Source organism: Pituophis catenifer, unplaced genomic scaffold, assembly GCF_029215685.1.
Source record: "Pituophis catenifer annectens isolate HBS135680 unplaced genomic scaffold, rPitCat1.0.hap2 SCAF_1, whole genome shotgun sequence".
NCBI classification, from domain to species: Eukaryota; Metazoa; Chordata; class Lepidosauria; order Squamata; family Colubridae; genus Pituophis; species Pituophis catenifer.
The window spans coordinates 215,500,345-215,572,433 of record NW_027256881.1 but is presented as its reverse complement, the minus strand read 5'-3'; the positions used below and the strand labels follow the sequence as shown (position 1 = coordinate 215,572,433).

Below are 72,089 nucleotides of genomic sequence, written 5' to 3'. Positions count from 1 at the left end.
TCATTTCTATCTATCTATCTATCTATCTATCTATCTATCTATCTATCATCTGTCTGTCTATTTGTCTGTCTATCTATCTGTCCCATCCCACCCTCAAAGTCAAAATTTCCATACTAAAGTATAAAATGAAAAAAGGAACCACTGTTTCCCATTCAGTCCTCTGGTGTTTCACTTCTGCCAAAAATGCAGGATATTTCAAGGTTGAGTCAAATTATCAGCATGTTCCTTCCATTATCTTGGCATTCAATTCATCGGGCCCAAGAGATTTAAGCTCATTCAAAATAAATATTTTTTTGATAATAGATCAACAATTCAGTTTCTGCTTATCTCTCATTATTTCTACCACCAAAGCTAGAGAGAAGATTTCCTTACATCCAGGGAGTCAGATGGGATGTTTCTGGCAGAGAGCAATGATCTGTAAAGGGAAGTAATTGAAGCATCTATACATTGCTTTTAGATATTTAAGAAGTGGTGTCTGCTGTTATGTGTATATTAATCACTTTCATTCCTTGGCCTGCGTATAATTTATGAACACCTATGGACTAAACTGGATTCCCCAGAAACAGTTAGGGAAATTGCTCTTCATAGAAGCAAACGATCCCAACCTCGTAGAAAACCTCTGACTCTTTCTTAAAAGGAAAAAAAAAAAAAACAGAGGGAGAGGGAGATACCAACACCCTATGATTCTACCTTCAAGTGTACATAATGCTACTTAGGGGCAATGACAAGACATAACTCCAGCAGCGATGTAATCAAAAATTCTATTTGTGGCAGTGAATAGAGACGCTGATGTGCCTCTATCCAGTGACACAATAAATCCCATCACCTCCAACTGCTTGAAAAAAAAATGAATAAGTAACAAATTGCTAAGGAAAGACAATAACCCTTTCATTTTCTAATAGAACACTGGCAAATCACCAGCAATTGTTTCTGCTTTGTTTGGGAGGAGAGTACTGAGTGTCTGATAAACGAAATGTTGATTTCTCCATCCAGGTGTGTTTACTGCAGAGAAGCAGGAGTAAGGTAAACAATAAGAAGGGAAGCTCTGTGCATTTCTAGAGACTGTGGGGGAAACAATGTGCATTGCAGCCAAGTAGAATGGGAGATACCAACTAGATGGAGGGCTCCAAAGGACTGCCATGGACCTGTGCTTGGAATCCAGGAGTCTAGTACAGTATTGGTGGGAGGCACATCAGTTCAACCATATATTTTGTACGCATAATCCCAGTAAACATTCTTCTGTTCTTATCTTTTTCAATTATTTTTAATTGCATCTTTCTTCTAAGAAGGTCAGAACAGCAGAGGTAGCTTTCCATCTCATGTTTTGGCCTCAAGAGGCGTTAAGCCTAGATTAGATAATACGATATCAATGAGGATTAATATGTCCATAAATACTTTCCTTTGTATTCCCCAGAACCCCTATCCCACCCAAATTAACAGTTTTTTTTCATTGCTTCCAGCATTATTTAGGAGATTATCTCTACATCCTTAATCAATTAAAGTAGCTACAACTCAGTGCACACCTTCCCGGAACGATGATTAATGTAAACTGAATACAATCCTGAGAAAGCATTTGGGGGGTTGGGGGTGAAGGTAGAGCAATCTCACTCATTTATTTTTGAAATGGCTGTTGGGCTTTTTGTTTGTTTGTTTTTTGTTTACTAAATTTGATCTCAAGAGAACCATTTTATAAAAAGGCAAGTTTCCCATGGCAACCGTTTTGGAAGTCAGCCTTTGACACTTGGTCAAAATTCCAAATGTGTCCATCAGCCCCAAGATGTTGGAAAAATTACTGAGAATATTAAGTCTATCCTGTTGAAATGGATGGGATTTGACAATGTTTAACTTTGGCTAGTGCATCTCTAATATTGGAATTCAACATTAAGCAAGCACAAGCAATTGAACAAAGTCGAATTAGGGCCTTGTGACATCAAGAGAGCTCATTTCAATAAACTCAGAGAGAGCTTGAGAAAGTTTCCATGGATGAGAATCTTCAGGGGGAAAACACCCCAAGAAGATTGGGAAACTTTGAAGAGTGAGATTATAAAAGTCCAGCCTAGCACAATTGCAATGAAGAAGAAAAATATGACATCTCAAAAAAAAAAAAAACAGCATGGCTGCACAAAGAACTCTCTGTTAAGACTGAAAGATGAAAAGGACAAGTATAAAAAGAGGCGCACATAACTAAGGCAGAATATCAGCACATAGCTCAAACCTGAAAAGATGAAGACAGGAAAGTAACTGCTTTGGAGTTAATATTGGAGTTCTAGTGGACAGTCACGTAAATATGAGTCAGCAATGTGCTGCAGCTGCCAAAAATGCCAATGCAGTCATAGGCTGCATTAACAGAAGGACAGGATCAAGATCATGTGAAGTGTCAATACCACTTTATAATGCTTTGGTAAGACTACATTTGAAGTATTGCATCCAGTTTTGGTCGCCATGATATTTTTAAAAATGTTAAGGCTCTAGAAAAAGTGCAGAGAAGAGCAACAGATGATTAGAAGACTGGAGGCTAAAACATACAAAGAACAGTTGCAGGAAATGGGTATATCTAGTTCGATGAAAAGATGGAATAGAGGTGACATGATAGCAGTGTTTCAATATCTAAGGGGCTGCCACAAAGGGGAGGGGGGTTTAACCTATTCGCCAAAGCATCTGAGGGCAGGACAAGAAGCAATGGATGGAAACTAATCAAGGAGAGAACCAACCTAGAACTAAGGAAAAAATTCCTGAAAGTTAGAACAATTAATCAATGGAATGACTTGCCTCCAGAGGTTGTGGGCACTCCAACACTGGATGTTTTTAAGAAGAGATTGGACAACATTTGTCTGAAATGGTATAGAATTTCCTGCTTGAGCAGAGGGTTGGACTAGAAGACCTCGAAGGTCCCTTCCAACTCTGTTATTCTGTTATTTTTAGGGCAAGTTAAGGGAGTTCTTTTATTGTATGCTTTCATACATAGACCCACACAAACACACATAGTCCATCACCCCCACAACCTAGATGATGTATTCTACTCCCTTCCCAAATTCTGTTCTACTGCCAGATTGAGGAAATACCCAGTACATAGCCTGAAATTAATTGAACATGAAAAGTTCTCACTAAAAGATAAATGGTTTAATGCAACAAATTGTTTTGAAATAGCATAGTTTCTGTGTTGGGATCTTGTATAACAAGTTTAAAACCCAGAGTGAAATGTTATCCCTGAGTAGTAAACCTCTAATTATGGAGGTTTAAATGGAAATCCATATAGACTCTTTATTGTAAAAGCACTATACACACAGCAAGATTATATTTTTATAGAAGCATTTGGAAATATTTTTTTTTAAGCTACAGCAGTTAATAGTTCCTCTGGTGCTTTTCTATATGCCTGGATGAGATAAAAATAAGAACTCTATAATCATTGCCCACATTACAGTCTTAAGAAGGAAAAGAATTCACGAGTCTTCTTCGCTTTCACTTACTGAACAGATTTGAACAGGAAGGGCAAGAGGTAAGTCAGATTTACTTGACCTGGTACCCTTCAGAATGATTGGATTTCAACTTCCAGCGTGCCACAACTAGCATGTAGCAAAGCCAACCATGTGACTAGGGATATCTTAAAGACTTACAAATTTATTATCATAGAAGATTTTGTGGATCCCACCAGTCTTAATTAAAAACATGGATAGGCCTCACAAGCTGGAAATAATAGATAGATAGATAGATAGATAGATAGATAGATAGATAGATAGATAGATAGATAGATAGATATGGCAGGCAGGCAGGCAGGCAGATGGATGATAGGTGGGTGGGTAAGTGAGTGGATGGATGGATGGATGCACACACACACACACACACACATACACACACACACACACACACACACACACACACACACACACACCTAGATCATAAATGCACTGTCACAGAAAAGGAAATGGGAAATGGTGAAGAGAAGTGGAAAAAGTGATAAAAGTAGTAGTAAAATAGTACAGGTAAACCTTGACTTATGACCACAATTGAGCCCAACATTTCTGTTAAGTGCGTTTTGTCGCATTTTATGACCTTTCTTGGCACAGTTGTTAAGTGAATCACTGCAGTTGTTCAGTTAGTAACATGGTTATTAAATGAATCTGGTGTCCCCATTGAATGAATCTGGCTTCCCCTTTGCTTGTCAGAAGGTCACAAAAGGAGGTCACATGATTCCTGGGCACACAACCGTCATAAGTACATGCAATTGCCAAACATCCAAATTTTGATCACATGACCATGGGGTGCTGCAACAGTTCTAAGTGTGAAGAACAGTCGTAAGTCACTTTTTTCAATGCCATTGTAATTTTGAACAGTCACTAAACAAACGGTTGTAAGTTGAAAAATATTTGTAGTGTAGTGCAATGCAAGTCTTGTGTGGGCATGTGCTAACCCGGTGTTCCTTTCCACACAACAGTTTTGTTTAAGCCTGTCCATGCTAAAGTTATTACAGTATTACTATTAATCAATTGAGATAATCTTTCTTGTAACATTTGTGCATTCAACGCCTCTGTCTATAGGAGACCAGCCTATACTTGTATAGTCATTAAATGCACTGGCTTTCAAAAGAGCCAGGCCCTTGCATCATCAGGGCCTGGCTCATGTGGAAGAAAGCATGGCTGCACTCTTGCAGAACGTACAAATGCCATCAGGAAAGCTGACATCATTAAAAAGATGTTGACATGATGAGCTTCACTGTCATTCAACACACAGGTGCTGGTTAACATATGGAGAGTGATTGAAAAGGAAGGCCTTTGTCTCTGCTTAATCCATGAGAAATGTGGTTAAATATTGCAATTAATTCTAGCTCAGCTGGTTCATGGCGGAATCAGTCTTTGCAATTCATTTTGTCAAGGATGGCCAGCGATGAGAGTTACTTTTCACAATGACAAGTATGACAGTTATCAGAACGGTGAACAGATCCACACTGCCCTTCCTTCATAAAAGAGGCACACGTCCAGCCTTTTGCATGCAAAAAGCAGGAGAAAACAAGGGTTTTGCCACCCTAAATGGTTTAGATACAGGTATCCCTCTTGCAACAGAGAACTTGCTGGAATTCTTGAGTTGTACCCTTAACTCCCTTTTAATAAATGTTATTAATCAGATATCTTAGAGCCTTGTTGCTTGGATTAATAATTTCTAGCCCAGACCACAATGAGGCAAGATAGATCATTAGAATAATGAGTCATTGAATTATTCACTATTACTGAATACAGCTGTTTTTTTAATGTTAAATCTGTGTCTACTTTTATCCATGCAAACGGAGGCCAACTGGAGCAATTTAAAATATAGCAGGGATCTTGCTGCAGATGGTGGCATTATGATTGGACAAATCATGGGATGTGCAGTCCAATTTTTTGAGGCATATGATCAAGAAAAGTTGATCTTATATTGCTGGACAGTCTTTTAAAACCAGAAAGGTATCTATTGAGCCAGCAGAATTGTAGGACTCAGTTAAAGATGAATATGTGCCTGATTGGTTCAGATTATGCATCAGCCCCATAATCTACTCATTCCAAAGATGTAAGGTGGGTGGGGGGCATCCAAACAGTGATATTTTCTCACAGGGCTTTTTGTTTCATGCCTCACAGGGGTTACATTTTGAAAGTTCAAAATGGAGCTCAGAAAGTTATTGTTCTAGTAAGGGCATTTTAAGATTCAAAAGCTAGGCAATGCTGTACTGCTTAAGCAACTATTTTCAAGGTTATCTCGAGTCAGATTTCATTAGCAAACTTGCACATTCTCAAAAGCAAGTCAGCAAATTTAGTCAAAATCTTAAAATCTTGGAATTCATTCTTTCCTCTCCCCACCCCATTCCAACAATATATAGAAAATCCCATAGTTTACTAAACTAAACCAAAAAGACACTAGTTTACACTTTTAGAAAAAGAAAACCCAGACACATTAGTGTTTATTTTCTTTCTCCACTGCAAAAAAACAAAACAAAAAAATCAAATTTAAAAGCATTTATGAGATAAAAGTTCTAATGCATTTCATGTTACAATTGCACACATAGTGTTACATATTGTGAATTGTTGAAGCAATTTTGTGATTAAACAAAGAGAGGGGACCTGTTCAGCTTGGTAGATCTACCCATCAGAGATGTAACCATTGCCAAAGTGATGTCACAGGTGGGAGGGACAATCTTTTTTCACAGGTACATGGGTGAAACATTAAAATGGATTTTTTAAGCCTTAAGATGACAACATCCATTTTGATCCTTATTTTAACAATAAGAACAGTAACAAAAAACAGTCGTTTTGTATCAGATTTCAGTGGTGAATTGTGGAGGCACTCTGGGATTACATACGTGGTCCATCAGATGCCTGTGTGAAAACAAAATGGAGCAGAACAGCAAGGACAACCTGAACGCATTTGTAATTGAGTCAATAAATGGTCGCAAAGCAACCTTGATTCGATTGACATAACAGACTTCTCTTATCATCAGTGTAATCCTCATAGGATAATATGACTAAACTAATCCACCATCTGGCCAGTCAAGTAGAATGGCAAGTCAAATTTTCCGTCGTGTTTAATTCCCTCCTGACACAGTGTTTTTCATTATGCAGTGCACGAAAGTGAGCAAAACCATCAGTGAAAGACTGGCACTGAAAGCACTGAGTGAACTAACAATTATTAAATTGCATGATGTGTCAGCACTTGCCCATCCAGATGTCAAGAATACTGTGCACTGATAAGTAGCTTCCTAAATGTTATTTTACATTTGGCCTAAAGCCTGGCAAGGAAAGGTGTCTGCGCTTTTCTAGCTGCAAATTGGCTTTGACATTACAGAAAGGATGAAAACCTTTAGATCAAGAGGACATTTGTTGAATGGTTTCAAGCAGGGACTGATAAATGAAATCTGTTGACCATTGTGCCTATAGAATTCTATAGGATAGGATAGGATAGGATAGGATAGGATAGAATAGAATAGAATAGAATAGAATAGAATAGAATAGAATAGAATAGAATTTTTTATTGGCCAAATGTGATTGAACACATAAGGAATTTGTCTCCAGTGCATAAGCTCTCAGTGTATATACAAGCAACAAGTGATAAATCATGATCATAATCATAAAAACACATTCATCATAAATTGTAAGATACAACACTTAGTGATAGTCATAGGATACTATAAGAGCCTCGGTGGTGCAGCGGACTAAAGTGCTGTTAAGTGCTAGCACTTAGCTGCCAGCTGCCTGCAATTAGTGCAAGTTCGAATCTCACCAGGCTCAAGGTTGACTCAGCCTTCCATCCTTTCGAGGTAGGTAAATTGAGGACCCGGATTGTGGGGGCAATAAGTCAACTTTGTATAGAACAACACCGCTTGCGGGGGGGCGCAAAAGCCCTAATAAGCAGGTATATACAAAAAAGTATGCAGGCTATTGTTATAATGCATTGTAAGCCGCCCTGAGTCTACGGAGAAGGGCGGCATATAAATTGGACTAATAAATAAATAAATACTAAATAAGTAATCAACATAAATCATACTAGGATACTAAATAAAACAATATAAATCGTTAAGATACAAGCAAATCATAGTCATAACAAGATAAGGAAATAGGTAACAGGAAAAATGAGAATGATAATAGTAATACAGCTACCTACTAGGTAGCTTGACAATGTTGTGGGAATTAGTTGTTTAGCAGAGTGATGGCATGGGGGAAAAACTGTCCTTGTGACTAGTTGGTTTGGCATGCAATGCCCTATAACATTGTCTTCAGGGAAGAAGTTGAAACAGTTTATGTGCAGGATGTGAGGGGTCTGTAAATATCTGTAGTTTATTCAAAGTACCTTTGGTGCTTTTAATGAGTAGTGTCAAATGGCAGTTTCTGCTTATGAAATAAGCAGAACTAATTAATTACTTTACTAATCAATTATATTCTTTGTAAAGAATCAGAGTTAAAAGGGGCCATTTAAGCTATCAAATCCAAGAAGGTTAGCTCAGGAACTCAAATTAAAATAGGCCTGACAAAGGCTGTCTGGTCTGGACGTCTTTGGAGATTTTCAATCATCCAGGTCATAGGTTGTCCCAAAGGTGCTTTTCCAAAGGTGCTTTGGTTTTTTCTCCTTGGAAACTTTTTGCTACTCATCCAAGAAGCGGAACTGAAGAAGCTTCTTGGATGAGAAGCGAAATGTTTTCAAGGAAAAAAAAAACAAGAAAAGTCAGTTGCCTTTTGGAAAAGGACCTTTGGACCTGATCTGGACATAAAACGCTGAAGCTTGTAATTGGTTTCACCGTCAAACTGCTCTTATTGTTTGGGTGTGTTTTCCCCTTAATATTCATTCAGAATCTATCTTCCTCTAATTAAATATATTATGGCATGTCCTATATTGTATGAAAAAGAAACAGGTCCTGTCCTTTTTCTGAGTGATTTCTTTCCAGAATGCGATGAATGCTACCATATTCACCCCATCACCTTTATACAAAGAGGGTTCTATTATCAACTGCATTAACATGATATCAGAAAGAACTTAACATAGCTAAGTGTTGGATTAGTACAAATCTGAGTGTTTGTTTTGATCTGCAAAGTATCTTTTTAGTGTATAGTCATAGGCAAATATTACATTGCTAGACAACCCATGCCTCGTTGGGTCATTTCAGGTGTTTCCTTACCTAGACAGAGAAATTGTCAGGCATAAGGAATCAGAAATGACATGATGAACTGATCAGTGGTACGTTTATTGTTGCTCTGCTATAAACAGGAATCTTGCCAGGCTAAAGCACACACTGCATAACTATTAGCTAAATATTGTAAAGTTTTAGGGAGGATCTCCCTTCAGCCTCTTCCACCTCAAGAGACTCCTCTCCAGGAGGAGCCAGATTCTACCACAGAAACAGAATGATCCAGGCAAGCAAAAAACCAGTGGGAGCGAGATCAAGTTTGTACCAGCTTCCCCATTGAGTTTTCCTGTGGGAACTTGGCAGGGAGCATTGGAAAACTTCCTCCCTCCCTCCCTCCCACTCCAATTTCTGCTGTCTTCCCTATTTATTTTGCTTCTGGGAAGTTTGCAGGGAAAAGTTCAGAAGGGAAGCCAGCAGGAAGTTGCAAGTCTAAGGCCAGTAGGCATGCATGTTGCTTCTGCCAACTGGAGGAGTAAGTCAGTGTGTGGGGTATGGATCTGGAAGGGTACATAGGGATGTGCAAGTCTGGAAGGATATATGGGCGGGCAGCATAGGTCAGCAAGGGTACACAAGGTGGGTAAGTAGTACTGCATAGGTCAGATAGGCCACATGGCAGGTTGATATGAGTCAAGGATGATTGGGATGCCGTGCAGGCCGGGGAGGGCACATGGGGGAGCAGCCCAGGTTGGGAGAGTGCATGGAGATGTAAAACAGGTTTGGAGATATATGTGGGGGTGTGGCATTGGCCAGGAAGGGATAAAAGGAGGGAACTCCCTCCCTCCATCTCACTTTCCTTTTTTCCCTTCTATTGTCTTTCCAACAGGCTGGTAAATGGCTGCTGGTGGGTGGCGAAGGGAGTGAGGGATTGTGTGTAGCTGGGAAACGATCAGGACATTTTGAAAATGAGAATCCCATGATCACAACTACCTGCAGCAGCATGACAGTGGTACTGAAGCAACTTTCCCACATTTCATTCCCTTGGAAGCAATAGATCTTAGTATTCTACAGTTAACTGTTTGAATTACCCTGGTTCATTGTTGCTATAATTGTTACCCTATAGCTTCCAATTTCACCAAATCTGTTTGTTCATTTTTGTGCATCATACGTGACATGTGTAAAAATGGCTGGGGCTTTGATTGCACAATCATGGCCACCATTTTGACTTTTAATGCCCTGCAAATAGATGTAGCTTCTGCAGAGCATTACGAAGCAGAAAATGTGAAGGAGAGGTTGGGATGCATTTCCCCAGCTATAATCAGCAAGGCCAGAAGGAAAGAGTCAGAGTCCAAATTGACTCGTTGGTGCCCTCAGGTGCACTGGAGGCTGAAGATCCATTGAAGATGTCCATTGCTGTTTAATGGTGTATGGTGGTGGTGGGGGAGAGATGAAGGGCTTAAACTCTGAAGCTGATAGAGAAATAAGGATATCTTCCTAGATTTTGGAATAACTAATATTATTATCAATGCTTCTTTCTCAAATGCCATCACTCTGCTTAACAACTAATTCCCACAACATTGTCAAATAATTTACTAAAACTGTATTACAATTATTCTTCTCTTCCTTACTAGTATCTAACTCTTCCCACTTATTATTATAACCATGTTGCTTGTATCTTTCAATTTATATTGTTTTTGTTTCGTAGTACGATTTGATAGCTTATTAGTAATCTTGACTATCACTAAATGTTGTATATTTTTATTCTTGATGAATGTATTTTATTCTCCTTATGTACACTGAGAGCATATACGGCAAAGACAAATTCCTTGTGTGTCCAATCACACTTGGCCAATAAAAAATTCTATTCTATTCTATAAAAGGAACAGGATGACTAAGAACAAACCTCTGAAAAAGACCTAGTTGAGCTGTGGATGGCAGCAAAGAGATAAAGAAAACTCCAACTCTTGGTTCCCACTTAGTAGTTGTCTGGAGTTCTGCAGTCCAATTCTAATGTCTAACTTGAACACCACCCAGCAATTAATTTTTCCTGGACTGAAATCATCATTCAAGGCAGGAGGGCTAACTAGGAAAAATGTTAAAATAATTTCAATGAAAGGATATATTTTTTAAAAAAATATATTTTGAAATATATCTCTTTTAAATCCGTGTTTTCATTTTCACTGTATTCCTAAACCTAACCTTGCAGTCAATCAGGAATTTGAATTTCTACCCTTGACTAAAAAGGACAGCCTGGTGAGCCACTTGAAGTCTTCTTCCATAGGAGAATCAGTGATCTGTGCTACTCAGGAACTGAATGAGACAATTGTGAGCCACATGAAGATCATCCAATGTGCATCTCTCAGGTGATGTGAGTTAGGGATCTGTACAACTTGTTCAAACTAGGCTTTACTCTCCTCAGAGCCTAGCTTCTCCAAGGACTTTCCTAAGAAAAGAATCAAGGGCAAAACCTAGGGTCAGCAAAGCTATCTCTGCTTTTAAGAGATTTGGTGCAAAACAGCTCGAGTGCAGAAACTCCTGTCATGGAGTTGAGGAGACATGTGCTTAAGTGAATAACATCAACTGAGAGAGCCAAACAACTTTTCATCATATTGCCTACAAAAAGGATGGAACATTTGAAACAATTCTCATCTGAAGTGACTGTTTTGGTCTGTATCCAAAACAATACAATTGGATCTCAGGAAGCTGAAACGGAAGAGGAAACACTTAAGAACTGCTAGAGGAAGACTCATATTGAATGTGGCTGGATCCTGGTGTGAGCTCATATTTGAACCTTCACCATGGCAATTCAGGTGACACACAGGAATATTTTGCGTTTTTTGCCACATTGACTAAAAACAGCCCAGGCAGTATCCCGCTACCTTTTAGGGAAAGAAGTTCTTTGGATCCTCAGTCCTATATTTTTGTGAGGCAACAATTCCATCACTAGCAACTTCTTAACTTCACAGACCTGGGTTTTCTTATTTCTTTTAACATTTGCTAAGGGGGAATGAGATGGCTCAAAGCCAGTTTACATCTTGGGAGGGAACTATATCAATAGGAAAGATTAAATGTATAAAGAATTGTAGACAAAAGGAGTGGCAAGTCAAGAGCACATAAAATATGGCAGCTCAGGAGTGCTGATGCAAACATGTAAAATGCCAGGGGCATGCCTGTCCCTCCTTCTACTTTCCTATTTCTATATTACCACAAACATACAAGCTCTTGAAGCCCTTGTACAGCCCAACTGTAAGCAAGAAAAAAAAAAAGAGAGAGCTGAGTTGCCATTGAAAGGAAATGCCGCCTTTGGGTCAAGCATTATTTCTGCTGACTTCATTGTTGCACCCAGATTATTTTCCAGACAGTGATGCAGAAATGGTTTGCTGCTGTCCTCTCTCAGGATGTTTTTTTTTAAAAAAATATATACTTCCCAATCTTGCATTTCCTAATGGTATTTGTTGAGAGATGCTGTCAGACAGAGAAGTGGGAAGCTGACTCAAGTAACAGAAAGCAAATATGGATTTTCCCAGAGCCATAGAAATCCTACTGAAGTTTATTCTCCTCAATCCCTTCAGCATTCAGGGGCAGAAGATGACAATCAAAATGCTCTTTTGGAGCCTCAGCAGTCCGAATCAAGAACCTGAAGTTACTCACAAAGTATTTAACCAAGAAATTAAACAGAACTGGCAGGAACAGTTTGAGGCCTGCCCTCCTGCCCTCACACAGTCTTAGTAAGCCTTCCACCTGCACTGTGAACACATGGCCAACTTCTTTTCTGAGTAGTGTCTGACCCATTCCTTTCCTCTGAGTAAAGCTTTTCAGCGGGAAAAGCTAATTCGCTTCTCAAGGGCCACTACTGTAGGGAACCAAATGATGCAGGGACCTTAGTTTTGATTTGTTGAGGCCTTAAATGAGATCATCTTAGTCATCCGGTGACATTGGTTCCCTTCATCACAGTACTTGTTTTATTGAAGCACTAAGCGGGTCCAACCCTATTTAGCTTTTTTGATATCAGCCAAAATCAGCTGGATGCTTCCAAATTTGGACACAAGTTGAGAATCTTTACTTAGCCATTGGAATAACAGTGGCAGACTATGGTAATACTATGGTACCCTTCCCTCCATTTTAACACTTTCCAGATATGTTGAGATCAGAATTCCTAGACAGTATAGTGACATTAATTGGCAGTTGTGGAAATTACACTCCTATCATATCTGGAGAATTCCAGATTAGACCAAGAGCTAATCCTTAAAAATCTTAAAGTTGGGATTAGAGTTAGGGATGGTCATCTAAAATAAACCCATTAGAATTCTGCGTACATATTGTCTCACAACAAAATGAAACCGAGAAATAGTGTGAATTATGTGCTACATACTGTACACTGTAGTATAAACTGTTTTGACAGTTTGAAAAGCGCTTTGTTGCTTTTTTCCAAAACTAAGTACAGCTTGCCAAATGCTCAAGTTAGTAGATTCCCAGTCAGTTAAGGTGCACAGAAATTGGCAGATGCGAATCTTTGATACAGTAAATTCAATTATTAGATCATGTTATAATGCTGTCAGCCTAGACACAGGGACAGTTTTATTTGTTGCATTGTGTTCCTAGTGTCTAGCGGTTTTAATAAGGTATTGCCTGTAAGGAAATGTGGGCTCATTATTCAATTTATTTCTTAACAGATTTTCTTAGCAATAAAATATCTTTTGTAAACGTTCTATAAAAGCAAGGGAGTTGAAGTCCCATTCCTTAAAAGCCTATCTTACATCTGTAACAATTCAGTATCAACTCTCCGGTGGAAAAAACAAAAACAAAACAAATCAAGGCAGTTACAAAGATAACAAGCTTAAAATAGTGCTTCAAATCAAATCAAAACAAGCAGTACATTGAAAACAATCAACTGGCTGAATGGAAATTTGTGGCTGCAATGGAAATCTGGTTACAGATTTACAAGTGGAAAATCTAAAGACAGCATCCTATGCCATCCAAGGACCAAATTTCATACAAGAGCAATTAAATAAGTTGCTGCAGAAAGGATATTTGAGCAGGTTGTTCAGTGGCAGCAGATATACTCTGTTTCTTGAAAACTCTTGTTTCTTGCAAAATAGGCTAAGAGTAATCCCAGGCAGAGATCTCTGAGCAGCATCAATCAAAAGACACTGTATAGCTTTTCCATCATTGCCTCTTTTAGGAAAAAGTGAAAGACAAATAAACAATGGGAAAACATTAAACGAACTATACATAGAAGATTGTGATATTGGACTTCTCCGTCGCTTCCTGCTTAGTAAAATTCTCAATTTTAAAAATGTTTTCCCTAGTAGAGAAATAACCCAGTTTAAACTATGCATTTCTATGCATGGTTACTCATAAGAAAGTCCTATGTTTAATATGTCTTTTTTACTTTCCCAAGTGTACATGCAGATCTGTAGATGAAAAAAGTTGGATATATATCAACTAACTACAGGCAGTCCTTGATTTACGACCACAATGGAGCCCAAAATTTGTTGTTAAGTGAGATATTTGGTAAATGAGTTTTGCCCCATTTTATGACCTTCCTTGATACCGTTGTTAAATGAATCACAGCACTTGATAAATTAGTAATCCAGTTGTTAAAAGAATCTGGTTTCCCCAAAGACTTTGCTTATCAGAAGGTCGCAAAAGGGGATCACATGAACCTTGGAATACAGCAACTCGGGTGAAATGCTCCCAGTTCGGACCGGATCGCCCGATCCGGTAGCAATGGTGGCGGGTGGTTCGGAGAACCGGTAGCAAAAATCTCTGCGCCCCCCACCACCACCATGCCCAGCTGAGCCGCTTGATCATCAGAGGCTGTTTTTTTTACTTTTAAAAGCATTTTTTCTACAACCTCTTCAGCCGAAAAAATGCTTTTAAAAGTAAAAAAAAAAAGCTTCTGATGACCGCTCAGTGGAATCATCAGAGGCTTTTCAAAGCATTTTTTGGCTGAAGAGATTATAGGAAAAAAAAATGCCTTTAAAAGCCTCTGGCGATCCCAGCTAACTTGCCTGATTGTCAGAGGCTTCTAAAAGCATTTTTTTTCTGCAACCTCTTAAGGTTGTAGAAAAAATGCTTTTAAAAGTAAAAAAAAAAAAAAAAGTTGGCCATGCCCACCGTCACATTACCCCACCTCCCCACCAAGCCATCTCCACAGAACCGGTAGTAAGAAATTTTAGATTTCACCCCTGCAGCAACTGTTATAAATATGAACCAGTTGCCAAGCATCTGACTTTTGATCACATGACTATGGAGGTACTACAAAGGTCGCAAGGGTGAAAAACGGTCATGTCACTTTTTTCAGTGCCTTTGTAACTTTGAACGGTCGATAAATGAACTGTTGTAAGTCGAATACTATCTGTACACTTTGCCTATTGGAATTAATTTTTTCCCTTATTATTCACAACTCACCTTTAATTACAATAGAACTTGCTTTTTTTCTTGCACTATTGCATTGTTTGCAGAAAGTTCAGTCAACTACAAAGAATGTCTGCCTCTGTAAAAAGATATGGGTGCAGGTACACCAGAGAACAAAATTTTATACCTGGCTCATTAATAAATGTGTAAGAGATTATCGAAAGCTTAAGATAACATAGTCCCATAGACAATGAACACCCTTTTTGTATCACATGGGGCTTGTTTGCAAACTTATTAGGCTTAAAAAAAAATGATGATGCATTTCCACCCCCAGAAATGGCTGTTAGTTGCTATTACCATCAATCAATTTGAAGCGATTAAAAAACAAGTACAGGGAAAAACTATTGGGTAATGCCTATGCTGTCGTTAATAACCTGTTCCAATTTTCAATACTCTTCTGACTAAGTGTGTGTGATTTCTGTCAGCATGTTAAGGACAGACATCAAAAGAAAGGAATGGATTGGTTGAAAAGGAAGAGAGAGAGAGAGAGAGAGAGAGAGAGAGAGAGAGAGAGAGAGAGAGAGAGAGAGAGAGAGAGAGAGAGAGAGAGCAGAACAGCCTCCAGTGTGTGAGGCGATAGAGACAACTTACCCATTTGCTATCCTGTGATGTGCACCAGAAAATATACATCTTCTGTAAGCATTCTTAATCTTTATCCATACTCCTAAGATCAAAGCTTAAATCCTGTGCAAATTTGACAAGTAGTAAATTCATTCAGCTAAATGCACCGTTTGATTCAATACATTAGTCATGTAACACTTGTCATGACCAGAAAGAGCCTGAACTTCAAGAAATAGACAGTTATAGTACTCCTTTTTCCCATCATTAGAACAGCTGACAACTAAGCGTGTATTTAAAAATGTATCATGAAATAAGTCTTTTTGAAGACTAATGAGATTTGATGCTGGCTGGGCCAATTCATGGAAGTTGGGGGGATCAACAGCTATTAGCTTTGACGTCAGGATGACTGCCTCTGACAGCCCCGTTGGGAATATTGGTAGGTTCTCTGTTGCAGTTGGTTAGCCAGTGTGAGAACAGACTGATGGTCTAGTTTGATCGAGCAGGGCATGCTTCTGCTTATCTAATTTTATACTTACTGTTTTTCCCCAAAAATAAGACCCTCTTATATTTTTTGAACCCCAAAATTAGTGCTTGGCCTTATTTTCAGGGAGGTCTTATTATTTTGGGGCACGTGGAACAAGATGGGGATCCTCTTGTAGTCTTACCTGATTTCCAGCTCTGTCTCTCTAACCCTAACCAGAGGAAATGGCGGCTGCACATGTGTTTAAATATTTTTGGGGAGGTCTTATATTCGGGGGAGGTCTTATTTTCGGAAGAGGTCTTATTTATGGGGAAACACGGCATATAAAATAGGTGGCATTTAATGAATGAAGCACTAATGCTTCATTCACTAAATGAATGAGAAATTCAATTCAGGTTGAAATGAAAGGGAATGCCAGTTTTCTGGAAGACCCGCAAAACCACATCTGTGTTGGATTAAACCCACATAACTGTATAATTGTTACGTCAGTATCAGAACACTAGACACAGCCTCAGTGTACACAGAACATTAAGATTTGTGTGTGTGTCTGCTTTGTATGCTTATTATTAAGAAAGTCCGTGAAAACTCAGAAACTGTCATTTAATTTTTTTCTGAATCCATTTTTAATAAGGGCAAACAGGTTGCTTTCTTGGTCTATGCAACAAATGCAAGTAGAACCAAAAATGTGAGTTCAAAGAATGGCTGTAGAAGACTTGGTGCTCAGGCATATCTTCCCAGGGTTATTTTCTGGGCTGCTAGATTAAACATAAGTGAATTCCAAGGACATACCATTACTTTAACCCTATTTTGCACTTAGGATCTCAGCATAGTTTGGCTATTTTCTGTTACTTGTTGTTATCTGGATCCATTCAATAAAAATGGAAGAACACCAGTGGTTTAAAAAGTGGAGGGACTGCTAAGGCTACAATTATAATAATGTGATGCCAACCAGAAGTCAGCTCAACAACTGGCATGGCACCGATGTTTAGAATGGATGATGACATCAGGTTGAAATGCAATGGAATGCCAGTTTTCTGGAAGGCTCCCAAGACCAGAACTGTGTTGGATCAGACTAACATATTGTATAATAGTTGTGTCAGTATCAGACCACTAGACACAACTTCAGTATATCTAGAACATTGGAATTTTATCCCACTATTATATGGATCAACCTGCCTGCCCTCTAACTGTATGCTTTGCACTAGGCCCACCAAATCTGGACAACCCCTAGATGGCAGTAAAAAGCTAGTTTTCTGTAATTTGCAGCAATCTAGTGTAGTCTGAAATTTTGTAGTCCAGATGTGGTAGGCCCACTTCTTATTCCCAAACCTGTCAAAGCAAACTTATATTTATTTCATTATTTATTTATTTAATTTGTATGGCCATCCATTTCACCAATGACTCCGGACAATGAGCAAATTTTTAGAAGGAAAATAATTAAAATAATGCACATTAAAATGCATAGCAGATGAAAATAAATCACATGACTAAATTAATTACAAAACTGATCCCTACATATACTCAGGGCCCCAGGCCTGTTCACAAAGTTAAGTCTTATGAAAAGCCAGAGGGTCAGGACTACAGGTAGTCCTTGACTTACAACTATTTTACTGACCATTCGAAGTTACCAATGGTCCTGAAAAAGTGACATGACTGTTTTTCACACATGTGACTGTTGCAACATCCCTGTGATCACATGATCAAAATTCAGGCATTTGGCAAGTGGCATGTACTGATGATGATTGCACTGTCCCCGGATCACTTTTTGCAACCTTCTGACAAGCAAAGTCAACAGGGAAGCCAGATTCACTTAACAACCATGTTACTAACTTAACAACTACAGTGATTCACATAACAACTAGGAAGAAAGGTAATAAAATGGGACAAAACTCACTTAAGAACTGCCATGTTTAGCAACAAAAATGTTGGGCTCGTAACAATTGAGGACTACCTGTATCCTGATCTCTGGAGGCAAAATGTTCCATGAAGCAAGTGCTACAGCAGCAAAGACACATCTGGGATCTGCCAACTGGCATTCCTTAGCTCAGGCATGTCAAACATGCGGACCGCAGGTCAGATACGGCCCGTGCAGGTCACGCCCATTTCAGCCATGCAAGGGCAAAAACAATCCCGATATGTCACGATAAGGGCCACAACGCGATCGGGTTTGACACCCCTGCCTTAGCTGATAGGACCCAAAGAATGCCCACCGTGCCTGACAACTGGGGAGAAATAGTTCTTCAAATAATCTGGTCCCAAATCATTAGGGGCTTTAAAGGTGACAACCAGCACCTTGAATTGCACTTGGAAGTATACTGGCACCCAATGCAGCTCCCAGACGAGGTGTTATATACATGTAGTCCTTGATTTATGACAATTGAGCCCCAAATTTCTGTTACAAAGTGAAATATTTTTAAGTGAATGTTGCCCCATTTTACGACTTTGCTTGCCACAGTTATGAATCACTGAAGTTCTTAAGCTAGTAATAGGGTTGTTAAGTGAATCCAGCTTCCTCATTGACTTTGCTTATTGGGTCACAAAAAGTGATCACATGAGCCTGGGACATTGCAACCATTATAAATATGAGTCAGTTGCCAAGCATTCAAACTTTAGATCATGTGACCTTGGGGATGCTGCAATGGTTATGTGAAAAACTATCATTAAGTATTGTACCTTATGATTCTTGATGAACGTATCTTTTCTTTTATGTACACTGAGAGCATATGCACCAAGACAAATTCCTTGTGTGTCCAATCACACTTGGCCAATAAAAAATTATATTCTATTCTATTCATAAGTCACTTTTTCCAATGCCGTTGTAACTTTGAACGGCCACTAAATGAACTGTTTTAAATTGAGGACTACTGTATGCACTGAATAACCACCCCCATTTACTAGCTGGGCTACTGCATTCTCCGCCAGTTGAAGCTGATGCCTGTGGATTTCCTGGCGATGCTTCTCAGAGGTACAGGTAGTCCTCAACTTACGACCACAACTGAGCCCAAAATTTATGTTGGTAAATGAGAAATTTGTTCAGTGAGTTTTGTCCCATTTTACGACGTTTCTTGCCACATTTCTTAAGAGAATCACTCAAGTTGTTAAATTAGTAACACGGTTGTTAATGTGTGGCTTCCCATTGACTTCATTTGTCAGAAGGCTGTAAAAAGCATTTCACGTGATTCTGGGACACTGTGACCATCCTAAATACGAACCAGAGGTCAAGCATCCAAATGTAAACCACATGACCACGGGAGATGCTTGAAAAATGGTCCTAAGTCACATTTTTTCCATTGCCGTTAATTTTGAACTATTGTAAAGTAGAGGACTACCTGTAGTTTTGCCCTTGCCTGCTTAGGCCTGAGAGTGACTGGCTTTGTACCTATAAAGGCTGGACTAGAACGACACTTCTGATTTCTACAGCCTGATGATTTAACCCAGTGGGTCTCAACCTTCCTAATGCCGCGACCCTTTAATACAGTTCCTCATGTTGTGGTGACCCCCAACTATAAAATTATTCCTAAAACCATTGAAAATATGTGTTTTTGGATGGTCTTAGGCGACCCCTAAGGGTTGTTCGACCCCCAAAGGGGTCCTGACCCACAGGTTGAGAACCACTGACTTAACCACTAAGGCACTGAGCTTGTCCATCAGAAAGGTCGGCATTTCGAATCCCTAGTACAGATCACCTGCGTGAGCAGGGGGTTGGACTAGATGACCTTCAAGGTCCCTTCCAACTCTGTTACTGTTACTGACTCCTCCGAAAAGGAAAGCGGCCGCCTCTGTCCACCTACAGACAGGCACTCTACAACGGTTTAACAGCAGAGGCTTTTTTCTCTTTCTTAGCCTGGCAGGGAGAACGAGAGAGACATGGGAAGCGCCAGGCAGAACCAGCCGCTTCCAACCCACCGGCCACTTTCCTCAGGTTGCAGCGTAGCAACCGCGCGCTTAAATAAAAGGTAAGCCTGAAAAAGGCACGCAAAGCAGCGGCAGGGATTTCTTCCCGAAAGTGCCAAGGCATTTCCCATTTCACTGGGCAAGCGCGGCCCCAGAAAGCCCAGAGGCGGCTTCCCTTGGCAATGTCTGCCGGGATCCCCAAGGGCAAGGGAAGACCCTGCAAAACCACGCGAAAGCCGTGACGCGAACTCGATCTGCCTAAACTAAAAACAAAAAAACAAAAAAACGCGGGGAGGCTTCGCTCTCGCCCCCGCATCTCTAAACTGCACCCTTCTCTTTGCACCTCCTTGCTCGGGGCCCCGCGGCTCTGCCAATCAATCAGCTCCCACCACACACACACACATACGGTCACTGCACGAAAAGGAAGCGCTTCCCTCCCGCGCGCCCAGTTTCTACAAACCCTTTCCCCCTCCCCACTCCCCGCCCGCGTGCCTTCTTACCCCCCCACCCCTTCCCCCCGCCATGTCTTCCGAATTCCGAGAGCCGAGCGTGCCACTGACTCAATTTTGAATAACCCCTCCCAAGCGAACGGCCAGGGTCGGCTTCCGACGCTGATTTGCTCGCGCGGTTTCGGGCCGTGACGTGAGCACGCACGCTGCGTCTCTCCCGGAAGTGAAGGAAGCGGTGCGGGACCCAGTAATAGTAACAAGCGGCTGCCTGGGCTTCTACGGTGCCCTCTGCAAGGGGTTTTCCTCCCCCCCACCCCCACCCCCACCCCCCTCCGCAGACTTTGGCTCGCTTTGGCAAAGGGAGAGCGAAGGGGAGGGGGAGGCCGAGCGGAGCTCCCTCCTTTGGCTTCCCCGCTGAGGGGTGGCTTGAGCAGCGGCGGGAGGAGGTGGCGGCGGCGGCGGCGGCTGTGGAGGGTGGGGGAGAGAGAGCAATGCGGCTCCGCCGCCAACAGCTCTGCCCGGACGCCACGCTTCCGCCACAGCCCCTTCCTCCTCCTCCTCCTCCTCCTCTCCCCTCCTCCGTCCTCCTCACGCCATCACTGGGGGCCACGGCGTAGTGGCCCGCCCCCCCTTCCTCCCTCCCTCCCTCAGCACCGTAGGTATGAGACCCGCCGAGACTCCCCGCCAGCACCAAATTCGGGTATGTGATGTCTCTTCTTGCTAGCCGTAGATTAGCTGGTGGAGGTTGTGGATAATGGTGGTGGTGGTGGTGCGAAGAACAACAAGAGTAATCACGTCCTGGCCTTCCTCAGAACCATCATCATCATCACCCCTGCTTTCCCTGCTCTCTTCCCCCTTCCCCCCTCCCTCTTTTTTTAAAACCCAGCAGAGGCTAGTTCTGGGTGGAAATTGCCATCTGGACTGGGGGATCCTCTCATTCCATTCATTCAGGTTTTTCTCGCCTTCCCATGAATCTGCAGGGAGGCCAGGAGTTTTCACTTCCTTTGAAAGAGGAAGGGAGGGGAGGGGAAATGAAGTGGGCAGCTAAGAATTGAATGAAGGAGAAAGCTTTGGCACAGCTCTTTTGCCTTGGCCTTGCCAACCTTCATCATATTGTCCAGCAACTGATGGGGCAAAAACCTGCAGTGTTCTGGTGCTGCTTTTTTCTTGATATCGTTTCCTTTTTCTTTAAAAAAAAATCTTCCTTTATCAGTCAAGATAACACATTCTAGAGAAGGGTGTTTTATTTCTCATTGGCTTTTAAGGGACTACTAAAAACTTCAGAATGTGGCTTGTTGGAGAAAATGGTTTTCTTGTCCTTCTGGACTTTTCTTGCCCTACAAAGAATGACCTCTCTAGTGGGCCCTATTCTTATTTAGATGAATACACTTTAGAAAGGTATAATCAAAATAATTTAGTTGTAGTTGCTTCATGAATCGCTTCCACAGTTTTGTTATGATATATAAGTTCTGATCATGTTCCAGAAGCATAAAATGCTTGGCACTTTAGAAGCTAATAAACATAACTTTAGTATAAGATTCTTTAAGCTAAAAGTGTGTTTTTGTGAATTAGTATATTGGATAAAGTAGGCCCTAATTTCTACAGGAGATTTGTTTTTAAAACAGCGTATGGTTATAGTTTTTCACGAAGGGGTTTGTCATGCTATTCTATATTTATTAGTCTTCAAGTTCTGATACTGCCTGAGGAGCCCCTGATGTTCAGTCGAGATGGTGTGACATAAGGGAAACCTCAATAATAAGTTAAGCAATAGTTTCCAGAGTTAAATAGCCTCAGAAGTATGATCATGAATATGTGAATTGGTGGGCTCTGATTCATACAATAATAGAACTCGCGCTCTAACCTCCAGCTGCAACTTGTTGCATAGGACAGTAGTTGGAGCCAAAAAATGTAAGAGGCATGAAGAAAGGGCTTTTACAACCATCAGATCATCCATATCAATTTCTGCAGTGCACTCCTACTTTCTAAACTTACCTACTAAATTCTCTTTTAAGTTTAAAGGGCAAAAGTTTCTTTTAGCTCTTTCTTGTCTATGGCTTTAAGGACACCTGTAGCTCAGGTATCTTCTTGCCCATGTCATATCTAAGTCCTCATTAGCTTTGGTAAGGATCAAATGGGAACTCTAGTAGTGTGGTAATTCTGAATGCTCTACTTAGGCAGCAATGAGACTTCAACAAGTGCTGCAGACGTTCCTATGTTATACACAAGCATGTTTTATTGAATATACAATAACTGACTGACTTCACACATTGCACTGTCATAAGCCATAATGAGTTGGCTTAATGGCTAAACAAATTATGAGTTTCCATAATTTACTTAGCCAAAACTAAACCACCTTATGGTTTAGCATGATGCATAACCCTATCATTTGTAGCCTGGTGGAGAACAGTTGAAGAGACCATTACTACATACTGCAGATTAGATTTCTACAGAAAGAGGAGTTACTCCTGCCTTCTTTTGTATTGCTAAAAAAACCCCTCCCATTTCTGATGTTATAGACTCTATTATTTCTTCTCGGGGTAATATTGCCAAGGCTTATCAAACGATTTCTGTTGTACTTTATTATATGCATTCTATTTCAAATCTGTACTAGTTTAGGTGATGATTTATTCTGATGTAAATTATTTTGTTTTTCCTGATGCTGTCATCACTTTATGTGTAGTATTAGTATAAAAAGTTTTTTTTTAAGTTGCTTGAATGAAACAGGTGAACAATCAAGTGAATGTAGTTTCATGCCATAAGACTTTCTCCTTCTAAGTCATGGGTCAAGTCAAACTCGATCGCGTTACATGATGTATCATGACATATCGTGATGGTTTTTGCCTTTGCGGAGCTGGGGTGGGCGTGGTCTGCACATGGCGCATCTGTCCTGTGGGCCGCCAGTTTGACAGGCCTGTTCTAAGAACATCATCCCCATAGATGTTCTATAAAGAGTTTTCCCACCCTCTGCAGCAGAGGTAGAGAAATGTAAATAGAAAGGGAAATTTATCCTGTGTAAGGACGCCACTCCACCAGTAAGTAGATGTGGCCTGGAATGTAAGATATTGTGTTGGGTCCCAGTTCCAGTATTTATGGATTTTATTTTCAGTATTTAATTTGAACATAGTTTGTTTGCTTGTACATTAGTTAGCATTCACAATCCAGATTTCTGCTTGATAGAATTCCTAAAAGTTTCTCGCATATCTTTTTTCATAACTTTAAACTGATAATTATATTTGCTGTGTAACTCCAGGAGCAATGAAAATAGCTATTAAAATGGTATAGAACCTTTTGGTCTATAATCTTCAGGAATCACATCGCAGAGCAGTTTGAAATATTCCAATAATAGGTTTTGCAATGACTACCCTCTAGTCCTAAATGCACTTAACCAGGATGCAAGTTAAATTATTTCAGTGGAAGTTCAGCACATCTTATTTGGAATCAGTAATGGCTCAAATTAATCTGCTTCAACCTTTTTTTTTTGTACTTACACAGGAAATGAATCTCTGGTATGGTGCTATTGCTGAAGTCACATTGTAGTTACTGAATCACTCTGTTTACTACAAATTACATGTCTCAGCTTCTTTGGTAGGCAAGTCTTGATCCTCCTATGGCAATAATTACCTTTTAATTAATAGTTTTCAAGCACCTCAAGTATGTCGGATTGTGTTTCCTTCTACTCCACTATAAAGGGAAAGTGGTTTGTGCTTGTTGAAAATTCTGTTCAAACGTAGTAAATTGTAAAACTGCTAGGTGTTGTATATTTTACAAAGAGTTCTATGAATATGCAAAAACAGGCATTAGCTACCAAGTTCCACAGAATTCTTATAAAATCATTTTCCTTGATTATTACTCTGTTGGATGACAATTGTGCACTATTGTACAATTGTATCATGTTGTATTATCTGTTAATGAGTTAATAAGGTTCATATCTCAAAAGTTCAGTCCAAGGGGTTATAGGCTTATAGCACAAAGATAAACTCTAGTAAGCATCTTCAGCCTAAACATATTACTGAGAAGCCTTTATTAAATATTTAGAAATTCACCACGTCCAGATTCATGTAGTACAAGAAAGAAAATTGTTCCTAACAGAAGCTGACCTGGCTTCTGCAGGCAAATATCTTTTAAGGATGGCTTTTTCTAAAGTGTGTAGGCTTATGAACTTGCTCAATAGTGCTAATTATCTGCTTGAATTTTGAGTCGTAAGGATAGAAACTTTGGTCCACTGTTTACCGTTACATGATTACAAGGAGTCACTTGAAGTAATAAGTAGATATAACTTCAAACTGGACTCTCAGTAAAAAGCTTCAACCAAGTATGCTTTAACAACTATAGTTGTTACATATCTATGTTACAAAGCATAAATACATGCTGTTATAATATATATATTCTTGCTTAAAAATGTAACATTTGACTAAATTAGGAAACTTAGAGAATTGTAGTGACCTAGCTCCTAAAAGAAAATTAAGTATTTTCTTTTAAACTTAAATAGCAACTATTTGAACTACCAGTTCAAAACAATGTGTTGTTTTGAAATAGTTGTTATGCAAGTGTAAAAGACAGTTCTTGATTTGTCAGTTAATATATTTTCCAATGCTGCATCAATTTATTGGCAAGAAAAATGCATGTGGGAATATATATTTAAAAGACAGCTTTTATCTTATGGCTGGAAAGTAATCTTTGTATTAAGTGAATGAATGAAATAGTTTTACTTTATCAAAGAAGTATCTACCAGGAAGATGTAGTCTTCTCACATTTGCATTTTGTAGATTCATGAAGGGAAGAATAGGGACTGTTTTATATCCGTGAAAGCAAAGGAATAGATCCCAAGGTAATGCATATGCTTTTTGCTGATAGGAGTTTTCTTTTGTGGTTTGGAAAAAACCCTACTGTTTAGCACTTTGTAGCAACACATGTTTGGGAACAGACTAAGCCCTTCTAGATGGTACTATCACTACTCTCCAATCCCTCTGAAGTTTTTTGAAGTTGGCTCTGTGATTGTCTGCATTCATGCTGACTTCAGACTGTTGACAGCAGATAGGGAATACTATGAGTCAATCAGTTCTTCCTTCAGTCAACCAGTAGGAGAGTACAAAAACGATCAATCAATTATTGTGTCTTGAGCTCCAGCAGCACCTGGAGTAACAAAAATCCTCTCAGGAACACTATTGAAAACTGAATAATCAATTCCTTTTCCTACCCTTATGTTTATAACAACTGTTGTATGAGTTAGTCTGGCCATTGTGCAAACAAAAATCTCAACTGTTGGGATGAGTGATAAATTGTCTGCATGTCAAGGTGTTATTCTTCCTGCAAATATGTTCCTGTTGAAAACTACAGTAATGGTAAAACACTGTAATTTTCTTATGAAGCCCTTTTGTCCAGTTTCAAGTAACCCACAAAGACTGGGAGCTAAACTAAGGCAAGCCTATAAGTAGGCTAAGTTAAACCTGTTCCTTATTTAGATGCATTATGAAAATTCCTAGAAGGATTAAGATTGAGTTTGCTGATAATATGCTATATATTAAAGAGTGCTGAGTTCAGATTATTGAAAGGAGGATGAAGAAAGCATTCTTTCAAATGGGAAAGTAGCCAAATCCTTAATCCATGAAGTTTGCAATTTTAGTTGTGTTATGACTGAGATTGAAAAAAGTTGGTTCAGTTACTTAAGGAAGGTAATGTCTTGAGAATGCAAAAGTACTGGTTTGTTATTAGTTGAATGTGCTTCCAGTGTTAAACAAGATGTTTTGAAGGAAGTTATGATTTTAAAATATCAGTAAATTGTTGAATTACATTTCCAATGTTTGGCAATTCTTATAGATGCATAACTGTTGTATATTTCTTTTGTATTTTTCTTTTTTCCCCTTTCCATTTCAAGTTGTATGTGATCTATTATTCCTTTTGGTTTTTGTTTTATACTTTGTTGTGTTGCATTTATGTTACACTAAATCAATTTTGAAGGGGATACAACCACCTTAAATTGGTGCAGATATCAAATATGGAAAGTTCTAAGTTAAGATTAAATCAATTTTTTTTCTTCTCTCTTAAATTAAAACTACATTTGTTCTTTGTTTTTTGGCAAGTATATAAAGCTACTTTATGAGTCACTGTTAAAATGGCATACTAGTATCACTCAATAGATGATATTTTTTTATCTTATGCACCCTAAATTCATCATAGGATTATTTTCTGTGTTGATACCATAACATACGGTAATATCAATGATTGATAGGTAGCTTAAAATTATTGCCATAACCTTCTGAATAAACTGTTGTATTTCAGTATTAGATCAGCTCACATATTTTATTTATATCTCATGTTTCAACTCTACCACAATCAAAATGAGTGGTATATATTATTAAAAAAATATATTGTAACATATAAACTAATTCAGATGATAGTGATAATACCCACATTAAAACCCACATAAAGCACCAAAACCAACAACAACAACAAAAAAAAAAACAAACAAACAAAAAACCCCCATGTCCAATAGAAGCAAGAAGCTCAGGGTCATGTAACTAGAAAGGTGAGCATAAATTTGAATATTATACCTTGCTGTATACTCATTTGCTTCCTATTCCATGGATTTGCCAATTCTTTCATTTCCTAGGTATTCTAGCCATATCTTTCTATTACATGTTAATTTCATAAAGAGGCTAAAATTGGGCTCTATATTTAAAATAAAAAGAAAGAGAGGTAGTTGAAGAGTATGGACAGGAAGGGAGAATATGTTGATCTTAAAGTTTTTGCAGAGTAAGGCCTCAATTTATCTTACAATGGGTTCAACTTGCTTGGTTTTTTTTTTCTGGGTGGCCATGTTTTCCTGACCATCTCTGCAGTGAAGTGGCCAAACACATTATAGGCTTGGAGCTGAGAAAGATTAAATTAGCTGTGTGGTTGACAGTCTGGTCTCAACCATTTCAGTAGCTTAAACATTAATAGGAAATTTGAAACACTGCTGCAGAACGTTGCTGGTGGTGGGAGGTTTATGAGAAAAAGTACCTGAAAGTTGACATTGTTAAATAAAGTTTTAATCGTTCACAATCAAGCGGTTCTCTAAATAAATGATAGAACATGATATGCATACAGATATTGTTAATGCAGGGGTCTGCAACCTTAAACACTCAAAGAACCACTTGGGCCCGTTTTCCACAAAAAAACCAAAACACTCGGAGCCACAAAACCTGGGTGGGTGTGGCCAACTCGACATCACTCCCTCCCACCCAGTCACATGACGCCCACCCAGCCAAGCCTACCCAGGTTTTGTGGCTCCAGGTATTTTCTTTTAAACAGGTCTCTCTCTCTCCCCAGCCCCTCTCATCTTTCTCCCTCTCCCTCTTTCTCATCTTTTTCTCCATCTCTCTTTCTCCCTTCCTCTCTCTCTCTCATCTTTCTCCCTCTCCCTCCCTCCCTCTCATTTCTCCCTCTCCCTCCCTCTCTCATTTCTTTCTCCCTCTCTTTCTTTCTCCCCCTCTCTTATCTCTTTCTCCCTTTCTCCTCTCTTTTTCTTTCTCCCTCCCTCATCTCTTTCTCCCTCTCTCTCATCTCTTTCTTTCTCCTTCCCTCTTTCTTATCTTTCTCCCTTTCCCTCTCTTTCTCATCTCCCTCTCATCTCTCTCTTCTTTTTCCACTCTCTCTTTCTCATCTCTCTGTCTCTCATCTCTACCTCTCTCTTTCTCCCTCCCTCCCACCCTCCCATGTGTGAGTGTGCGTGCACACACATGCAGGTTCCCTCTTGAACCCTTTCCAAAAACAGGTGAGGATGGGTTTTTTTTTTCTGATGTTCTTTCTTCTTCTTCGGGTGCTTTTTAACATATGATTTTAAATCGAGTCATTTCAGTTCCCAGATAAATGAGACTCTTTTGTCCCCCTGTTGTGGCTCCCTGTTGGCTGGCTGCCCCCCCCCTCACTCCTCGCCTGCCCTGAGAAGAGAAGGGCGGTGGAGGCAAATGGAGACTTGCTCCGTATTTCAGAGCAGAAGCAAAGCGCCCCTCTACTTGCCTCTTTTTTCGGCCCTTGTTGGGAGATGCACCCTTGTTTTCTCCACCCAGGGACACCAACTGGACCACCCCAGCCGATGCTCCGCGTCATAATGGGCTCCAGGAGGAGGAGGAGGGGATGCCGTCTCCCCCATTGTGCAGTGCGCTAAATTTAAATGCAGAGCAGCAAGCAGCCATGGAGGCAGCGAGAGGAATATGGGGAGATGCGCGACTTTCTCCACCCCAAGACACTGGCTGGGGCGTGTTTCCCATATTCCTCTCACCGCCTCCGTGGCTGCTTACTGCTCTTGCACTTAAACTTAGCACGCTGCACAATGGGGGAGATGGCGCTCCCTCCTCCTCCTGGAGCCCATTACGATGCGGAGCATCGGCTGCAGCCAGGCTACCCAGCCATTGTCTCAGCGCAGAGCAAAGTCATGCATCTCCCCCAGCGGCCGAGGTGCACACAGCACCAACAAGGGCCGGAAAGAGAGGCCAGTAGAGGGGTGCTTCGGTCCCGCTCTGGAATACGGAGCCAGTCTCCATCCGCCGCAGTCTCCCTTTTCTTCTCAGGGCAGGCGAGGAGTGAGAGGGAGGGGAGGGGCCACCCAGTGGTGGGACAGGGAGCCACAGGAGAGGGCCCAAAGAGCCGCATGCCGACCCCCGAGGTTGGCAATAGAGTTACCCCAGGCTTATGCTTCTGTGGTTCAACCAGTTTTCTCTGGATGTGGGGTCTGAGGTTATCTGGCAGTTCATGGCAACCATGGATTTGATCCAATTTATTCACATATTGACTCATATGAGGGTCACACGTTGAAACTGGTGGTTGGTTTTGAGTAGTGATGTTGTGATCTAGACCTGGGAGATGTTAACATCAATTGTTTGCCATGAATGGATCACTCCATTTGGACCCTAGAGTTCTCTGCAGTTCCCCAGGTATACAGGTGCAGTTTCAGAGGGAGCTTGGAGTTTTTCCCGAAGTTCTGTCATGTAGTTCAGTGGATATCTTCATTGTGGTTTAGAATGAGCACGTGAAGAGTGATGGAGCAAATTGCACCTGTACAGATACTCTATGTATGTGGATCTTGTAAAGCGCCATTGTTTATTGAGGAGTTCTGAGAGATTAGTAGTACAAGCGATACCTAAGACATCATTCGGTGAAGATAAAAAGTGAAGTCAATCAAGCCTAGATAAGTGCCTTCATTAGGACTTATCTTGTGGGGATAAGGACAATGAAGGGCATTTACTTCCCTGCCCTAATTATATCTGTAGATAGTTGCTTAATAGAGTTGGGGGAGCACTTATGTGAGGAATATTCTCAGCATCTGCTAGACAAAGTCCCTCAACTTTGCTCATAGTTGGCTCGGCAAATCTAAGTAACCAAGTTATGCCCGAGCCCTGTTATCTGAAAGGAGTTCAAGTTGGTTGATCTTTGTCCTGAGGAAGTAGGCAGGAACTTTGTGACTGAATTCTGCAACTTGTGTTCTGTAGCCATGTCCCTTCTGGTTAGTTAGGCACTTGGGTTCAAGCAGTAGTTAATTCCTCTTTGTAGCAATAGTTAATACCTCCTTGTCTTCTTAAGAGGCCATCCTTGGACCCAACAGTTCTAGACAGCTTTCATTCAGCCTTTCAGCCTTCCCTTTTCAGAAAAGGCTGTTGAAAAGGTGGTTGGTGCTCAGTTAAAAAGGGCTCTTGGTGCAGTGGATTATCTGGATCCTTTTCAGTCTGTTTCAGGACAGGATACATACTGAGATGGTACTTACGTACTACAGGATGGGGCAACATCCCAGCCCCTATTTATCTCTCAGCAGTTCTCAGTACCATTGATGATGGTGTGTTGAGATGATTTTGGAAAGTGAGAGCAGAAGGCACTGTTTTGTGTCGATTCTCTTCCTTTCTCCATGGCTGTTTTGCTTGGTGTTGGTGAGGGGAGAGTTCAAGCCCTAGGCCCCATGGCAGTATGGAGAGCTCTTCTCTTCTCTTCTCTTCTCTTCTCTTCTCTTCTCTTCTCTTCTCTTCTCTTCTCTTCTCTTCTCTTCTCTTCTCTTCTCTTCTCTTCTCTTCTCCTCTCCTCTCCTCTCCTCTCCTCTCCTCTCCTCTCCTCTCCTCTCCTCTCCTCTTCACATTTACAAGAAAGGTTATTTGAGGTCACGTGAAGTAGGGAAGCTGGGATTGTTGCCCATTTCCCAAGACTTAATACAGCGCATATGCCCCCCCCTCTCTTCAAAGGGCTTCACAGCCACAGAAACTTGAGAAGAGATGGGATCATTCATTTATTCCTTCACTCATAGTTTACTCACAAGCATCCATGCTGGCATTCCAGCTGCCAGGCTAATTGGGCCACAGCCTGCTGTTTTTAGGGCCATCCCAGGGTCCAGAGGCAGCCTCACTCCACACAGGCCCTTTAGCTTACAAAAATAAATGCTAAGGTAGGGTGTATGGGGCAGTCAGCTGCCAGGACCACAGGGATACTGTAAGCAGCATATTTTAGTGGGATTTCAGCCTTAAGCTTGTCTTGGCAGCTCAACTGAAGTGCTCAAAAATAATATTGCTTAAGAGCAGAGTTTGAAGCAGCACCTCATCCCAGCCAGTGCAAGAATTTTTGGAGGGAGGCAAAAATTATCCGCCACTTTACAGTCTTGGACACTTTTGATTGTTTTAAGTACTCAGTATAACCCAGAACAACAGCCTTGTTATGTGCCACAATAACGCATTGTGTACAGTTATCTACTACACTGTGGTGTGTCCAGTCCCTGGAAAACAAAGAAACCTCATAGCTGGCTTGCAGTATGGTGTAATCAGTATGCTGATGATGCCCAGCTACATGTTTCCATCCTTGGAGGTTGTGAGGGGCTGGATGAGGAGGAACCAGCTTTCACTCGATCCTGGCAAAATGGAGTATTTTTGTGGGTTTCGGCCCCCAGGTATAATGATATACCATCTTTTACTGGCCAGGGTTGCAATGCCCCAGACAGAGCTGGTGCACAATTAGGAGGGGGGGTGGTGGATTTTGGACTTGTAGCTATTGTTGATGAACAATGGCAGCTGTGGGGAGGGACATTTACAAATATCTATATTGCAGTAGTGAAATCTAAAATTTGTTACTACTGGTTCTGTGGGCATGGCTTGGTGGTGGTGGGGGTAATGTGACTGGGTGGGCGTGGCCAGTTTTTTTTTTCGCTGAGCCGCGCGATCATCAGAGGCTTTATTTTTTTTTTTACTTTTAAAAGCATTTTTTGGCCGAACAGGTTGTAGAAAAAATGCTTTTAAAAGTAAAAAAAAGCCTCTGATGATTGTGCGGCTCAGCTGGGCATGGGGGGGGCAGGGTTCTTTGCTACCAGTTCTCCGAACCATCCACCTCCATTGCTACCGGATCGGGCGATCTGGTCCGAACCGGGAGCATTTTACCCCTGCTATATTGTATGCCAACTGTACCCTTTCCAGGAGGCCTTGCTCAGGAGTACTGTTTGGATTACTGCAATGCGCTTTACACAGGGCTGCCCTTGAAGACCATCCAGATAACCAGTCCAGAATTCAGCAGTGTGTCCCAAGGTTTGCTCATACTACACCCCTATTGTGTGAATTGCACTGATTCCCAGTTTTCTTCTGGGTACAATTCAAGGTACTGGTTATAACTCTTAAAGCCCTATGTGGCATGGAACCAGATAATCCGCAGGACTGCCACTCCTTGGGGATACCTAACTGCCCCATCCAGGCTCCAAGTCCCTTCCTTTAAATACTGCCATCTTGTGGATCCTCAGAAGTTGCCTTTTCTATGGCAGCCCCTGCCCTATGGAATACCTTCTCCCCCAAGAACTGCCCCTGTCCTTTTATCCTCAGGGCCTGGCTCATTTTCCAAGCTTTGGGATTGGTTAAGATCAGGGTGCGATGATGAGAATAATAATTACTAAATATGCTTTTCAAAAAGCGTAGTGAGAAAACTTTCTAGTAAAACATCCTCCCTGATCTTCCATTTGTTTCCTCCAACTGCTAACTACAATTTAAATATTTTTGCTTTCAGTTGAACATTAATCATTGTTTTTTGTTTCTTCTTAAGTCCTAGAAGTCATATTCCAAACCCTGTCTTGCTGTGTAATGCATTGCATATAAAGGAGACATTCCTGCCTGAGTTTGGTTAAACATTGCAGCATATTCTCCAGTTCTGGTCTTCCAATCTGATATTGTTGGCAAACCTTTCTTTTCCAATATTGTGCAAGATCTGTTCTTGCTGCTATCAACATATAAGTTAATTATTTATGTTTTGTGAAAACAACCTGATGAAATACTCGTGATTTCAATTCAAGTTTTATTTTTAAAATATTTTGAATGTTTTGATGTACTTCTTTTTAAAATACTTTGAATGTTTTAATGTATTTCTAATATTTTGTTTTTTAGGTTTTGGGGGGAGTAAATGGTTTCTTCTTTGTTGTGATATTTCCAACATTTCTTTTGTATGCTTTGTCGATTTTGGCAATCATTGACAGAGTTAAATACCAACTACAGATATTTTGTATCAGTTTTCCCTTAAATTTCAGCTTGAAGTAAAATCTTTCCTTCAATCCACTGCAATCAAGTTTTTATTCCATGTTTTTACATTACACTGTTTAATTTGTTTATCTCCGTCTCATATTTCAATAGCCATTTATTAAAAACAACATCCTAACAGATTATCTTGACTTTGTATAAGTATTTCAAACTCTGTCATCTTTCTCAAAGTTCCTCTTTCTTTTTTTGTGAAGGCTTTTTTTTTCATTTGTTTGAAGATGCAGGTGGTCCTTGCTTTACAATGGCAAATGGGACTGGAATTGCCATTGCTAAGTGGCGCAGTCATAGAGCATGATGTTGCGTAACCATGCCACTTAGTGACAGCAGTGGCTGTTAAGTGAGAACTGTGTAAGTCATTAAGTGAGGACCTAATTTAACCATTCTGGCTTCCTCACTGACATTACTAGGGGAAATGGGCAGAGAATGTTGGAAATTTGTGATCACATAACTACAGTTGTTGCTGTGACGTCATAATTGCAAAGCATAATTGCACCAGATGCCTGGATCACGATTATGTGACCACAGGAATGCTGTGATGGCCAGAACTCTTAGGAACTCTTTTTTGATATTGATCCATTCCAATGTGTTGATAATAAATCCACCAATTTCAATCGCATTTCATTTTGGGTTATATAGATAGTCCTCAACTTACAACCATTCATTTAGTGACCATTCGAAGTTAGAATGGCACTGAAAAGAGTGACTTATAATTTTTCACACTTGTGACTGTTCTAGCATCCCCATAGTCACATGATCAAAATTCAGGCACTGGGCAACTGGTTCATTTTAATGATGGCTCAGTGTTTTGGGGTCATGTGATCATCTTTTGTGACCTTCTGACAAAGTCAATGGGGAAGCCAGAATTAGTTTACAACTACTGTATGTTACTAACTTAACAACCGCAGTGATTTACTTAATATCTGTAGTAAGAAAGGTAATAAATAAATTGGGCAAAACTCACTTAACAACTCTCTTGCTTACCAGTAGAAATGTTGGGCTCAATTGTGATCATAATTCGAGGACCACCTATAATCTGCTTGGTCTTTATTTATCATTTTAGGGATGTACTTTCAAATGTGTTCAGCCAATATAGCAGTTAATATCTTATAGTCAATATTAAGTGAAGAAATTGGTCATTGGAGGTTTCTTTATCTCACTCTCTTCTTTATGTATACAGTATTTCTTATATCTTTTTTGGGGGGAGGGGTTGTTCTTGTTTGAATCTTATTCATTGTCCTCAGTAATAGTTTTGCCAATTCCTCCTCTTAAATTTTTTTGTAGTATTGAGCCTTCAGCCCATCTGAGAGAAAGGTATACTTACCTTCATTTCCAAAATGTGAAATTTATATATTCATAAATTATGCCTACTGTATCTGGACAGGATTCTAGTTCCATATATTATAACCCATTTGAATCACTTTAAGTTCAGTTATTTTAAGATGGTCTTGGCTAGCATAATGGCTTAATATGAAATGCAAAATGTGACAAATACATTCTTTCCAGCTTTGTTTTAAAACTGTTACAAATATACATTTCTCTCTGTGTCGGAATTTCTGTGCATCTATAAAAACAGTATCCTTACATATTAGCCATATAGTTAACCTTAAATTGCATTAGTATGCTTGTTTTAAATACGTTGGGCTAAAAAAGGATTTCTGTAGAAATGAAGAATCAGTTTGACAATTTTTCAAATATGAATTACATCTAGTCAAATTATCATTTTTTTGCTTCATCATATGTAACCATACCTGTTTTAATATAGCCAGTAATTGTCATAGTTCTGTTCATCTAATCATAAGTATTTCATTATCCCTTATATTATTTTATCAAGTGGGATAGTGACAATGTATAAGTAGATCTTGCTTAGTGACACGCTTGTTGAGCAACCATTCAAATTTACAACAATGCTGAGAAAATAACTATATGACAAAAGCCTGCATTTAGGAACTTGACAAGCTCCTTCAGTCATGTGATTACCATTATAGTCAGTATGTGTTGTCTTATGCCTGACCTGTTATTTTTCATTTTTTCCTCCCTTGCAGAACTAAGAAAGATTGCAGAGGAAGGGATTATAAGAGAGTAAGCAGGCACACAATGGGGAGTACACATTGAAAGGAATGTGGCAGCATCAACAGCTCAAGGGCACTTAGGACTGGAAGCCACATGTGTGCTATGCAAACAATTGGTATAATCCCCATTAGGTTGCTGCTTACTGTCTTGTAATCTTTTCCTTGCCAATGAATGTAAATACAAACAATTCCCTTCTTGTCAATTATCCCAGTTCTGGGTGAGCATTTTGGAATGGGGAAAGGTAAAGTACAGTATGGTCACATGATTTACTACTTAGTGACCATTTAGCTTAACAATGGAGTTAGTTGCTGGTACCAATTGTAATAATTAAATGAGGACTACCTGTAAAATGGAACTAGAATGAAGAACAATAGAAGAAAAAATGACATGATAAATTTCAGTTTGAAGTAATGAATGCTAATAATAGGCTGACCTGTGTACAACAAAATATCAAAATAAAGCATTATTTGCTATTTTGCTATTCTTTATTCTAGTTAATACTTACAGAGTGTAGTAAAAATTCAAGAGATGGCCTTTTGATCTGTTATCTTTCTTATTCTTGCTTTCTTATTAATCTGGAAATATAATGCATAATTTGAATCACATTTGCTAGAATACAAAATAATAATTAAAAAAAACACTACATATTTTGCTTAAACATCACCATTCAAACTAAAAATAGCCTCTAGAAAGTTACTTAAAATACCCATTAACAATTTCTTTAGTTAAAGCATATTCAAATAAGGGTGAACTTAGAACAGTGTTCCCAGAATTTAACATGGCAAAAAATGTAAGTTTTCCAACTCTGGACAATAATAATCTGTACCCAGAACAGCTTACATCCTACAGTGATACCTTTAACACCATCAAACATCAACATATCCCAGATCCTTTGGAAGAACTCGGTAATAGCTCAGTGACAGTACCTAGACAACGTTGGCTGTTCTTGGAAAGCATAGCAGAGTTGAACCTTGTTCGAATCTGGAAAGGAGTCTATTACAAAGTCCCATGGGAAGGCAGAAAAAGAAGATGATTTGTTGCCAAGAAAGCTACAGGGACCTCTGCATGAAGTCACTTGAAGGCTTGAAGAAGACTTATTAAAAAAATCACTCTGCCATTATTTTAATTATAATTGATTGAAGTGAGGATAAAGCAAGCAAAAATTCTGACATACTTCCATTTGCACTAGCAATGTGGTTATTAATAATTAATTAGAATGAGGTTCCAAAGCATTATTCTGCCTTAGAGAATTTCAGTTACCCAACTTCAGTGTTAAAATTTCCCTTCCTCAACATATGCCACATAGAGTACGGTAGTTTCTAGAATTTTTAGAAATTCTAAACTTTCTAGAATTTCCTTCTTACCCAACTCCCCAACAAAATAATTTTGAAAGCTATTATAGGTTTGTATATTTCTTATTAAAATAAATAACATGAAACTGATCTAAGGAGAGCCATTCATTCATTTATTGAATTTCTAGACCACCCAAATTTAGAAAGACTGGATAGTTTCACAATTAATAGCAAATAGAAGATGATGCCATATAAGCAAAGAAGAGCAGAGATGACATAGCAAGCATTAGCACAAACTGTTCCCTACAAAGAACAATTAGTTCTGGATGGTCCTGTGGCCAAATATTTTTGGCAAGTGGGGGAAAATGCTTTTTTGTCCTGTTAAGATGTTTTAGTTGCATTTGGTACCATAGATCACGGTATCATTTTTGGTGACCTGTAATGTTGGAGATCAGGGGCACTGTTTTGGAGTTTTTCCACTCCTTCCTAGTGGGCGTTTCCAACTATTCTTGGAATAGGAAAGATCTCCTGGGCATTGTAGCACAGGGTTCCTGTAGAGCAGTGGTTCTCAACCTTCCTAATGCTGCGACCCTTTAACACAGTTCCTCATGTTGTGGTGACCCCCAACCATAGAATTATTCCTAAAACCATTGAAAATATGTGTTTTCCGATGGTCTTAGGCCAGGGGTCCTCAACCTTTTGGACCTCAGGGACCACCAAGTTCATAATTTTAAATTTTGCGGACCACTAATACGAATCCAGCGCGTGCTTGCTGAAGCACCTGGACTCCCAGTGATGGGATGGGGTCCTTCAGGCACTCTCCCTCCTCTCTCTCTGTGTGTGTCTCTCTCTCCCCCACTCTTTCTCTCTCATTCTCTCTTTCTCTCTCCCACCCTCCCCCCTCTCTCTCCTTCTCTTTCTCCCCCTCTCTTTCTCTCTCCCACTTTTTCTCATTCCCCTCTTTCTCTCCCACTCTTTCTCTCATTCTCTTTCTCTCTCCCTCCCTCCCTCTCTCTCTCTCCTTCTCTTTCTCTCCCTCTCTCTTTCTGTCTCTACCACTCTTTCTCATTCCCCCTTTTTTCTCTCTCTCATTCTCCCACGCTCTCTCTCATTCTCTTTTTCTTCCCCCTCATTCTCTTTCTCTCTCTCTCCCCTTTCTCATTCTTTCTCTCTCCCTTTCTCTCTATCTCCCCCACTCTCTCTCTCATTCTCTTTCTCCCCCCTCTTTCTCATTCTCTCTCCCCCTTTCTCTCTCTCCCCCCACTCTCTCTCATTCTCTCTTTCTCTCCCCCTTCTCTCTCCCCCCACTCTCTCTCATTCTCTCTTTCTCTCTCCCCCTTTCTCTCTCTCTCCCCTTTCTCATTCTTTCTCTCTCCCTCTTTCTCTCTCCCCCACTCTCTCTCTCATTCTCTTTCTCCCCCCCTCTTTCTCATTCTCTCTCCCCCTTTCTCTCCCCCACTCTCTCTCTCATTCTCTCTTTCTCTCCCCCTTCTCTCTCATTCTCTCTTTCTCTCTCCCCCTTTCTCTCTCTCTCCCCTACTCTCTCTCTGATCCTCTCATTCTGATTCTCTCTCTGATTCTCTTTCATTTTGTCTCTCTCTCATTCTCTCTCTCATTCTCTGATTCTCTCTCTGATTCTCTCTTTCTCTGTCTCATTCTCTCTCACTCTCTCTCTGATTCTCTGTCTTTCTCTCGTTCTCTCTCTTTCATTCTGTCTTTTTCTCTCTTTCATTCTTTGTCTCTTTCTCTCTCTGTCTCATTCTGATTCTCTCTCTTTCTCTTTCTCTTTCTCTTTCTCTTTCTCTTTCTCTTTCTCTTTCTCTTTCTCTTTCTCTTTCTCTCTCTTTCTCTCATCTCATGGGCCAGCCAGTGTCTTGGAGCTGAGAGGAAGTCAAGCATCTCCCTGAGAGACTGAGGTGCGCGGAGCACCAACAAGGGCCGGAAGAAGTGTGGGAGCGAAGCACTACTTGAACTTGCATGAGCATTTGCCTTGGTATATTTGTGCCAGCCGGTGGCCAAGGCAGCCCTTATCTCCTACCTCTTGGGACTCAGAGCGGTAAATGGTGACTGGTCCGGGGAGCAGTCAGATTTTGCTCTCCATTGCAGATGCCAGATCAGCCCCTACAAGCTCTCATTTCTTGAGGAGTGCTCCCTGAAGTGGCGCTGGAAACTTTGGTTGGACTCCTTGAGAGACGAGAGCTTGCAGGGGGCCAATCTGGTATCTGCAATGGAGAGCAAAATCCAGCTTCTTCGCTCTGCTGTAAAGGATTCCGCCTTGGTATATTTGCAGCGCAAGGCAGCCCTCGTTTCCTGCCGCTTGGGACTCAGAGCGGTAAACAGTGTCTGCTTTGGGGAGCAGCCAGATTTTGCTCTCCATTGTTGATGCCAGATCGGCCCTCTGCAAGCTCTCGTCTCTCAAGGAGCCGACCAAAGTTTTCAGCACCGCTTCAGGGAGCGCTCAAGAGACGAGAGCTTGCAGGGGGTCGATCTGGTGTTCACAAGGGAGAGCAAAATCCGGCTGCTCCCCAGACCAGACGCTATTTACCGCTCCGAGTCCCAAGTGTCAGGAGATGAGGGCTGCCTTGCGCCACTGGCTGGCGCAAATATACCGAGGCGGAATGCTGTTGCCGTACAAATGAAAGTAGTGTTTTGCTCCCACAGCTTCCAGCCATTGCAAACGCCGCTTCTTCCCACTTGTGCCGCCCCCTCCCCCACTGCCACAACAGCACCATTCATTCCGGACGGCGAGGGCTGCACTCCTTTTTCCGTATTGCACCACCTGCAAAAGTGCTAACATACGAAAATTTCTCCACGGACCACCAGTTGGTGACCACTGTCTTAGGCGACCCCTGTGAAAGGGTCATTCGACACCCAAAGGGGTCGCGACCCACAGGTGGAGAACCACTGCTGTAGAGAGAACTCACAGTTCCCTAAGGTTCACCCTTTTTTCCCATATTATTTAATATCTTCATGACTCTACCAGGTAAGTCGTCACATTTATTTGTGAATAGATATCATATCATCAATATACTGATGGTAACCAATTTTATATCTCTATGCTAGAGTGAGCAGGAAATGTGGTTTTACATGGATAAGATAAAACAGACTCATTGGATACAAGCCATAAGGAATTCCTATTGGTACCTTTTGTTTTCATGGATATTCCATCTGTTGCTCTGGATGGGGTTACATTTCCTGAAAGGACAGGTGTACAGTGTGATAGTGCTCCTGGTTTTTACTAAAGCAAGAGGTGGAAACCATAGCCAGAAAGTCTTTGGCCACTTTAGGCTGACCCACCAGTTGTGCCGTTTCATAGACCAGGAGTTTCAAAAGACAATGACCTGTGACCTTGCCATATCTCAGATTATTATAGTTCATTTACGTGGGACCGAGAAGCTGCAGTTTGAATAAAATGCAGTTTCCTGTTTGCCACCTAGTGCTAGCTGGTTCAGTGGGTTTTTTTTAACTGTGGAACCATATAAAATGTCTCAAATTGATGGGTAATTGCCCTTTTGTTCTATCTGTACCAATCTGTAAAGGCATTGAAGGTGGAAATAGGAATGGAAAAAGTGCTTAAAAAATCTCCAAACTTAAGAACGAGTTTCCAACCTCAAACTGATATGCTGAAGGCTCAGAATGGTCAGACTGGAGCCAGATCGTCCTGGCAAAAGGTCCATGGGGGTTACTAAAAGTCAGTGTCGACTTGAGGGCACATAATCCACTGATTTCTCTTTTGCTCCATGTCTTTCAGTCCCACAAATTCTCCACACTATTTATTGTTAGCATTTTATTGGAATGTATAAACTCTAGAAATTCATCTCTTTGTGATATGGTTGATCTGTTTTCTTTAGGTAAGAAAAATGGGCATATTTCTTCCATATATAATTGGCACATCTTCAGAAGAAATTTCTTCAGTTGCTAATAGTCTGAGGATTATAAAATTGTCTTGAATATAACAAATTACCTTATCATAAAACATGTGCTATTTAGATTCACTTTCACTTTCCATTTTCCTTTTCTGTTTACAACTTCCCCATAATTATATGTGGGCTTTTAAAAAAAAGAAAAATATGATTGAATGACAGTGTTAGAGATCATATGTCTAAGATAACAGAAAAGGAATGTCTCTTTGTCTTCTCTTCTCTGCCACCTCTGTCTGCTTCCTCCAGAGCAGTCTGCGTAGCTGGCAGATGGGGACAATTAGGTATTACCCACGTATTTAATTCTGGAGGATTTGCTTGCCAATTTAAATTCAAACATCTCTGATACATTAGTCCTTATCAGTTCCAATTCTGTGGTGCTATGCTATAACTTTCTCAGTTACATGATATGAAGTAGATCTTACAAATCAATCATTGTGCTTCCCCTCCCCCACACAAACACAAAATGAAATATTATGAACATTAAGGACATATACCTCTTAATTGCCCCCTCCTCCCACCTGCCCTGGTAGCTATTTTGTTTTAACAAGAATGGCAAACTTCATGCTCTAGTAATTGGAACAGCGGTATAAAACTGAAAATCAGGGTTCAAATCATCTCACACTGGTGATGTTCACTATTACTAATGAAGTTCATTCCCATTATTTTTAATTTCAGAAATGTAAGCCATCCATAGCCCACCCCCTTTAAAATCCTTCCCTACCACAGATACCAAAAAGAAGAAGAAAAATTGACCAATTTTCCTGATCAATTGAGTGGCTTTAAGATCTTGTCCTGTCTACACAAAGGCATGAGTTCATTAGCTTTCCAAATTTAAGAAAATTGCCCATATAAAGCCAGCACAAGCTTCCCAGACCCTGTCTGTTGCTCTTGCCAGCCTGCTTGCACGCCCTGTTCGACCCCTAACACACCCTCCATCCTCCCGAACTCCTTATCTGGGACTCTCACCTCTTCCTGCTTTATAACCTGCACCATCAACAGCTACTGGGAGAGCCGAGATTGCTGTTGCTAAGTAACACGGTCATGTGATGCCGTGCTTTACAACCACATTGCTTAGTGATAGCAATCCTGGTTCCAATTGTTGTTGTAACCCAAGGACCACTTGTACCAGAAAACATAAGAAATGTCGTTTTATCACAAAAACTCACTAGGAGATGAGTGGAGGAAAAATATACTGTCATCTCAGTTTTCTCACTTTACAAGCATTCAGATTTAAGTAAATGTTACCATGTTTTATCATGTTGGCAACCTTAATCAAATTCTTTATAAGTTCTGATGTGTAAATCAAGTGCATCCCTATTTACATTTTTGAACTAGGAGACTTGAACAACATATTACTTGTTTAACCTTATCACCAAATATAATTATGTGCTTTTCAATGCCCCCCATCCCCCTTTAGCTTTTTCCATCCTCCTGAGTCCCGTGGGATCCCCTGTACTTTTAAAAAATTGTATTGAGACAAAACAAAGGTTCCCATTCAATATGGTTTATTTGGCAAAGCAAAAGATGAGCAGAAATGGTACTGAAGCTTATTTAGGCTTATAGATATCTCTGGTGCACGTCTACTATGCATAATGCGAGATGGGAGTGTAGTCAGAATTCACTTTTTTTCAATTATGTGACCACAGACTCATACCCCCTTCCCCCACCCATGCTCTTCTCAAATTGGCATCAGGTTTTTCCCTCAGTTTTAAATCAATAAGAGATAAAAGGAAGAACAACATCAGTGTTGACACATAGGTACATCAGCCCCACTATTTATGAAGCAGTGGCTCTCTTCCCTTTCCCATATCCTTAGAATTGCTTTTTGGAACACCTAGTCTTGGCAGTGTATTTGGACAAGCAAAAGTGCCTTAAGGATTTAGTGTACAGATAGTCCTTGAGTTATGACCCTTCAGTCATAATGATTGTACAAAATTATGATGGCGTTGAGGAAGGGGATTACAATGGGTTTTCAGAGTTCCAGCTGTTGTGATCATGATTGCAATTCAGGTGCTTGGCATCCAGCTTGTGATTATTATATTGCAATAGGCCATGATCACATGGCTTCCTGCCAGCAAAATGTGTGTGTGTGTGATTCAAAACACTGTTTTCCCACAGGAAAGCTTTTTATAACTTATTTCAAATCCATCTGGACCCTTTGTTTGTAACTTTCCAAAATCAATGTCCTAATCGCTATTTATCCCAAAAAAAGAAACATTTTAAAGTGCTTAAATCATCTTTCACAAAGGTTTAAAGGAAACTCACCTAGGCTGGTAAAACTTGACATTCTGAAGTTCCTAATATCTGAAAAAGCAATGGACAAGCAATTTCCAAAATTATGGACTCATAGGGCTGGAAGTGATTTTGGACGTCTTCTAGTCCAACCACTGCCTAAGGCAGGAGTGATTAACGAAAAGTTGATTAAGTGAAAAAGTGATTAAGAGAGAAAGTATGCAAACTCTGTATCCTTAGAGGTGCCACCAGTGTGGGTAAAGGTGGCTATTTTTTCATCTCCTGAAGTTCTAAATCTGCCAGAAAACACTTCCTTGAAATCTCATGAAGAGCAGTTATTGGGAACACTTGTGGGCAATCCCAAATCCTCTTCATGTCCAGAGAGGAATCCTGTCCATTTGCCAGCTCTTCATTCTGCCATAGTTGTTGTCTCCGTTCTCAGTGGAACCATCTTCAGTTCGCCATTTCTTCCCTGGAAGTCCTCATTGTTAATATTGAAATGAAGAGGGTTTATTGCTTCTAGTTTTACATGAACCTTGAAGGAACAGTAGCTTCCCTTTATCTTTCACTGATGGCTTTGGAGGTTATATATATACTTTGAGTGTATGTGATATTATGATAAAAGCTCTTGAATATTGTTCATATGTGCAGCTGTTGGGTTTTCTTTTAATGTTTCATAATAAGCAAATTTATTTCATAATAGCGGTTTCTTAAAATCATTTTTTTTTTCAAATCAGCTCCTCCCTCTCTTCTATCAATATTTTATCCTGCAGGATCATATTGGATCATATATTATCTGTATTAACCTATTACCAACTGCCATATTTAAACTTCTTGCCCATCCTTATCTAAGGAGAAGCAAACAACTCCAATTTTAGTCTGTTTCAATTTTCTGATACATGCTAGGATAAAAACACATTATAGTTACATTTTAGAGCTCAAGAGTTTTAATACAGCTATCAGACAGTTTAAGGCAAAATGATTAATTCTGATGGATTCTCCTGAAGAAAAAAAGTTTGTAGTTTTAATGCTTCAATAAATTTTGTGTAAAAGCTGTCTAGTATTTAAATGACTTTTAAGACTTCAGAGCTTCCACAGACATAGAATTTTAATAATCTAGAATGTCATTTTGGAGAGAAGTATTTGTTTATCAAGTTTAATATTAACGGAATATCTGCTTTTCTACTATAAAGCACTCAGTGTTAGTATAGGTGCATTTGTCATTTTTTTAAATGTAATCCATAATATTGTTAGACATATTTTATTATCCTTTCTAACATGATTTATGGTAGACAAGAGCATCGTTCTAATCGTCTAGCTTTTATTAAGCCAGGATAAAATCTTTGGAAAAATGTCTTGCCAAATGTTTCAAAAGGCAAGCAACAGCATTCTTTTTGTCTGGTTTTTATGGATGTCTCCATTTATTGATGGAGTCATTGGAACTTTATACAGGTAGTCCTTGACTTACAACAGTTCATTTAGTGACCTTTTGAAGTTACAACGGCACTGAAAAATGTGACTTATGACTTTTTTTTCACACTTAGGACTATTGCAGCATCCCCTTGGTATTCTGTTCAAAATTTTAACACTTGGCAACTGACTCATATTTGTGACGATTGCAGTGTCCTGGGGTCATGTGATCACATTTTTCCAAGTGTCAGAAGCAAAATTAATGGGGAAGGCAGATTCGCTTAGCAACCATGTTACTAACTTAACAACTATGGCAAGAAAGATCATAAAATGGGTCAAAATTCACTTAACATCTGTCTCACTTAACAACATAAATTTTGGGCTCAATTGTGGTTGTAAATCAAGAACTACCTATACACAAAGCTGTGTGTAGCCAGCTTGTGACGAGATGGGTGACAAATTGAAAATAATCAATCAATCAATCAATCAATCTTACGTACAAACATACATACAGTACACATGTACTTACATATACAAACATACATACCAGGGGTTAAATGCTCCCGGTTCGGACCGGATTGCCCAGTCCGGTAGCGATGGCGGCAGGTGGTTCGGAGAACCGGTAGCAAAAATCCCTGCCCCTCCCCCCCCATGCCCAGCTGAGCCGCGCAATCATCAGAGGCCTTTTTTTATTATTTTTTAAAGCATTTTTTCTACAACCTCTTCTGCCGAAAAAATGTTTTTAAAAGGAAAAAAACCTCTGACGATCAGGCAACTCAGCTGGGATCGTCAGAGACTTTTAAAAGCATTTTTGTACAACCTTCGGATGAAGAGGTTGTAGAAAAAATGGTTTTAAAAGTAAAAAAAAAAAAAGTTTGCCACGCCCACCCACATTACCACCACCACCACCACCACCACCAAGCAACACCCACAGAATCGGTAATAACAAATTTTACATTTCACCACTGATGCATATATACATGCATGCATGCATAACATACATTAGCCAAATTCTTGTTTGGATCAGGATTTCCTCCTGCTAAGAAAAGCATCCCTCACATGGAAAGGAAGAAGGTGACTATTTCCACCTTCTTTATCCTGTGTTTCCTCTGAAGATTTGCTCTTGAGACTCTTTGTGTTTCCTGAATGGGCATCTGTGGGGATCTTTAGCCTGGATCAGGTATTTTTAGTAGACTTTGAATGAATCTTTGTTCTCTCAAGAGGCTAAATACAATGTGCAGATTTATATTCGGCTGTTCTTCAAAACATTCAGCAGGGGTGCTTCACAAAACATGTTAAGCCTGATGACGCACCCCTGTGTGAAGTGTTAAAACAGTGCATCCTTTGTGAAGCTCACCGTGCTGCTTTAAAAGTTGTGCTGAATGTCCTCAGGTGTGTGTGTACATGGGCAACCACTTTGCTAAGGATTCCAACAGATGCCAAGCCTTCAGACCCGCTAAATGAGCCTTCGAGGGATACGGTTGCTTTAATGCTTGAGGAGAAGCATTGGAATGGGAAAAATGAAGAGTTTCCTCTTTAGATCACACACAACCTTTTCCTTCCTACTGAGTGCTACACCAGAGTGTTGTTTTTTGGTTAGGAAGACTCAGAAGGTAGTCCTTCGTTATCTTTGAACCCTGTAGATCTTGTTAAGGATTTATGTCCTTTGAGAAGAATAAATGCAAAAGGTCCTCTCCTGTAGTACAGTTCTACCGATTTAGCAGATCACTCTTGATAACGTTCTGTCTACAGGTTGGACTCCTCCTCCCGCCCTCTGCCCCTCCCCCCAGTGTATCTGGCCCCTTTCATCCTCCTGTAAGGTAGTTAAAACTCAGGCAACATTTTAAATTAAAGTAGCAAAACAGTTCTTGTTTTGTTTGAGATTTCATTCTGTTGACTCAAATCTGATAATGGCTGTGGTTCATGGGGTTTTATTGCATTCTAATGTATTTTGAGAGGGATGTGGTGGCTCAGTGGCTAAGACGCTGATCTTGTCAATCAAAAGTTCAGCAGTTCAGCGGTTTGAATCCCTAGTGCCGTGAAATAGGGTTTTCTTCCGTTACTTGTCCCAGCTTCTGCCATCCTAGCAGTTCGAAAACACGTAAAAAATGCAAGTAGAAAAATAGAGACCATCTTTGGTGGGAAGGTAATAGCGTTCCGTGTGCCTTTGGCAATGAGTCATGCCGGCCACATGATCACAGAGACGTCTTCGGACAGCACTGGCTCTTCGGCTTTGAAACGGAGATGAGCACCGCCCCCTAGAGTCGGGAACGACTAGCACATATGTGCGAGGGGAATCTTTACCTTTAATGTATTTTGTGTTTGCAAACCACCTGGAACTTTTGGAGGCATAAGAATAAATGAAAAAAAATAAAGGGACTCTTTATCAGTTAAGTATCTGCGGTTGGTTATCGGGGGGGGGGGGGGGGAAGGTAAAGTAGTCAAGAAGATTTTCCAACAATCGCTATAGGCATTTTTTATTGATTTATATAGTCTACTTAAAAGATTTTTTTTTAAAAAATGTATAAGTAGACAAAGGTGATATTAAATTGTCAGAAGATAAAATTTAACTTTTAGGCCAATTTGGTCTAGTGGTTAAGGCACAAGGCTAGAAACCAGGAGATGGTGAGTTCTAGTCCTATCTGCTGGCTGGGTGACTTTGGCCAGTCATTCTCTCGCTACACAATCCACCTCAAAGGGTTGTTGTTGAGGAGAAAATAGGAGGAGAAAGGAGTATTCAGTATGTTTGCCACATCAACCTTATAGTAAAATAAAGAATTTGATCTCTGTATGAAACCTGTATCAAAAGCTACCCATTAATCTTTGGTTGAAATAATGAGGCTCAGAATACATTTTATCATGTGAACCATTGTCCATATGTCGTTATTTCCTTAAAGTGAATTGCTGTTATTATCAGTAGTTTTTACTCCTTATCATTTTTTATTTTTTAATCTTTTATCAAGTTTGTGGGCTTACAAAAGCTGCTGTTTTCCCTATATTGAGGTATTCCCTATATTCTTTCACCTTTTAATATTTCTAGGTATTAAAAAAAATTAGGATGAATTTCATACTTCTCCCTTTCCCCATTTTCAGGTTTTTACCAAAAATAATAAGCCTTGGGGAAACAAGAAAAATAAAGTTCTTTATCCCAATGTTTTGTTCACTTCTTTCTCTTGTTCTTTGGCATTTCATATCGTTATATAGAAACTGTGGATTAATAATAACTGTGAAATAGTGCTAATTCTTTGCTTCCATCTTGGTGTTGAAAGGAAGGATACTGACAGCTAAATTGCTGCCTTTATACTGAAAAAGAGTGCCATAAAGTGGGGATGTCAAGAGTCCCTACTCCTTCACCATCTGGAGAGATGTCCAGTGGACCTGTGGCTGAAAGCTGGTGTTACACACAGGTAATGTAGTATCTGAGTTCAGAATGCGTTATTAGCATAATTCTCATAGTTCAAGTTTGCCCTTTTAGCTACTTATTCTCTCTCAGTCCAGCCCTATTGCATGGTGTTGTCATGGTAGGGATGAAATGGAGATCCCAAATAAACTGCCTTGAAATCTTGAAGAAACTAACAAACTAAGTAAAAATAAATCAACCTTGAGAAAGAGGCATTGCCCAAAAGTAATGATAATAGCCATGCCTGAAAAGCTGTCCAAAGAAATATTTATGATTCTGATTTTCAGAAAGAAGAACAGGGAGCCAAAAAGTTGGATATGGACGTTTTCGCAAAAAAGCCAATATACAAACACAAAGTGAAAAACGCAGTGACAGTTTTACAATAGGCAGAAGATTAAATACCAGAGTTTGGCAAGTTGTCAAAAAAATAAATAAGTAGACGAACAGCCTAAAGGCTTTGAAGTGTTCAACCTGTACCCGACAATGACAAAGAATAGCCAGTGGTAATTGGTCACTTAGCCTTTCAATAATGAACCAGATCTCAACAGTTAGTATTACACAGTTCAGTTGTATCTCTGTGTTTGGTGGAATGCAGTAACAGTCTTTTCCCCCCATCCCTTTGAGTCAGTTTCAGCTCCTTCTGATGACATGTTCATGTGAGTTTCTTAGCAGTGATATGAAAAGTGTGTGCAATTGCCTGTCTTCTGGATTTTTATTTATCTATAACTCTGGTTTCCTCTGGCACTATCATATCAAAGATTAACCAGACTTAATTCTGCTTAATTCAGAAGACCAGAAAATTCTAGTAGAAGTGAAGAGTAAGGCTGTTCGTGCTTCAAAAATGATTGGGTAGTACTACAGAATGGGTTAGGGTTTTTCATGTGAGTCTCAAAAATGTTGTAGCTGCTTTAAAATGATGCTGCTCCAAAGGCATTTTGAATAGTCTTTTAAATCATTTTCAAAGTACATAGAAGAGTCACTTGTTATGAGATGGGCAGCTGTCCAATGTGATAAATAAATAATAATTTAATTTAATTTAATTTAATTTAATTTAATTAATTCAATTTATATGCCGCCCCTCTCCGAAGACTCAGGGCGGCTCACAATACATTTAAAAAAATCATTATAAAAAACATTTAAAAATGAAAACATTAAAAACTCATTCATGCCATTCATGGCCGGATCTCGCCAGATCACAAGAGTGAGATCAACAGCCTCAGGCCTGCCAGAAAAGCCAGGTCTTCACTGCTTTTCGGAAGGCCAATAGGGTGGGGATGGTCCGGACCTCAGGAGGTAACTGGTTCCAGAGAGTTGGGGCAGCCACAGAGAAGGCCCTCCCCCGCGGGCCCGCCAGCCGGCATTGTTTAGCTGACGGGACCCGGAGGAGACCAACTCTGTGGGATCTTACTGGTCTGCTGGAAGCTATGTGGCAGAAGGCGGTCTCGAAGATAACCTGCTGCATACTACAATTATAGTATGCAGCATACAAATGCAAAAGGGATGTTCTGAAATATCCCAGGGCCTAGTATCTAAAATTTAAAAAGTTAAAACATTATTACGTGTGTTAGCTTTCTGAACTCTGAGGAGCTATTAAGTTTCCTATTATTAATTTATTACTGTTTCCATTTAAGAGAAAGAAGGGATAAATGCTGTAATCTTGTTCTATAAAACTAGGAAGAATGAGATGAATTATCTCAAAATGAGAAGCTTAAGTTTTATGCATTAGTAGCTCTACTGCCTGACATGATCATCAATGAGACACTTATTTCCTGGCAATCCATAATACAAAGTATTAGCATTATTAGCAATTTAATTAGTCAAATATTAGAAAGCAAATTAATCACGAATACAGCTTTCTCAACTCTGGGAGCCTACAGATTTATTGCTCTCCAGGACTGGGAGTTAGTAGTGGCAACTTTGAGTTAATGGAAAATAATTATACAATGTGTTGACATAACTTTTAAAATACAAAGTTGAGCGATTCCTTAATTCTACAAGATAATGTTTTGTTACCTTTAAGTGGATGAGCAGTTGATTTCTTTGGTAATTTTTTAAAATTAGGTTTGAAAAAGATGAACTTTGTAAATTTACATAACTGTCTGCATTTCTTATGCAGGTTAAAGTTGTGAAGTTTTCTTATATGTGGACCATTAATAACTTCAGTTTCTGCCGAGAAGAAATGGGTGAAGTTTTAAAAAGTTCAACTTTTTCTTCAGGGCCAAATGATAAAATGAAATGGTAAGATAAGTGCATTAATTTCTTTTTGCCTTAAATATAAGAGATTCCAAGAACATGTAATGTATCAAGTTAGGATACAATATCTTTCTTCAAATGTTAGAACAGTTGACAGAAAAAGAGTCAACTACTACCAGTCACAATGTCCCAAAGGTGCTTTTTCAAGAGGCAACTGGATACCAGTCACAATAACAGTCAGCAGAGCTAAAGGCTGAAATATAATTTGTCATACATATTGTAACATATTGAAATATACTGTAGTGATTTCCAGCCTTTTCTCTGATATGAAACTGTCAGGGAATTGAGCACACAGGGCACATAGAAGAAAAAGGTAAGGGAAAAGGGAAACTCCCCCTCCATACCCACAGCAACCAATCACAGCATAGATTGCCTCACGCAGGAGTCAGCACTCTCGAACCAATCAGCTATTAACTATGTTCCGATTCATTGTACAATCCCACTGTTCCAGCTACTAAATTTAAATATCGTAATGGAAACACTGTGTCATCACTGAAAACATTAGGAGAACCACTAAATTATGGGCTGGAAATGTACACGTTTCCCTATCATACCACATCTGACACCTTGCCTCAATCCAACATTAAGTAGTTAATATAAAAAATTATGTACTTGATGGCAAAAAATCTTTTGAGATCACCAGATTGTCAAAGTTTTGACATTTCTTCCTAAAATCCTGTAAAATGTGGTCTTTAATGGCGCAATGTGGTGCAGGTTTAGCTAATATTCATTTTTTGTGTTTGTATATAAAACTGACATTTATTGTGTTAGGAACCACTGATGTAGTTTTGCATTTATATAAAACTAGTTTCTCATTTTTTGACTACTGAAACTCTGATATGGTTCATATATCATGCTAAACCACATTTGGTTTAAACACAGATTGCTAAATAAACAAAAATAGATGGTTACTTAAACAAGTCTGAACTGGGAAGCCATGTTAATTTAGTGTAGCTCTCTGTGGCTTATTTAACTTTATGTGTAAACCAGGAATTCTTGTACGTTCTATTTTAAGTGCTTGAATTAGTGTGGTGAAGAATGTTTTCATGTAATTCCCTTGTTGTTTATGTAACGTTAATATTTTGATTATAATCCATTCCTTTTGCCCCTGAATGTGTGATGGAAGCATGCTTTCTGAAAGCTTGGGATTATTATTATCCCTGAGCGTCTTGAGGTGAGATGCAAATTGAGTAGATCAGTAGTTATTATTTAAAGAGAAAAATATGCTTATATTTGGCTTTCCTTACAATGCCTGGTTTTTCTTAATCCCTGTGTTTTGAATATATAGGTAGTTCTCGACTTAACAACAGTTCATTTAGTGACCATTCCAAATTACAACGGCATGAAAAAAGAACTATTTTTCACACTTATTATTGTTGCAGCATCCCCATGGTCATGTGATCATTTGGCACCTGGCATGTGTTATAATGGTTGCAGTATTCCAGGGTTATGTGATCACCTTTTGCAACCTTCTGACAAGTAAAGTCAATCGGGAAGCCAGATTCACTTAACAACCATGCTACTAAGTTAACAACTGCAGTGATTCACTTAACAACTGCAGAAAGAAAGGTTGTAAAATGGGGCAAAACTCACTTAACTGTCTCGCTTAGCAACAAACATTTTGGGCTCAATTGTGGTCGTAAATTGAGGGCTACCTGTATTTACAGGCAGTCTCCATTGAGTAGCTTATAGAAATCACCATAGATTGTAATGAAGTTTTTTTAAAAAAGAAAGTGAAAAAAGATGGGTATGGATTTTGTCACTTTTTTCTGCACTTTATCCCATATTGTTTTAAAGAATCCTATAAACTTTTATGGTAAATGCAGGTGTTGACAGGAAAAACACCAGGTTTTTCCTTGTGTTAAGATACTTATCAGATGTATTTTTTCTAGAGGAGCTATTCTACTATATAAAATACTGAAATCTTGCCATTGAGGTAGGAGAGCAAGATTAGACTTGAAGATAAATGGATAGTGGATGTGACACTAATCCACAATAGTGGAATATTTGAAGAATGTAACTTTGGTTGAGGCCATACTATTCAAAAACGTTTTTGCAAAGTATCAATCTAAAAGAGAGAGCTATTTTATGTTTCCTTGTAAGGGACCTTATCCTAGCACATTTGAAACACATTAACCTGTAAATCCTGACATAAATTTGTCTAGCTGAGGACAATTTTTATTGAGCATTGATGTATAACCCAGACTTCTTACATTCCAGGTGCCTGAGGGTAAACCCAAAAGGTTTAGATGATGAAAGCAAAGATTATCTTTCATTGTATTTACTTCTAGTTAGTTGTCCAAAAAGTGAAGTGAGAGCAAAATTTAAGTTTTCTCTGTTAAATGCAAAAAGAGAAGAAACAAAGGCAATGGGTAAGTGTATTTTTAAAATTACTCTGATGTTGACTTTCAGTGTGAGAAAGAAATACTTTGGCCTTTCCAAAGCTTGTCAAAAGGGTTAATTAGAATCTTCACTCAGCTTCATCACCTTTTTATTCTCTTAGAAATACTTGTTTATGTTTATGACATATCAAACCTTTCAGAAAAGGTTATACACTCTAGCTTTCCATAGATTTTTTTATATCCTTCCTTCCTTCCTTCCTTCCTTCCTTCCTTCCTTCCTTCCTTCCTTCCTTCCTTCCCTCCTTCCCTCCCTCCTTCCCTCCCTCCCTCCCTCCCTCCTTAACCTCTATTTTGCAATAGCTGCCTTGAATTTTTAAGTTGATGTTTGTCTAGTTGACAGTACAGGAAATTTGTTTATTTAAATTCTGTGTTCCATTGTATTAAAAAAAATCACTATGTAGATATGATTGGGAAAGTATGATGCTGCTGCTGTCTGTAAAGCCTTTCACAGAAAAAGCTACTAACATCTGTAATTTCCATTTAATGAATATTTGTAGGATCTGTCAGTTCGTTACTACTGAGATGGGTAAACAGTTGACTCCTTGATGTGTCTTACTTGGGGAGTTTTAGCAACCTATTTCTGCATTCAAATCAAAGGACAGAATGAGGTTTCAGGTAAGCTAGGCAGCCTGCCGACTGGGTTAAATGAGGCCTCATTCTGTCCTTTGATTTGTGTGCAGAATGCTGTTGGTTGTCCTATTATGGAGCTTTCTTATTTTTTTCTCCTGTTTCTTAAAATATACCAGTATAAATCAGTGGTGTTGACGCTTTGTGCCCTGTGATGGACATACTCGGCTATCTGAAAGACCTATTGGTGGCTCATGAGTTGCACAGTGGATACAGTTACTGGGCTAGATTCAGTTCATTCTCCCATATATTAAAATAACTGCTTCACAGTCAAGAGCCTTTTCTCACTGGGTTTAGCTTCTCTAGAAGTGGCTCTCATCGGAATGCCATAGGTTACTGTTGGATGAAAAATAACTTTACTGCTATTGTAACTTTCATTAACAGCAGTATTGTTCTTTCTAATATAGTGTTCCTCCACTTGACACTTTCCAGGGTTTTGGTACCCAGGCCAGGATTGTGAGAGCTGATAGCTTGATTGGAGAACAGTGGGGTAGAAAAGTTTGCACAACCTTTGTAAAATAACTGTGTACAATACATTTTCTAGATAACATGTTCATTAGCTGACTAATCAACATCCAAATATTACCAAATACTTTAAGATTACAGGTAGTCCGTGACTTATAACACTTCATTTTGTGACCATTCAAAGTTACAACAACACTGAAAAAGTGACTTATGACTGTGTTCAATACTTGTGACAATTGCAGCATCCCCATGGTTACGTAATCAAAATTCAGATGTTTGGCAGCTGACTCATATTTATGATGGTAGCAATGTCCTGGGGTTATGTGATCACTTTTTGCGACCTTCTGACAAGCAGTCAGTGGGGAAGCCAGATTCAGTTAACAATTATGTTATTAACTTAACTGCAATGATTCACTTAATCATTGTGGCAAGAAAGGTAATAAAATGGGGCAAAACTCACTTAACAAATGTCTTGCTTAACAACATAAATTTTGGGCACAATTATGGTGGTAAGTCGAGGACTACCTATATTTTTAAAAGCCACCCTGGGTCTTTATAACCAAAAATATTTACCTCTATATTTTATTTCTGTGTGGTTGGCAATTGAATCAAATGGCTGGTAATTTATATTAAACTATGTTCAATGCACAGCAAGTGGGGCAGTTTCTCAGCCAAAAATGTATTCATGGATACATAGATTGCTATTAAGGATAATGATTTCAGCTCAGTAGGAACCTTGGATTTCATTTCTTATCCGTAATTATTTTAAAATGTCTTTTAATTGAATATACTCCTGTTTTATTTATTTACTACTAGAAAGCCAAAGAGCATATCGATTTGTTCAAGGCAAGGACTGGGGTTTTAAAAAATTCATTCGACGAGACTTTTTACTTGAGGAAACTAATGGTCTTTTACCAGATGATAAGCTTACGCTATTTTGTGAGGTAGGTAATCAATCTGTGCTTTTAAAAATAGAATATTGGTTTCCATGGCTATGAATGAGAAATGAGGAGAGCTTTAAATGTTAAGTTTATTCCTTCTGTATTAAAGAAACACCCTGATCAAAGGTTTGAGCTTAATTGTTTTCTTATGTATTGATGCAAGATCCATTTTCTATAAATAAGTTGCCCATTAGACACATTGCTATTTTGCACAAAATGAAAAGAAGCCTGAGGAATACTCCTGTGATGTCTGTCTGTCTGTCTGTCTGTCAATCAATCAATCAATGGAATACTCCAACTCCCACTCCATCCTCATGAGATGTTTGCATGTTTCTAATGCTTCACTTTATTCAACATTGCATTGGGATCTATCATAGGATCAAATTGGTTCTGCATTGATATATTTTTAAATGAAGTCCAACTGCATAACTCCTTTTCTTGAATCAGGCCAGTACACTTTACATTGGTTGGCAGTAGGTATTTAAAGAATTATGTATCTTAATAGCTGCAGACCATATAATCTATTATTTGTGCATTTTGCTTGCTCCTCAATTATTGACTAGCTTAAGATAAGCCTGATTTTTAAATTAGAATTCACCAAAACAGAAAAGTTTATGTTCTGTAGAAGCATCTTTGTAAACTTATGCTGTAAGCTTTTCTTTCTCAATTTTGGAACTTCTTTCAGTGCTTCAGCTCCTTGGATAGCCTAAATCACGGGTATCAAATTCGCTGCGTCATGTTGCCATCACATGACATTTCGTGATGTATTTCCCATTTGTGGAGCTGGGTTGGGCATGGCCTGTACATGACGCATCTGGCCCATGGGCTGTCAGTTTGACACACCTTGCTTAAATTGACCAGAACTTTGAATGCAAAGTCTTAAAAGACAAAATAATTTATTTCCATAATAAATGTGCAATGATCAGACCTTCCCTGATTAGCTTACCTACCAAGAAAACAGAGAGGAACGGTTATGGGATATGTTTTAAGAAGATGGAGTTTCTAACTCACAAGTTTGATATGTAGAATTGGTAATTGTGCAGTGAAACTGATAAAATTGCTTTTGTCAAAACAGTTGTGGCTTTTCATTATATTGATAATGCCCTCCATGACATTCAATGTTTATAAATTCTTCTGATATTCTTCAGATTTAAATCTGTTAACAATATTACAAAATTAAGATAACTTTTCACAACAATCCTTGTTCGTGAATGTTTGGAAGAATGAAAGTTGTTTAGATTAATTTAAAAATCCAATCAATATAAATGCTCTGATGAAATAGATCCTTGGCTTAAATCACTAAATCACTGTTAATTATGTCAGTAATCCAACCTGCCTTAATAATACCCAGAAAGACTGCTTCCAAATGGAAGCTAGTGAAGAAGGTTACGATCCCAGTACAGTGAGTGTTAAATATACTTTGGCTGGTTATCACTGCTGCCAGGGACTGATTTGTGGCTTAGGAAGATGATAGATGCTGTAACTGCTAATAAATTTGCTTTGATCTTTATATTTACAAGAAATATGTGCAAAAATTTCTTGGCAAGCTTACAACTTAATTATTTGCCATTATATTGTGCATGAAGAATAATTGAAATGTGGCCCTTGAGACTAAATGGTACAAATGTACTGCATCTTATTTTAGTTAGATAGACAGGCTAAATTAGTTGTGTGATGAATTTGTTATGAATACAATTATTGCACTGATAAGTGGATGTAACAAGCCTGAATCTGAAAGGATTTTCATGTTATACAGTATTCCTGAATCAAACAGTTCGACTGCAAACCAAACTTGTTAGAGGCGAATGTTTAATATGGACGAAGGCAAGGAGTGTGTGCAACATATGAAGTCTGTTGTATTGCAGTGGTTTTGATGCATTGATTCAGGAGCATCCAGTCTTGCATTTTGTTTTCTTAACAAACTAAGCCACGGTGGCGCAGTGGTTAGAGTGCAGTACTGCAGGCTGCTTCTGCTGCCTTCTGGCTGCCTGCAATTTGGCAATTCAAATCTCACCAGGTTCAAGGTTGACTCAGCCTTCCATCCTTCCGAGGTGAGTAAAATGAGGACCCAAATAGTTGGGGGCAATATGCTGACTCTGTAAACCGCTTAGAGAGGGCTGTAAAGCACTATGAAGAGGTATATAAGTCTAAGTGCTATTGCTAACTCCTTTTGGAGCTTCAGTTATTGTTTGGAAACTGAACATAGTTAGCTTTAAAATACAAATAGTCCTTATTGAATGATGACTGGTACAGCAACTGCTCAAAATTATTACAGCGCTGAATATATACCGGTCCTCGTACTTGTGTGTGTTGCAGCATCCCCATGGTCAGATGATTGTAATTTGGGCACTTGGCAACCAATTTACAATTATAGTGATTGCAGCATCCTGGGATTATGTAATTGCTCTTTGCAACTTTCATTACGAGCTTCTGACAAGCAAAGTCAATGGGAAAATCGAAGGTTGCAACTGGTGATCGTGACATTGCACTTAATAATCACACAGGATTCACTTAATGACGGCAACCAGAACTGCTGCAACTGCCATAGGTTGGTGCAGTCACACAACTCACAGTTTACAGCTGTGTCACTTAGCAATGAAGTTGCTGGTCCCTATTATAATTGCTAAGTGAGGATTATCTATAGGGAAGGTCTATAGCTCCTCATTCTCGCTACTGAAATGATTCTATGTTGCTGGGTCTTCTTGAAAACCTGCTATCTAGTGCAATATAGGCAAATTGTGGGGAAGAATATGGCAGGCACCCTAGAAGAAGAGCACTAACCCTTCATTTCCAATAATCTCAGATGAATGCAGATTACAAGGCAGAGAGGCTTTGTGTGTGCACAGATGTCTGTAGATGTGTGCATTTGATGGAGATCTGAATGCATATGCATTCAGGTTGCCATTGGCTTATTACCATTTAATAATCATTCAAAGTTACAACAGACTTTTAAAAAGCTACTTACATCCATATTTGAAGTTATGACTGTTGCCCCACACCTCTTCCCAAAGTCACATGACACAGTCACCATAAGAACAGAAATTTATTTCATTGTTTTCACTCCTGAAACAATAATTTGGCTACCATTTGGTAGCCACACCTATATTAGGTTAGATTATTTGTCCATGTTGCTGGAAACGTTTTCCAAATTTTCAAGATTTTAGCTACCAGAGAAGAGGTCTTCTGTATATAAAATATAGTCTACTGTTTGGTATTGCCACTATGAAGTAACTTTTAAATTGCCTTTCTTCTTATGTTCCATTTTTTCAAAACTTACTATTTTTGACTTGATTAAGCCAGATATTGTCAGGATTCCAAATAACACCCCCAATGAAAGAGGACTCCAAGGCTAGAGATCCTCAAAGTTCCATATTATTATTAGATTGGCACATCTGGGAAAATCCGAATCTGAAAGCTTCCAGGTTTTCCCCACCCATAGGAAAGTCCAAGTCCCTGCCCAGCACCCACATGTCCATCACATGGCCCAATCAATGCACCATCCCAACTGGAGATGCCTCCCAGTCACACCACTCCAAGTGCAGGGCAGGATGTCCTTGACTCCCAGAGAATGGAATGTTATTATGACTATATATCTCCCCTGTCCCATACAATCCCCCTCCCAGTTTCCCACAGCACTAAATGTGGCATGCCTGAAGATCCAATGCAAAAGATGGCTTCCAGGCAGGGCCGGATTTTCCTATAGGCTAACTAGGCTTCAGCCTAGGGCCTCAAGATCAAGAGGGGCCTACATTCAAATTATTAGCAAAATTAAAATTACACTTTCACTATAGTTGAAAGGGCCTCATAAGTGGAATAGCCTAGGGCCTCTTTTCATCTAAATCCGGCCCTGCTTCCAGGCCTGACAGATATATTTGAATTAATTTAAAATACCTTGCTTCATCTGCATACAGTATAATAAGACATTCGCTGGGATAGGAATGCTAGCCCAGCATCCTTCTATGCTGATCAAAGCTGCTGGATGATGTAATTCAGCAACTGTAGTTTTCCTACTCTTCAGTTGCAGAACCCTTTCTGGTGTGTCTTATAAAAACATCTATTCTAGAAACTTGATTTCTAACTTACATTTAATTTATATTTAAATACTTCCAATTCCATTCTGGCTTCAAATCTGATGCAACAGGGGTCCCCAACCACAGCCCACTACCAGGCTGTGAGCTGTTCAAAACTGGGGCACCCAGCAAGCATGTGCGCATCCCCCCTTCTGCAAGCAGTGGGCAAGTGGTCCCTTTACATGAGCAGCAGGCGCAAGTGCATGCTGCTCCTGCAAGTGGAGCTACACCCATGGGCGTGTTTGCCTGACACTCACACAAAACCATCCCCTCTCTGCCCCCACACCAGTTTGCAAAGCTGGAAAGGTTGGGGAACTTTGGTACAAGATAAAACAATTATATTGTATATATTGTTGTTAGGTTTCATTAGGAGCAGATTTCAAACAACAACACCTGTAAAAATATTTATCTCTTGCTTTTTCTTAATATTCTGATAATACAATACATGTTAAGTTGTATTGGTCAAATTGGTTTGTTGGTCTATTTTATTTTCCTAGCTAAATATCATGATTTTGGGATATCAGAAATGAAACCAATTTTCTAATGTATGCATTATTGCCCTATGAGAGCCTTAACATTACAGTTATTGATATATTATTTACTGTTTTGATTAGGTAAGCGTGGTCCAAGACTCAGTGAATATATCAGGACTGTCCAGTACAAACACTTTAAAAGTACCTGAATGTCGACTAGCTGAAGATTTAGGCAACCTCTGGGAAACCACAAGATTCACAGACTGCAGCTTTTATGTAGGAGGGCAAGAGTTCAAAGCTCATAAATCTATCCTTGCAGGTATCTTTTACTTCCGTCTTCTTTCATAGCTTTTGTTACAATCTTGACCTACTATTAACACTCGTCTCTTCCCACAGCTCGTTCACCTGTTTTTAATGCCATGTTTGAACATGAGATGGAGGAAAGCAAAAAGGTGAGTAGAGTGCTGCTTTTATTTCTGTGGAATGATGTCCCAGAGGACCTAACCTTTGAATCAGCATAGGGTGACAGAAACCAATCAGTCAGTGAAATCAGCAGCCCCCAACCTGTCTGGCACCAGGGACCAGTTTTGGAAGAAAAATAGTCTTCCACAGACCAGGGGGAAGGGTGATGGTTTTGTGTGCAACCTAGATCTTGCGCATGCACAGATGAAGCTTTCCTCGCTTGCCCGTCACTTGCATGGCCCAGTTCCTAACAGGCCATGGACTGGTACCAATCTGTGGCCCAGGGTTTGGGAGCCCAGGGTTACATGAAAAAAATTCATGGGCCAAATAGTATCTCACAGTTTATTTGAACAATGCATTTAAAAATATAATACTATATGAAATGTTGCAAATGTGTGACCCATAAAATAAAATAAAAGTGCTTTGTGGATATTGTAGATATTCATTTGCAGTAGATCGCACGTAGAGCCTTGGAGCAACTGTTATAGAATTGGCCTTTCTGGATTGAATAAACCAATCTAAGGATATGGAAAACATGGGTTGTCTGTCAAAACTATCCTGTCTTTGGAGAGTCTCAATTATCTGGGTCATGGTTGTCCCAAAGATGCTTTTCAAAAGGCAATTGGATTTCTTGGGGTTTTTTTCTTAAAGGAAAAAAACCAGACATTCCAGTTGCTGTTGGAACATCTTTGGGATACCCTGACTCCTGTACTTAGTTAGGAAGAAATAATTGATCCATCAGAATAAAATTGGTTTCATAGTCCTTTCTATTGTTGCCTCCTTTTGAACTACTTTCCCAAAGTACCTCAGCTGGTACTATTGAGGATTTTCTGTTTTTTACTCATTTTTTTAGCCAGGCATTGTCTTCAGCGGCAATTGTCTTATAACATTCTTTAAATTTTAAGCTAGCAGTTTGCTAGAAGCCTGAAACAGATTTGTAAGTGTAGAAAATGCAATATTGGAACTACATGTAAGGTAGGAAGAGCACTATGTTAATTTTGCAAATAAGCTCTAGTTCAATTTTTGACTCATTTACTTTTTACTTCTTTGACTTGTTTATTTGAATCCAAGTAGAGCACCATAACAGCTTCTAAATTTCTATTGGATTTCATGGAAAAAATGTCACTTCCTGAGATTGAAGGAACCCAGCAATAGGTTTAATTAATGTTATCAGCAGGTATAATGAGGGCCTAATGTGTTTTGTAGCTGCATTGCTTTAGGTTAAGTGGTTTATAATGCTTTAATTCAAAATCATAACAAGATTTTTTTCTGATTTGTGTGACAGAATTGTGTAGAAATAAATGATGTAGATCCTGACGTATTTAAAGAGATGATGAGATTCATTTATACAGGCAAGGCTCCAAATCTTGAGAAAATGGCCGACAGCTTGTTGGCAGCAGCAGATAAAGTAAGTAAAGAAAAACTATAGAAGTGTTTTACTATTTGTTTTAACCAAAAGTAGAAAGAACTCATTTTGACATTTTCCTACATTCAGGAATGCTATCAATACACCGAGTAAAGAAAGATCAGAAATTATATAAACCTGTTTTATATTATTAGTGAAAAGCTGTTATCCATTATTTTGGACAGTGTTCTGGAGAACTGAGGAGAATAACCACCCAGACATGTGGTTATCTATTTAGAAAGAAGAAAGACCTTTTCAGACCCCCTATTGTCATATTTCCTCTTTCTAGGATATTACAGTAACAGACTAGAGAAGTAAAATGTATAGATGAGATTAATATTTTTATTGGTATTTCAAATTTGAAGAATTAACATGCTTTAATTACTAATAATGGATCAATACATTTACATAATTAGCATTTCCTTTGCCAAATATGTAGCCCTGGAAATTATTGTTCCTAATGCAAATTCATTGAGGGTAGAGCAGTACATGCTCTATCATTCAGATACTGTAGTTCATTGTGAGGGATCAAATATTTCATAGTTTCTGCCAGGCATTTCTGTATTAGAGATGTCTGCTTTTCTGACTGAAGCAGTATTGAATATACACAAACAATTTTTCTCTCTGGTCAGTATGCACTTGAACGGCTGAAGATCATGTGTGAAGAAGCTCTGTGTAGTAACCTCTCAGTAGAAAATGTGGCAGACATTCTGATTCTCGCAGATTTGCACAGTGCAGAACAATTGAAAGCACAAGCAATAGATTTCATTAACAGGTATGTGATTTGTTTCCTTGAAAAATCTTTCTCCTTTGAAGGGAACACTTCAGAGAGATAATGTTTGAGTATTTTTTCATGCACAGGTGCAGTGTTCTTAGGCAGCTTGGCTGTAAAGATGGAAAAAACTGGAACAACAGGTATGTATACTTTGATCTCACTTAAGCATTGTCTGTAATCTAGCTGTGTGTTGTCTTGATAGTGAGAGACAAGTGAAATAAAGAGTGAGACTCAAAGCTAAAGTCAGCCATATAACTATTGAGGGGTGCCCTCCATTTTTCTATTACAAATTTCTCCCTATTTTATGTTTGTTGTATTTTAGTCTTTTCCCAGGTGGGTTACATATCTGTTTTATATTTGTGTATTTTATAAACTTGATCAGGAAGCCAACTAAAGATAAATTGATAATATGGCTTTGGAATTAATGGGAGATCCATTGCAGCTCACATATAAAATGCAGTATTGAATGAAGTACAGGAATGGGCACTCTCCTAGTCACTTCCCCTAAATATTGCCATCTGATGGGAGATTTGGCAGGCCTCCACCCTTTTAGCCTTTAGTAAGGCTTTGAAGACTTGGCTTTTCCGCCTAAATGTTGGGAGATTAGATTATGTCACGTTAGCACTGATAAGCACCAGGTTTTTGTTGCTTTTAGTGTTTTCGTGTGTTTAGTTTTATAATTTTTTAATATGGCTTTTTATATTATTTTAATTTTTGATTGGGAGCCGCCCAGAATTGTATGAAAGATGGGGAACTGTATAAATGTTTTAAATAAATAAATAAAATAAATGGCTTTGTGATTCCTACTCAGAACAAGAGAGGGATTTGCTGAAATGTCAAGCAGGGTTTCCCAGCCTTTCAGGTACTGAAAAGTAGCTTTTTGCAAGCCTTGATCACACAAGTTGGCTTTGGTAATCACTGACTAAAACTAAAAATGCTTTCATTTTGGTTCCTTATCTTCCCAATATCTCCACTTGGAAGTATGTCTTGTTCATCTTAATGTAGCTTGACCTTTGAGTAGACATACCTGTAGTATTTTGCAAATCTTCTCAACCCATGTTTTGTGCATCTGTTATCTTTACAGCCAAGCCACAGACATAACAGAAACCGCAGGATGGAAATCGATGATTCACTCCCATCCCCACTTGGTCGCTGAGGCCTTTCGGGCCCTGGCCTCTGCACAGTGTCCGCAGTTTGGCATTCCACGCAAACGGCTAAAACAGTCATGAAATCTTCCATGAACTCTCGGGAACTAACGCTTCCTTGTCCATATCCAGAAGGGGTTTTCAAACCAACTGCTCAAATATGTGACCCTTCTCTGCAGAACAGAACCAGAAAGCTTTTAAAGAATGGATAAAATGTATGGTTTAATAATCAGCTTTAAATCAGACTGATAATTCTCCAGTTCACTGAAAGGCCTTAACGTCAACTATTCTAGTTCATTTGTGATTTTCCTGTTTTTGTTTTTTAAATGGTGCCTCGTCGTTTTTGACTCGGCTTTGTAGGATTGCACTAGCTCCATAAGGCAGTAATGCTGATCAACGAAGACGTTTTCAAAAGGATCTTCTTCTCCTTTCCTTCTTTTTTTTAAAAAAAAAAATTCCCAAAATGAAGATTATCGGTTGGTCTTATGGTAACTGGATTTCAACTAGCCCTCTGTTAAAAGCACTTGATCTGGGGGCAAACAAGCGCTCCAGTCCAAAATATTGTATTTAGGATGCATCTGCCTATCTTCAGAGAGTGCTGTCAGGCATGCGGTGGCAATATACTACTCTGAATATAATTTATTTTTCATTGGTTCAGGTGACTGAGGGAAATATGCAATGTCTTGGCTCAGAAATGTATTTTACTAGTATTTATAAATGCTTACTATGTGAGTGTGCCCATCAGTGGAAAAAAAATATAGTAATTTTTTTTTTTTTTTTTGGCCCATGTTGCTTTATGATCCATTGTTCTTTTACCTTGTACTGAACCAGAGCGAGAGTTGGTACGGAGAGGAAATAAGGGATATGTGCTGTGGAAGAAATGGTTATTTCTCAAATAGAATACATGGGAGGTTAAGGATGCTTAAGAGCGACCAAATGTCGATTTCAGAAATGGGCCAAAATGGAATCTCAGTATGCACTTTTAATGTGTAACTTTTGTATGTTGTGTGGTACATATATATTTTGGTTTTGATAAATATGGTACAGTACTTGTGGCCTAACTTTTGAAATACATTAAGATGCCCACAGCCACATGGGATTTAGTTTTGTTACTGCAAACAAGGAGTGCATGACTTAGAGATGCTGATTTTAACTTAATATCTTCAAGTGTTCATGTTAGAACCCATTCTGTCTCCACACTTTGGGTAGGCTTAACTCTGTTCCCTTAGTGTGTGTACGCACAAGCCTATTCTCACTAGTGAAAATTGCACAGATACACACTTAGCAGGAAGAATAGAAGTATGAAATGTCAGTATTTATAAGCACTGACCTGCTCCTTTTAGCCTTCATTATTGTACTAGCATTGTGGATGGTATTGAAATTCTGCCTAATGTGAAAAGGATCTTATAAACAACCTTGTAAACTGCTTGTAATGAAGAAAGGTTTTTTTTAAATTATTACTATAATTATTGTTACTATTATTCAAAATTTAGCTTTAATGCCAACACTTTTAGTGTGTGTGTTAGCATTGTTTACAATTGGAGGGATTTCTCTGCAAACATGCACATTAGAAATGTTTTATTATCATGGATTTACCTTAATAATGGTAATGTGATATATCTGTTGTGTGGGAGAAATTGCATTGAACCATAAGTAAAGGGAATTTCTTGTGCTTTTGCATAAAAGATCTTAGGTAGCCCATTTGACTGACATGCTCAATTAATGAAGGTTTCCTTAGTTTTTCAAAAGATATTCCCTCTGTTTTCAGCAGGGAAGCATTAATTCAAAGATCTAAGGCACATTTATTCTGAAAGATTATTATTTTGAATATATGTAAAGAACAGTTGGGAGCAAAGAAAAAAAAAAGAGTGCTTCCAATCCAATGCTAAAACTTGAAACAAATCTCCATTCTGGCTCAACTCTTTCTTTCACAGAAAAGGTCAGTGCAGAATTTGAACATGCATCCTTGAAGCGCAGTTAAAAGGACCATTTTTGTGGTTTCAATGGCCCTGAACATTAATCACTGAACCAAAGTGGTACAGCAGTGTTCTATCCAGAGATGTGTTATAGTTTGTAATATTACTAGGAAGTTTTTGTTTATCTAAATTAAGATCATGTACAGGTAGGTGTTCTAACCAGTGAAATTAAAAGAATGTAATGTCCCGCAATGATAAAAGAAGATTTTGCTGCACGGTAAACAACATATTGATATAAGCAACTTTGCATTTTGAATGTTGCAGCTTAATATAAAAGTGACTTGAATATTTAATAGAGTGATTGTCCATTTCAGCTTCTTCTGGTAGTACTTGATACAGCAGTCAAGAAGAACATCTTAAAACATTTTCGTTAAGCATTCTAAAAATCTTAATAGCACACTTTGTACCAAAAATATCAAGCACTGCGTGATATGAATGAAGTACTTGTTTAAGACATCTTATCAAAATTTATAAGATGTTGCCATAGATGACCTTAATAGCCAATCTTATGAATTGAACTAATATATTGTTTTACTTGTTGGCTATAGCAAAATACTCAGTAAAGTAAAATTAATGTTGTTTTCTATGGATAAGCTAATCCATCTTTATTTTCTCAAGGAACCACATTCAGTGTTTGCATTCTTCCAAAAGAGCTGGCAAGAACAATCTGTATTTTCCATGTTTCTGTACCTACTGGCTGAAATCTGGAAAGTTTGTGAGGATGGGGAAGCCCACTCTTACTCCCAGATTTTCAGCTCAAATATCAAACTGCTGTGTTTGGCTTGCCTGTTTTGCTCCTCTCCATTGGCCTTCAGTATCAGACCTCGTTCCCTGACCCCAAAGAGAGCAGCCTGCATGTGTTGTGTTATGGTGTATGGGTTTCGTAAGATTCGTTTTCTGAAACATGGGACTCGGATTTCTGCTAAAAGCGATAGTTACCATTTAAATTACTTATGTTGATGATGTTTTTCAATGAAGGAAGCCTCAGTAACTCATCCAGATTTTGGCAGTCCATTTACTGCATGCTGACATATAGTGCCCTGTGGTTTTTTGAAATGCAAGCTGATGAAATGAAGAAAAAATGGAAAGTTGTGGGAGAATTTAAAGAGAAAGACTGATGATATAGAAGTCATTAACATTGTATCTGGCCAGCACATCACAGTTGTTCATCTCTGGAGATGCCAAATATTTTTTTAAAGATATACTTGTCTCTTGTAGCCAATTGCAGGTTGAAAACAGCTCTGGATATCCTAGAAAGAGAATTACTAAGATAGCTAAGGTATGCCTGGCTGCTTTTGTTTTGTAATTCCTTGATTTCAGTATGGTAATGTGATGAATAATGGCTATTTGAGAGTAATTGGCAAGGCACTGATGGCTCTATTGTAAAGGGGTTCCTTCAAGTTCAGGGAGTTGCTATTTTTGTCAACTTCCTATAGAAGGTATTAGGATAACCATTGGGGCATGCTTTGTTTTAAAGCTATAAAAGATTTTTTTAAACCAATTGATGTGTAGCCCAAATTTAATTTTTATTGACTGGATTGATCGGAATCCTTCCTATGGACTCTAATTAGTTTCAGCGCATTGTACAGTTGCATTGATTTTCTTGCTGTTTTGCTTGCAGCAAATGGACTATCTCTGGAAATGGATGCACATTATTTTTATCAGTGTTTGTTGTGGTTTGCGTTTATCATACTCTTGTAGTCTAGTTTATGCTGGATTTTGATATGTCCCAATGAAGGTATATTTTTGAGTCCTGTTTTAGAATGGAAAGATTGGAAGAATTCAAGCCTGTGCTTAATTGGAAATTATCCATATTACCTATCATGTTAAGACATTTGCATCAAACCATCCAGCCTTTTATATCTGCCTGATGTTAACAGTGAAATACTTCAGTGAGATACTTTTTGTACCTTGTTGCTGAAAATATTTTTGCATTTCAGGACATCAAGTTACAATAAAGTTGTTACTTATAAAGAAATATGTGCACATTGATGTCTTTGGGATATTGACTTTGCTACAATTCAGACTCCCCTAAGTGAGATAAAATGGGCACAATCTGATAGAGGTTGTAATCATCATGTTGTTTCAAGTTAGAGAAACCTTTTCAGAAGACACAATATTTACTTGGGCTGTGTTTTCTTTTTAAAATTTATTTCAGAAACAAACAAAAAAAAAAAACCCGGCCTATTAATGATAATTTCTTTATAGTTGACTTCAGTTAATGGAAACCCCTTCACAAGGAATTAAGTCACCATTGTTGATTTTTTATATATCTATATTGAAATTTTATGCTGAAATGTTCAGCATAAAGATAACCCAAAGCAAGCCGGCATAGCATCTTACGAAACAGCCACTGATTCATCATGTGATTTGTTATAGGTTACAAAAAATAAAAGGTTGACAAAATTCCACTCTGGTGTTAGGAAAAGGTTTTATTTCCATGCTTCCTTCTGTTGGAAGAAACATCCTTCTAGGTTCTGCTCCAAGTGGGGAAAAAGACACTGGAAACATGGAGACTGCTTGGAAAGATGGTTTAATGGTGGACAGGATCACATGGCTTGAGTTCCTGAACAGAAAAGGGGCTGATACAGTAAATCTTCGGGTTTTTATGCTCTCTCTGGCTCTGCATTTCTTGGGGCCCCGAAAGAGTATCCTGATTGGTTGTCAGACTCCCAGGGGGTGGGGGCCTTGCTGGATGATGGTCACATGTGCTTCCCAGGTCACATGTGGTGAGTTTCTGCTGCTATTGTGTAGAGGGCTAATCCTATCTTTGGCAATTCCTACTATGGCTCTGCCTGAAGGAGGTAGATCTTTGTTATGTAGAATAGACTGGCCCAAGCCTTAATGGCCCATTGACAAAGGGTGGGGACAGGAAGATGGGAGCTGCTTCCAAACATGCTTATCCCAGGGAAATATAATATTCTGCCTTTTTCATATTTCCTAAAATATTTCACTCTTCCAGGAGAGGGGTGGGTGCTAACTTCCTACACTTCTGTACCTGCAGGAAGAGACCCTTTTACCATAAAGAGCAGCAGCTTCCTCAGAAAGGCTGGGTTCAATTGTGTGTATATATGTGTGTATATACATGTACATAAACATATATGCATATTTATATATATATATATATATATATATATATATATATATATATATATATATATATATATATATATATATATCCCACCTTATTTTTATAAATACCTCAAGGTGGCCAACATACCTAATGCTCCATCTTTTTATTTTCCCCAGAACAAAAATTTGGTGGGTTGGTCTGAGAGAAAGCGATTAGCTTTCATGTCTAAGGAAGGAGGACTAGAACTCACGGCCTATCAGTTTCTAGCCTGGTGCCTTAACCACTAAGCCAAATTGGTTCTAAATGGTGTTAGATTGGCAAAATTCTGTGCGTTAGCCAGCATGGCTGGCTGTGGGATTCTGGGAGTTGAAGTCCACAAGTGTTAAAATTGCTAAGGTTGGAGACTCCTGGTTTAAATAAAGGCTGGAACTCGATTGGATTTTCACTATGTCATCTCAGCTTGGGCCTGTCTTCAGTGAATGGTAGACAGCCTTCCATTTCTTGAAGGGTGATTGTGGGTCCAAGGCATTATTTGTTCATGCAAAATTCATAGGTAGCATGCTTTAAAGCAGGAATTCTCCCAGCAGAGATCTGTGGCATTTTTCAAGAATGTTAAGGGCATTCTGAGAATACTAGTGGCCATGTTGGGCTTTCTGAATAGAACAATCCAAAGTCTCAAAGAAGTGCTTTCAATTCTGGAATGGCATCCAGGGAAAAAAATTAGGATAGGTTTTTGTGTGTGTGTGTGTGCTTAGAATAACCTCTTTAACCACTGAAAACAAAAAGAAGACCCTCCCAAGTTTTGAAAGCAACTATTTAAAGAGCATTTAAACTATACTACAGGAGAAGAGAGAGAGAAACTATTTTCCAGGATTAATAACAGGATCCTACTTTTGACAAGCTGACAGAATTAGAGAATTGAAACTTGATGAATCTTTTTTTTTTACTCCTGTCATGTAGTTCAATTTTCCCAAATTATTTCTCTAATTAGGTCTAGTGTTTTTGTGAAGGAAGGCCTAATGATAATTAATACATTCTTTTAATTTGCATATTCAAGCTCAGGCGTATCAAAATATGCAGATTTGTTGTCAGGGCGAGTCAAACTTCCTTGGTTGGATAAATGGTTGAAATGCACATTTCCCAGATAATGTTCATTACTGATAAGTCCACAGGATTTTCAAACCCAACCTTTTCCCTCAGGTAAATCTGTTCACTTGATGAGCAGCTTATTTGGGATTGAACCTATTGAACCTCTTTAATAGCTTATTATAAGGGACTCACCCACTAAGTGAGTTCATTTCTTTATGGCAGTAAATGGGAACTTGTGACTATAAATTATCTCTACCCCAGAGAACTTTATCCATATGTTTGTTATGGATTTGGAGTGAAATTTAGCAATGCACTGCAGGAGTGGAAGGGGCTATTCTATATTTCCAGTTTTTTCCCCATTACAATCTCTTTCTCTCCATTAAAAATCATCCATTCCTCATGTATCTTTTGAAGCCAAAACTCAGAGCTGCATTGTTTGTCCCACTTCTCTCAAACCTCTGTTTTTGTTCTGAGGTAAAATTAACTCTCACTCAAATTGAGTTTTATTCCCGGTGACTTTTTGTACAGTTACATGTCATTCTTTTCATAACATTATAGAAGGGATGTGCCATTGCTCTCTTCTAGGATTTTTCATGTTTCCTCCTAGCCTACCTTATAGCTATAGGCCCTCCTTGTGGTCTCCTATCCAAGAAACAACCAGATCCAAGTCTACTTAGGTGTTTTCTTTTGTTTTGCTTTTAGATCAGCTGTGTGAGGCTAATTGGGCCATGTAAATACCAATAATTATTTCAAAATTTCATTTTATGGTCATGAACCAAACCCAACATGTAACTCCCACCCTCTTTTGTGAGCCTTCCAAAATCTCTCAACTGCACTGCTAAATTTTTAGAGTGCACTTTTTGCATTTTGGTAATAGAAAATCCAGGATAATAAGAATAAAAGAGAAAGAAGATAACAAAATATAAAGATCTGCAAACAGAATAGAACAACTGTGGCAAAAGAAAGCAAAGGTAATGCCAATATTAATAGGTGCCTTTGGTGCAATCCCAAAACATCTGGAGCACCACTTGAGCACTGTCAACATTGACAGAATCACCAGTCAATTGCAAAAGATGCCTTTATTCGGAACAGCTTACATCCTGCGACGATATCTACGGCACCATCAAACGTACACATCTGCCTATTCCAGGTTCTTAGGAAGAATTTGACAGATGGACAAACATGCCAAATCCAGTCTGAATATCTGGCTGACTGTGTAATGAGTGTTCTCAGTGTGATTGTAGAATCGAGCCACAGGTAACTGATCAAACTGAAGCCACTTTACAGGTCTTTTTATTCCAACCAGTGAATAGACAGAACTTATGCTAGAAGCTGGATTGAACATCAAGGAGGCTGATCCTTCTAGATAGTTTTAAGATTAAAACATGAGCCTAGTGGCACAGTGGTTAGAATGCAGTATTGCAAGCTAATTATGCTGAATCTCACCGGCTCAGCCTTCCATCCTTCCAAGGTTGGTAAAATGAAGACCCAGATTGTTGAGGGCAATATGCTGACTCTGTAAACCGCTTAGTGTGAGCTATGAAGCGGTATATAAGTCTTGAGTGCTATTGCTATTAACTCAAGAGTATTTGTCAAGATGCTCCTTTATATAAGTGTACACGCTGTTTGGTATTTTTTTTTTTAAAAAAATTGTCACCTTTCATTCTTCATTGGAAAGACAACAGATCTGGTCTGGAGACTGGGCAGAGAAAGAAGTCATTTCCATCAGCTGAATTGTGCCAACAATAGGAATGCTATCAGCTCTGCATGGACAGACTTCGCCATTGCTGTACAAGGAGAGCAATTATGAGAGCCGGTGTGTGTAATTTTGCTAATGCTACCTGACTTCATGCTTCCAACCCGCAATAATCAAATTTATTTGTGATGTGTGTTGCAAAGAATGCAAATTGAACACTCCACTGAGCACTTGTGACTGGCAAATAGAGCATGAAATTATTTTCTCACAATAGTTCTACAAAATGTACACTCTTCCCACCCCACCCCATTTTGCCTCCTATTTAAACCAGCATTGTGCTGTAGGAAGACTGGAAATTAGTGAGAGAAGGACAGTTAATGGGGAAAAAAAGATAAAGCGGAAAGTCCTTTTTGATAGGTAGGTTCACTATAGAAAGAAAGCAGGCCTGATGACATCCTGGTGAAAACAGCTGAGCAAGATATGTATTCCAATGGAACATAATGGCTCTGGACAGTAATCCATAGCTTCAAATACAGGTTCATCAAAATAGAGGTGTCAGGGTATTGGGAAGAGACATATAGCTGCCTATGTAAATAGTTTTTTGCATGTCGGCACTGATCTGTGCTCATAATACATTATTAAAAAGAAGCTGCAGACTACATTGTCGGGTTGGCAAGAACTGAAGTCAGTGATGTCAGATGACAAAAAAATGGATTGGTGTTAATTTGCATGGACTATTTTTTAAAAAGATTTAATATCCACCATTATTTTTACAAATAACTCAAGGCAGCTGTCGAGTGCAGAAAATCAGGCAGTTCAAATAACTACAGATTTATTGCATGCTAACACTCTCTACAAGAATTGGAACTACTAATGATCAAAACGAGTTGGCGGTAGATAAGAATCAATGGAATTCAAGGTGGGCTGGACTTAGATCTCTTGTGGACATGAAGGGACTCAAGACTGATGACACATTTGACCCCTCCCCCAGGCTCAGCCTGGTCATCTCTTACAGCAGCAAACATGCCTAATACTCCTTCCTCCTATTTTTTCCCACAACAACAATCTTGTGAGATGAGTTGGGCTAAGAGAGAGAGGGACTTGCTCAAAGTTACCCAGCTGACTTTCATGCCTAAAGTACAACTAGAACTCACATACTTCTGCTTCTAACCTGGTGCTCAACCACTAAACCAAAATGGTTAATTTATACTGAACATGCCCAAATTGCAACCATAGATTAGAAACAACATAAATTTTACATGCAAGATGCTAATGTTTGAAGGTTCCTGCTCTCCCCTCTTTAAGATCTTTCTTTTTAAAGAGACTGACTCCTTACTCAAAGCAGGAACCCACACTAAAAAAATCCTGCTTAAATACTATATATCCAAATGAAGGAAGGGAAAATGACCATATCTTTGAATTATCTATCTCGCTGAAAAACAGCCAATGCCTTCTCAAAGTTACAAAATAGGTAATTATAATACTAGTAATGAAGAAGAAACAAAATACAGTCATAATACAGGTAGTCCTCGACTTACAAAGGAAGTTCCTTTGACCTCCATGGCTTTTGCTCTGTACAGTATGCATTGTCAGCTGTAAGACCTATACAGAGGTGTGTGCCTTTCTAAATAAAGTCCAGTCAATTTAATTTACTTGGCCAGCTCCAATCAAAGTGTAGAAACATGTCTGCAACGATCAAGAGAAATGGGAGGCACCTGAGCTAAATTTCAAGTATTGTTGCAAAGGGTCTGAATACTTACGCCAATGTGATATTTCAGTTTTTTTTCTTTTTAATAAATTTACAAACATTTCTAAACTTCTGTTTTCATTTTGTCATTATGGGGTATTGAGTGTAGATTAATGAGAAAAAAAATGAATTTCAACAACTGTAGAGTCAGGCTGCAGCATATCAAAATTGATAAAAGTGAAGGGGGTCTGAATACTTTCTGAATGCACTGTATCTTTCATCTGTCTATCTTTTCTTATCTCTCGCTCTCTTTTTC

At 39.1% G+C, this 72,089-nt stretch overlaps 1 protein-coding gene across 2 annotated transcripts; it reads left to right on the top strand.

Moving 5' to 3' along the window:
* The first annotated feature begins 20,970 nt into the window (after positions 1-20,970).
* On the top strand, positions 20,971-66,206 carry SPOPL (speckle type BTB/POZ protein like). 2 transcript variants are annotated; one of them, XM_070946457.1, is made up of 12 exons: positions 20,971-21,083; positions 47,104-47,241; positions 49,351-49,472; positions 51,708-51,859; positions 53,798-53,925; positions 58,607-58,784; positions 58,862-58,917; positions 60,213-60,335; positions 60,965-61,107; positions 61,194-61,247; positions 61,919-61,969; positions 62,192-66,206. In XM_070946457.1, exons 2-12 carry the CDS (start codon positions 47,164-47,166, stop codon positions 62,334-62,336), a joined length of 1,230 nt encoding a protein of 409 aa, XP_070802558.1. In that variant the 5' UTR covers positions 20,971-21,083; positions 47,104-47,163; the 3' UTR covers positions 62,337-66,206. The 2 variants fall into 2 exon arrangements, with proteins under 2 accessions (XP_070802558.1, XP_070802644.1); XM_070946543.1 differs by lacking the exon at positions 61,919-61,969.
* The last annotated feature ends 5,883 nt before the right edge of the window (positions 66,207-72,089 follow it).

Excerpts from the sequence above, each read along its gene's own strand:
- SPOPL (XM_070946457.1), top strand. The coding sequence starts at position 47,164 with ATGTCAAGAGTCCCTACTCCTTCACCATCTGGAGAGATGTCCAGTGGA. Across the intron at positions 49,473-51,707 it reads CCAAATGATAAAATGAAATG|GTGCCTGAGGGTAAACCCAA; the intron begins GTAAGATAAGTG and ends CTTACATTCCAG. Across the intron at positions 61,108-61,193 it reads GCAATAGATTTCATTAACAG|GTGCAGTGTTCTTAGGCAGC; the intron begins GTATGTGATTTG and ends TTTCATGCACAG.